Source organism: Magnolia sinica, chromosome 19, assembly GCF_029962835.1.
Source record: "Magnolia sinica isolate HGM2019 chromosome 19, MsV1, whole genome shotgun sequence".
Taxonomy (NCBI): domain Eukaryota; kingdom Viridiplantae; phylum Streptophyta; class Magnoliopsida; order Magnoliales; family Magnoliaceae; genus Magnolia; species Magnolia sinica.
The window spans coordinates 56,755,055-56,827,143 of NC_080591.1; the positions used below are offsets into that span (position 1 = coordinate 56,755,055).

Below are 72,089 nucleotides of genomic sequence, written 5' to 3' on the forward strand. Positions count from 1 at the left end.
CTAAGAGCGTCGCCTTCAATATATCCAAGATGAAAACCACAAAAGAATTAATGGAAGCCCTACCCTAGCCACCATGTATGAAAAACCCTCAATGTCCAACAAGGTTCATCTTATGAAACAGCTATTCAACATGAAGATGTCAAATGGTGGGAGCGTGGCTGAACATCTAAACGAGTTCAATACAGTCACGATCTAGTTGGAATCTGTTGGCAATATTTTTGAAGATGAGGTCGACATTATTGATCTTATCCAGTTTGCGAGACAGTTGGGATGGTTTGGTGATTGCTGTGAACAATTCTTTAGGGTCGACAAAACTGAAATTTGATGATGTGGCCGATCTAATTCTCAGCGAAGAATATAGAAGAAAAGCATCAGGAGTTTCAGGGGATTCAAAGAATGCTCTAAACGTTGAAAGAAGAGGAAAATCGCTAAACAAAGGAGGCAATAAACACGGACGATAAACACGGACGTTCTAAGTCGAAGAAGAAGTCCAAGGGACCGAAAGACAAAGACGGGTGTTGGCATTGCGGGAAGAATGGGCACATAAAGCGTGATTGCAGGGCGCTCAAGAAACAAGAAGGAAGTTCTCAAGGCAGGAAGAATTTAGTGAATCTATCTAAGGAGAGTGACACAGGCGTTGATCTTGTCTCTTGATGCGAGGAATGAGTCTTGGGTTATAGACTCGGTTGCCTCGTTTCATGCCACTTCATGTAAGGAAGTTCTGCGTGATTATGTATCAGGTGACTTTGGGAGAGTCTACCTGGGTAATGATGGGCCGTGCAGTATTGTTGGAAAGGGAGACGTTCATATAAATCAGAAAGACGAAATGGCTTTGAAATTAAAGGATGTCAGACATATACAGAGTTTGAAATGGAACTTGATCTCAGTGGGACAGTTGGCCGATACCGGTTATGTGACGACATTCACCAGTGATTCTTAGAAGATCACAAAAGGTGTCTTGGTGATATCTCGAGGCAAGAAGGAAGGTACCTTGTACGTGACTTCAGGATTGTATAGTTCACTTGCAGTTGCATCAACTGGAGTGAATGGGCAGTTATGGCATCAGAGGTTGGGACATATGAGTGAGAATGGGATGAAAGTGCTATTGTCAAAAGGGAAACTACCAGGGCTGAAGTCTATTGACTTGAAATTCCGCGAGGACTGCGTATATAGCAAGCAGAAGAGGGTAAGCTTCAAAAAAACAGGACGCGCTCCAAAAACACATCTGTTGGAGCTTATACACACTAATGTACGGGGACCGGCACAGATATTACCTCTTGGTGGCTCGTGTTATTTTGTTTCTTTATTGATGATGCTAGTAAAAAAACTGTGGGTTTATTTCTTAAAGCACAAATCTGATGTATTTAATGTATTTAAGAAGTGGAAAATAATGGTAGAAAACGAGACAGGTAAAACAGTAAAATGTCTCAAATCAGATAATGGGGGAGAGTACTATGATAAGAGATTTGAAGAGTATTGTGCAGCAAATGGAATCAAACATCAGAAAACGATTCTAGGGACACCGCAGCAGAATGGTGTGGCTGAGCGCATTAACAGAACCATCCTTGAGCGCGCCAGGAGCATGAGGTTACATGCAGGGTTACCCAAGACCTTTTGGACAGATGTTGTGAATACTGCCGCATATCTCATCAATAGAAGTCCCTCAGCACCATTGGATGGTAGGCTACCAGAAGAAACGTGAACTGAAAAAGAAGTGAACCTTACATATCTCAGAGTGTTTAGTTGCACTTCATATGTTCACATTGATGCAGAGCACAGAAACAAGCTGGATGCAAAGTCCAAGAGGTGCACGTTTATAGGCTATGGGCAGCATGATTTTGGCTACAGGTTTTGGAATGCAGAAAACAGGAAAATCATCAGAAGCAAGGACGTAGTCTTCAATGAAAAAGTAATGCATAAGGACAGTGTGTAGGAAAATAAGGCCAAGGAGAAAGAATTCGTAGAGTTAGAAGAGTTACCGGACACGGGTGTTACAGCGCCACAGGATGATCATGCACAGGAGCATTATGAAGCAGAGCCGCATACACTGGTTGTGAGGAGGTCTACTCTGGAGAGGAGACCCACGGTCTGATACTCACCCTCCTTACATTATTTACTGCTGACATATAATAGTGAACCAGAGTGTTTTGAAGAGGCATTTCAGTCGGATACACGGGTTAAGTAGCAGCAAGCCATGAATGATGAGATGGACTCTCTTGAGTCTAATCGTACATAGGAGCTAGTCACTCTACCCAAGGGTAAGAAAACTCTTCATAAAAAGTAGGTTTACAGACTGAAGGAGGAGCACGATGGTTTGAAACAATACAAAGCTAGATTGATTTTGAAAGGGTTTCAACAAAAGGCAAATATTGATTTCACTGAAATATTTTCACCTGTGGTGAAAATGTTTACGATTCGTATAGTCTTGAGTATAGTGGCTACAGAGAACTTGCATCTAGAGCAGCTAGATGTTAAGACGGTCTTTCTTCATGGGGACCTTGAAGAAGAGATATATGCATCAGCCGACAAGATACGTGGCAGCAGGAAAGGAGAACAAGATGTGCAGACTGAAGAAGAGTCTATATGGCCTGAAGCAGGCCCCGAGACAGTAATACAAGAAGTTCGACAGTTTCATGTCGGGAAATGGTTTTAGGAGATGTCATACAGACTACTGTTGTTATTTGAAGAAGTTTGATACGTCGTACATCATCCTTCTTCTGTACGTTGATGATATGCTTGTGGCCGGTTCAAGCATGAAGGACATCTCATATCTCAAAAGACAACTATCCAGAGAATTTGTCATGAAGGATTTAAGAGCTGCAAAACAAATCCTAGGCATGAGGATAAAGCGTGACAGGGAAAACAAGAAACTAGTTTTGTTACAGGCAGAGTACATAGCCAAGGTACTTGATCGATTCAATATGGGAGGTGCTAAGCCGGTTAGCACTCCATTAGCCAACCACTTCAAGCTTTCTAAGGAGCAAGGTGCAAAGACGCAGCAAGGTGTGGTCCACTTTAGCTTTGGATCTGCCTTGTTTTTGGGCTTGTATCCTAAAATGCTCAAGCAGTGGGAGTTGTTAGCAGGTTCATGAACAACCCCGGGAAGGAACATTGGGAAGCTGTGAAGTGGATCCTCAGATACCTGGTAGGTACTGTGGATATAGGGTTGTGCTATGGTGGATCGGAAATCAAGCTACAAGGCTACGTAGATTCAGATTTGGCAGGAGATATCGACAGCAGAAGAAGCACTACAGGTTATGTCTTTACTCTGGATAGTGCTGCAGTGAGAATCCTGCAGATATGCTGACCAAAGTGGTCACATGGAAGAAGCTGAAGCTCTGTTCAGCTTTGATTGGTTTCAGGCTTGAAGACAGGGAGGTGATGCACTCCGGATGTAGAAAATGAAGGTTTATGGCGATGTGTCTCCAAGTGGGAGATTGTTGAGATGTGGAGCCACATCTAGGGGCCGCTCAACCAGTCGAGTGCCCTACTCGACCGGTCGAGTGGCCCACTTGACCAGTTAAGGACTGGCTCGAGTCAAAGTCTAGCGAGCGAAATTGATTTTCGAGGTGCTCGACCGGTCGAGGCTCATGCTCGACCAGTCGAGCAGTCAGCTCGACCAATCAAGGTTACGTAGATTAGTTTCTGAATTTAATGCGGACTGCGGATTTTGGAGTCGGTTTTCGCAAGGGTGCGAAAGGAAAGTTGCCTAAACTATAAATAGGTGTCCCTAAGGCTTTTCTAGGGTACGGAAAATAATTCTAAGGTGTGGGCAAAAGGTTTTCTATGTACTTCCAAGGGAGAGGTTAGTATATTTCCTTGTAATCTTCGTTTTTCTTCATAGTGGAAGTTTGCATCTGTGGTTTTTTATCCTTGTTGGGGTTTTTCCACAAATATCTTGTCTAGTGGTTTGTTTGTAATGCTTTGATTCTTCTTCTAGTTTATATTTCTTCATGTTTATCGTTTGTGGGTGAGACCGGAGATTGGATCTCGATTCACTGCGTTGTTGGCATGCTGCGCAACACTAAAAATCGTATGAATGTAAGTCCATGTGGGTACGACCTCGATCTGACCGAGTTATTACTACATCGTAGCCCTACACTTGTGACGCAAGGATGAACATGACGAGGTTGAGCACCGTCTTCCTCGGGGATAACTACTCCGAATCCACAGAGCTTCTCTAGACTCCTCATAGAGATACCTCGAATCCATAAGGAAAAGAAGAAAATTGGAATAATTTCTAAAAATTCATAAATTGATTGCTAATTGAAATAAACGAATTTATAACCCTTTAAATAGGGATACCAAACCTTGGAAGAAGTTTCAGAATTAAACTACAACTAAAACTCCTAGAAATCGTGACTTACTATAAATAGTAAACTTACTATACTATTTATAGACGGTCGTGATTACTACTAGTCAGCACGATTTTCAGCCAAAAATAGTTAGTGTCCTATTTGGCCCAACCATATGATTCTCTTAATTATTCTAAAGCACTTTTCATGTTGGACGCAACTTCTAAAGCCCAAAGGATGAAGAGTTATAATTAAACTAAAACTTATTATAAATAGTAAAAACAAAAACAAAATAGAAATTTGACCATCCATCTAATGGAATCTCGCAAATTCGGCATGCGAAACCCAGCGTAGAGAAGAGTTGGGTGGCTAAAGTAGCTCGTCCAACCCCCAAAATCATATATGGCAAGTCGGATAACTCATTCCGGTTTGCGAGATACGTTCGTTTCAAGGTTTTGACAGTTTGGATCACTTTCGCCTCCAATCAGGCCTTTTCTGGTCCATCTTAACCATGAAATCATCTGCGACCCGCTCAACATCAACTTGGGGTTTGCATCAACACTAGGCATTACAAACTATTCCTCTTCAATCCAACAGTTGGCAACTGTACCTACTAAGATTCTTATTTCTTCCAAATCTCTTAAGGTTGTAGATAATCTTCCTACTACGGTCCAAAAAGGTAAGAGTTCTTAAGTTCATCCTATTTCCAACTTTATCATCTTTACCCATCAATCCACAAACCTACCAAGATTCTTATTTCTTCCAAATCTCTTAAGGTTGTAGATAATCTTCCTACTACGGTAAGAGTTCTTAAGTTCATCCTATTTCCAACTTTATCATCTTTACCCATCAATCCACAAATTATCGTTAGTTTACTCTTACCTTATCTATTATATCCATACCTAAGTCAATCCAGGAGGCATTGTCAATGAAAATTGAAAATGGGCTACGGATGAAGAGATGAACGCCACGAATTCCAATGATGCTTGGAAGCTAACTGATCTTCCTACAGATGAGACTCTAGCCAAATGTAGATGGGTGTACACAATTAAGTTCATGCCAAATGAGTCAACCGATTGTTATAAAGTCGGGTTGGTTGCTAAGGGATATAACCAGATTCATAGGATAGAATATTTGGATACACTTTTCCCAGTGGCTGCTTAATTCTGTTTAGGTTGTTATATCACTCGTTGAGAATCATGATTGGCTTCTCTTTCAGCTAGATGTAAAGAACGCATTCCTACATAGAGACCTCCGTGAAGAAATTTATATGGAGCGACCTCCTGGGTATGTTGCTTAAGGGGAATCTTCTAAACTACGCAGATTAAACAAGTCAATATATGGGTTGAAGCAATCACCACAAGCTTAGTTTGAAAAGTTCAGTAGTGTAGCTATATCGTTTGGATTAAAAAGGAGTTAAGTAGATCACTCAGTCTTCTCAAAGCACTAAACCTCTAGCTACATTCTTTTGGCTCTGTAGACTTGGTGTTAAAAAGTTGAAGGCATATCTTCAAACTCGATTTCAAATCAAAGATGTTGGTTTTCTTCCATATTCTCTGGGCATTGAAGCAAAAAGATCGGAAGTTGGAACAAAATCTCTCCTGCCTTCTTTTATCTTTCTTTCTTCTCTTTTCCATCTTTATACCAATCTACACATGACAATCATTTTTGGCTTTCCAAGACACATTGTGCTATCATCTTCACCCTAAGGACAGAGAGTACAGCTCTACTTCTTGGAGTAGTGAGCAAAGGATTCGAGCAAAGGATTCAAAAACCTTTGAAAGGAGAAGTGATCTTGTTCTTCTTCCTTCCTCATTTCTCCTTGAAGTAGCTACCAAGGAAATCAAGTTCCATCCAACCTCAATTCCAAGATCAAGCATTGAAGACTTGGGAAAAAGATTGCTTGAAAGCCAATTCACCACATTCCCCTTCTTCCCCTTCTTAATACTCCAACTACTCATTTTCTTTTCTTTTCTTTTCTTTTTCTTTTTTTACCCCTTTGGGGCCAATGAACCATTGGACAAAATTTCAAAATTCCGATTATGAATTTTATTCTCCTTGAGTAGAGATTGCAATATTGTGAGTGGAGTATCTAATATTGCGGGTTTAGGGGGGTGTTTAACCCCTTCGTACTCCATAGCATCCTTACCTGGAAATTGGTGAGAAGAATTTATCTGAGTCAATTTTCCAAAACTCAACAGAATCAATCCTTTCAATTTTCGAGCCATAACAAAGATTTTAGCCTATAGGAACCATACACGAAAAAGGCCTTTTGGCAACTCCAAATTTGACAAAAATGACCCGACCACAAATGGCTAAATAGAAAGTGATTGGCAGTCCAAATTCAATGGATGACATGAGGTGGTTGAGATTGTTGTATCAGTGCTTTTTATTTTTTTTATTTTTTTATGGCTTTGACCCATTTATAATGTGCACATGATTCAGCTGAGCCAGACTGATGTGTGAATCTCACACAAGATCATCAGCAATTAAGAATGCAGAATATTCTATCTAATATGAAGTTTACAATAAAATATAACAAAAAGAAAAAGGGTAGAAAATGACTTTTACACAAGTTATAACAAAACATAAGAATACCTTTTCAGGCATTGTAACATTTTTAGGTGGCTCAGGAATATGATAATCGAACGGTGGGTTCTCGAACATTGCACATCTGCATCAAAGTACGTTAATATTTTATGGAAAAAAAAAAAAAACTCAGATGTTCTTTCCCTGAACAAGGCAGCCAGATGTCAATGCACATGGAGAGTGGAGTGAAAATCCAGCTTGTATTTCCAAATGCATGGGATTTCAAATGCCATTCAGAAATGTGTTCGGCTTCCAGCATATCACCTTGGATGATGATGAGAGGTGTACACTGATTCATTATGCACACTTAAGCCAATAGCAGGAAACTTACACAACATCATTCTTCAGTGTATTCCATCCCCTTCACAGGAGAGCTGCTATCATCCATGCATGATTGCTCGTTGCATCTGATAAGAAAACCATTCAAGCCACCGCTACAAGGAAACATGAATGTAATGTTAATAAAACGTCCAATGTGCAATAAGTGGGTGTGTGCCTTGGAAATGCGTAATCCTGCTTGGCATGTAAGAACACCTTTTCTTACTGTCAATCTTCACTTTGTTTACGATCTGCTCATTCCCTGATACAAGCACACATCGACAACAAAGAGAAGAAACTTGCGATCCTAAATCATGACTGGCCAGAACGAAAATAACTTCGAGCCCCACAGCATTCCTTCGAATTTCTTCGTCCTACAATGTTTGGGGAAAGATAAAACACAATGTCAAAATCAAGTACTGACCAAAGCTTCATGTAGACTAATACCAACTACTGAACTGCTGTTACTGATACTTTTAACTTGTCTTCTAGTTTCTCAATCTCCGGAAGAAGGCGTTTCTCATCAATAAACTTCAGTACTGTAACACCCTGTAAGAAGTAAATTTCATGAAGATTATATCAGTACAAATGTCTAGGATCGATGCCCATGTGAATGAACTAATAATCTTAAAGATTGCATTCATAAACATGCAATTTCACCCACCTGCCACATATACCGCTTTCCGTCTGTATCACCTTCGAAATCTAATCCACGCAAGAAATTCAAGATGTTAATCACACTGGTGGTATGGCATGTCCAATGCATATGGAGGAAGGAGAGGATAGAAAAAGAGATGAGGAGAGAATCAGAGAGGAAGGAGAGAGGTAGGGGAATGGTGCAGCAATGGGATCATCTATTATAAGACTATAATAAACATTTTATCACAGTGTGTGAACCACCCGATCTGTGGGGCCCACCATGTTGTATGTGAAATTGACCCCATCCAACAGGGAAGAACTTTTCTGCTCGCTCCGTGCATACATATATCAGAATGATAAAAGACTCAAATTACACCTAAAACCTCCCAGTTCACGCATTGTGGCATGCTTGAGTTTTCTTCTTTTCTTTGTATCATCACTTCATCCTGACTATTCACACCTGATGAAGGGGCTTGCCGAAAGATAAACACCACGGTGGCCACATAACAAACATATGGCTGGTGTTCCATCCCAACTGTTCCCTGTGTTGGGGCCCAACTGAGCAGTAAGTATTCTGATTTTTGGCTGCAGGGCCTTGCATCGAGGAAAGCACCCAATGGATAAAGCAGATTTTGCACAAGAAACAATGTGATCCCACAGGCTTTAATGTTTTACATGCTGCAAACTATGCCATCCTTTTTATCATAAAATCTCAATGGTTCCCTGCCAAGCAGCTACATTTTTTTCTGACAAATTTACCCTGATGTAGAGCAGGTCGCAGACAGTTTCATAGCCAAGATGGATCAGAAAAGGCCCGGTCGATGACAGAAGTGATCCAGACCATCAGACCTTAGATCGGGCGTATCTCACAATCCGGAATGATTTATCGGGCATAAAATATATGATTTTGGTGTAGAACGAGCTACTTTAGCCACCCAACCTGCTATGCCGGGTTGTGCAAGCCGGATTTGCAAAATACCCCCGGATCGACGGTCATTTCCTTATTTTAATTCCGTTTTTACTATAAATAGTAAGTTTTAGTTTGATTATAACTCTTCATCCGTTGGCCTTTAGGAGTTGCGCCCAATGCAAAAGGAGCTTAGAATAATTAGGAGAACAACTTGGTGAAGCCAAATAGGACACTTACTATTTTTGGCCAAAAACCTTGCGCACTAGTAGACATCACAACCGTCTATAAATAGTAAGTTTACTATTTATTGTAAGTTGCAAATTCTAGGAGTTTTAGTTATAGTTTGCTTCTGATTTCTCTCCCATTGCTTGGTATCCCTATTTTAAGGGTTGTGAACTCGTTATTTTCATTCATCAATCAAATTACGAATTTATTATAATTTATTTCTATTCTTCTTACTTTCTTTCCTCATGGATTTGAGAAGTCTATGTGAGGAGTCCAGAGAAGCTCCGTGGATTCGGAGTAATTATTCTTGAGGAAGACGGTGATCGACCTCATCACATTCATCCCTACGCCATACCCTCTCTTAACTAATGCATGAAGACTAAATGTGAGGGTAAAATTGTCCAAATCAATTGGTGCTATATTAGTAGAAAAAACTAGTAAACTACAGTCAGTTAAAAAATAAAGGGTCTTACCAGAGGGGTAGAAATCTATGATATTTGAATCCGGACAAGTCATTAGGGTCCTATATGCTTCTGGAAGTGCATCGGCACTGCAACAAAAGATGTTAAGTCATGTCTAATGAAACACAGAATGATAGAAGAATCCCACAAATGGATACTTACCTTCTTGGCGGAAGGACGGCCATAAGGAGTGAACGGTTTAAAGGAGTTCCCAACTGAAAATTTATCCGCGAACGACCGAGGCCGTTGAAATCGGAAGCAAATGGACCATAGTGGTTATCGTAATACCTGAAATCCCAATAACGAACTTCTTTAAACTGGACAATGGACAAGTACATCTGAACAATTTCTAGGAGAGCTCCATTGAACAACCTATCAACCTATCTTACCAGCTCCATGAGCATAATCCTTCGAAATAATAGCGAAGAACCCAACATAGCCCTTCCACATATTTTTGAACCTATAAACCAAAATGCAGCAGATTAATGGAATCAGACAATTGACCAATGAAAGATGCCGATGTAGCATTGGGATGGAAGAACTGTATTAGCTACATAGCAGCAATGAGGACAGTGATTCAATGATAAATGCTGCTCTACTGTTAAATACTCTTAAATTGAGAAGAAACAGACCACAACCGATTACATCTTTTTATTGAAATTGGAGGTTTTAGATCAGGGAAAACCTGTATAGTGTACTTTACAAAACACATTCGTTTATATTTAGGTGTCATAAGCTAGGAGATACGTTGACCAACATGCCAAATGGTAGGATGCCTCACTCAACTCAAAACTTGGCTGAGGCAACTCAACTAGGTAAGATTTCAAGCCGAGTCATTGGGAAACTCAAACTGCACTTGGAGACTCTTTCAGTCAACTAGACATGACTCGGAGGACAGGAATGTGTTTCAAACACCCAACCCTACCTAAGGTATGCAACACCCTTAATCAACGAGGCAACCTAAATTTAGCTATTTCAAAAGTCTATTTACATTCCCAATATTTTCAATTTAGGATAATTAAATATCAAAATGATATGGGTCGAGTCTTTAAGTTAACCCACTCTAGAAGAACAACCAGTGAAGTCGAGTCTAGTTTATGGGTTTTTAAACAATGATTGGAGGCTGCAAACAGCTTGTGAAATTAGTTGGCCACTTGACACCAAGGAGTTTGCTTCATCCCAATATGACTGCTAGATGGGATAGTTGTGGAATGCATATATTTGAACAACAGTTATTAGTGCACCATGAAATCATAATATTATTATTAGTGTGACTATTTTCATCTTTTATTTATGAAATAAATCCCAATAGGTGTCTGTTATTCTCAAGCTCCAAAGTTTACTTCATCCTATTATGTCGTTCAAAGCGGTTTCGAAGCTTGAAAATGCATGGGTTTTGATTTTCATATGCTTAGATTCAGTTGGAGGGATTATAAGCATTCAAAGGAGTAAACAGTAATTTGTCTATCTATATATCTATGATATAGGGACATTAGCAATTTCCCCAATGCTTTTTAAATGATTCATCAAATCAAAGGTGGGAAGTTGGCAATGACCCCAATGGTATTAAATGATTCATGGAATGGCCAATCATCAATAAGAAGGCAACTTCAAATGTTTGAAGCGTGAAGTAAAGCTGCAATAGACTGTGGTGCAGGAGTGACACAAGGATGAACGTGATGAGGTTGATCACCATCTTCCTCAAGGATAACAACTCAGAATCCACGGAGCTTCTCTGGACTCCTCATAGAGACTTCTCGAATCCACGAGGAAAGAAAACAAGAAGTATAGAAATAAATTCTAATAAATTCGTAATTTGATTAATGAATGAAATAAATGAGTTCACAACCCTTTAAATAGGGATACCAAGCAATAGGAGAGAAATCAGAAGCAAACGATAACTAAAACTCCTAGAATTCGCAACTTACTATAAATAGTAAACTTACTATTTATAGACGGTCGTGATGTCTACTAGTACGCAAGGTTTTCGGCCAAAAATAGTAAGTGTCCTATTTGGCTTCACCAAGCTATTCTCCTAATTATTCTAAGCTCTTTTCGCTTTGGGCGCAACTCCTAAAGCCCAACAGATGAAGAGTCATAATCAAACTAAAACTTACTATTTGTAGTAAAAACAGAATTAAAATAAGGAAACGACCGTCGATCCGGGGGTATTTCGAAAATCCGGCTTGCGCAACCCAGCATATTGGGTGGTTAAAGTATCTCGTTCTACCCCAAAATCATATATTTTACGCTCGATAACTCATTCCGGATTGCGAGATATGCCCGATCTAAGGTCTGACAGTCTGGATCATTTCTATCGTCGACCGGGCCTTTTCTAATCCATCTTGGCCATGAAACTGTCCGCGACCCACTCTACATCAAGAAGGGAGTAAGCTAGCGTCTATTTCAAACTGTTAGAAGTATAAACAACTACGAAGCAGAGTGAGAGGTCAAGTCCAAAGCACGATTTGCAGCGGAAGCATGACAATGGACAGGATAAACAGATCGACGAATCTCAGCCATTGATCACAAAAGAAAGCAAGGGAACAAGAGGGGATTAGGGAATCCAAGGAAAATCAGAAAGTATTTGGATTGCAACTTACAATCCAAACACTCACCCAAATTCAACAAGGGCTATCAAGCATCTTGTTCCATAAAAAGAAATTTTGTTCAAATTCAATCCAAAAATTCTTTACAACTACTGATGAGAATATTGATGCCAACCATTCATCGTGCCAAGCACCATATGAACAAGTTCCTATAACAGAGTGATGGACCCACATACACACTGCAACGTGTCCCGTGTCGGTATCGGTTGGCGTAACGGTGCCCTCCGAAACCGATACGGATACGGGGGCGTAACGGCGATACGGGTGCGTAACAGCGATACGGGGGCGTAACGGCCCGTAACGGCGCAATTTTTATTTTTTTTTGCCAAAAAAATATGAATAAATATGGATTAAATCCGGAATATTCTAAGCATTCCAAATATGCATTCATTTATAAATTGGAACATGTTTATGGTGGTGTAACGGTCCACTCTTTGGTGAGAAGTCGTATCGGACTGTCTGATTAATTTTTTAACCAGGTAACTTGAATTTGACTACAAAATTCATATATTTATTTTTTTTTAAATATGTAATTTATATACTTAACAACTTGATATCATTTCTCCCAATAGTTCTTTAAAAAAATGAAATTAAATTCAGGTAGATGGCGTTGCCAATTTGGGGCTGACTTGGAGGACCAATCTATTCTCCAAATCAGCCTCAAATTCATGTCATTTATTATCATTATCCCACTTATAAATTGGTGGACATTTATTGGATAGTGAATCATAAAAATAAAATAAAATTAAAATTTAAAAAAAAATCAAAAAGGCCCTATTTTAAAAAATAAAAGCTCACAAATTAACAATTAAAACTATTCAAATAATTTGATTCTGGCATTGTGAGTTAGCAATTGCAATCCATAATTTAATTGTCAAATTTTAGGTTAATGTCTCGTGTACAATTTTTTAAGGCTTGAATTAGGAGGGACTCAGATGTAAAGTGCAGCACACGTGTCAAAGTTTTTTGGGCCCCACTCGTGATGAATGTGTTATATCCACACCGTCCATCCATTTTGCCAAATAATTTTAGGGCATGAGCCCAAAAATGAGGCACATACAAAGCTCAGGTGGATCGTACCATAAAAAACAACAATAATTAAATGTTCACCGTTAAAAATTTATTCGGGGCTAGAAAAGTTTTAGATCAAGCTGACATGTGTGTTTTCCCTTCATCCACGTAAATGTGACCCAATTAATATGTTAGATTGAAAATAAACATTACAGTAGACTTTAAGAAAATTTTAATGGTGAGCATTCTATAACCACTATTTCTTATGGTGTGATCCACCTGAGATTTGGATATTACTAATTTTTTGAATCCTGACCTAAAATGACGTGGCAAAATGGATGGACGATATGGATAAAAAATATACATCATAGTGGGGCCCACTCGGGTCTGATCAGATTGGATGGAAAATAAACGTTACCGTGCGCCCTACGAGTTATTTAACCGTGAAAATCATTATCTTTGTTGCTATTTTTGGTGTGGTCCAGATGATCTCTGGATATAATTCATTTTTTGGGTGGTGCTCTAAAATGATCTCTGAAAATAGATGAACGGTGTAGATGTAATAAATACATCACTGTGGAGCCCATATAACTTTGATCTCCTTTGAACCGTTCGTACAACTCGGAGCTCGAGGAGTGTCAGCGCTCGTCTTTGTGTGACACGTACCTACAGCAGTCAGCAGCTAGCTGCTGCAAATTTTTTAAAAAAAATGGAGAGAGAGGGAAACGAAAAAAAAAAGAGGGAAAGAAGAGAAAAGAAAAAAAGAGGGAAAGGGGGAAAGAAGAGATTGAGAGAGAGTGTGTGTGAGAGAGAGAGAGGAAGAAGAAGAAGAAGAAGAAGAGGAGGAAGAAGAAGAAGAAGAAGAAGAAGAAGAAAGAGAAGAAGAAGAAGAAAAGAAAGGAAAAAAGGTAAGTTTTTTTTGCTTTTTTATTTTTTGTTTTGTTTTTTTTTTAAAGGCCCGTATCGCGTAACGGGTCCCACCGTTACCGTTACGTATCGGCCGTTACGGCCGATACGTAACCGATTTGGGATACCATGATACACAGTACAATGGGACGTCCCACAGAAGTGCACACAAAAAAAAATTGTATAGGCCAATGATAATTGTTCTATGTTGGGTCCAAGCACAGAAAGTGTTCACTATTTGATTGAGAAAACAAGTCAGTACCAGCAGCAGGTGTTGGCAAAGAAGCAGAACATAAGTACATAACAGAACCACATGATTTCCAATTTCTAATATGCATGCATCGAAAGGAGCACCAATGTACAGAGGAGATATTAAAGGAACGTGTGGTTAGACACCAATAACAAAATCACGGTGGATGAGAACAGTTACAATAATTAAAGACCAGTGTCCAAATATCAAGGCAGATAAGATACAATTTCTTTTCGTTTGCTTTCAATTTCATCAGGCTTTTCTACCGAAAATTTTGCCTTATAATATCGAGCTTTCCAACCTTCAGAACAAAGATTGACCTGTAGCAAAGACACACAAACCAATGATCCATTTAGAACAACAGAACATGGTTCTTGCTTTCATGAATTAGAAAAACTAACATTACAAAACATATACACCACATTAAAGGGGACCTAATCAAAAGATTAGAATCACAGTGTATCCAGCCTCATGTAAGAAATTTATGTGATCCCAACCATCCATCATTCCAAAAGGTCAGCCCCACATATACAATATATTGGTATGGGCTGGCCTATGACTCTATTAAGCACTGTATTTTTCCTGACATCAGGCATCATATGTTTCTTCGTATGCATGCAACCCACCCAAAACCAAATGAACCTAACCTTATCTGGGTTACCATTTTTGAACAGGTCCGATTTCCGTCGAAGAATTTCTTTTAGTTTCTGCTTCAATTCCTTGGAATTGTTCAAAACCTAGAAGATACAAAAAGAATCATGCGAATACTAGTAGGAAATTAGGACACATCTCAAAAAGTACTTCAATGGAGAGACTCAGAACTGTTTCACAATATGTGCCTGTCGATATAGAAAGCAGGAACCAAAAACTCGTAAGATGAAGATGGAGATGGACTGATGGACGTACATCAGTTTCCGAACATCTGATGGTCGAAAGACCATTAGACTCCAATGATGGGGCATTTGGTAGGTATTTAGAATTTACTTCCTGAATGATAATGTACTGCAGCATTAGTTTCATGACACTCCAAATGAAAGGTAATGCACTAAGAGCATGGAGGGTGATGGATGTCCGATTCTCACCCCATTATCCACATCTTCGTCACCCATGGCTTGAAACATCTCACGCACAACACGTTCGAGATTACGCTGCAACACCCAAAAGAGAAAAAAGCATGGATCACCCAAGCTGTCCAAGAAAAAATCCTTTAGGGCCCATTTGGATACCACCAAAAAAGTTACTTTTTCAACTTACAGAGGTAGATAAGTAACTTTGAGTTAAGTAAGTTTGGTTTATGATCAATTTATAAGTAGCTTTTTTATTTAAAGTTACCTAACCACTTCAGTTTAATTAGTAGAAATCAAGATAAGCTACTTAATGCCTAAGTAGCTTGTCTTAAGTAACTTTCGCTCCAAATGTCCCCTTAGCGAGAACAGTGATATTTTGACTGCAACTATAGAAGTTCTACAATAAATTACAAGAATGTCAACCAAAGAAGATTTAAAAGTTGATAACAGATGATATTTTTTCTTCAAAAAATAAAAATATAGAACCCTCCTTTGAGCTTTACACTATGGGTGGAAGTGATGGCTTCATGTCCAAAAGTGTGGGAGGACACAATACCACGTAGAGTTCAAGTTTCCCAAGGACATGTACTGAAAAAGTGTCATGGTTCTCCATAATTTACATTCTTTCAATAATTTTTATTCTGTAACTATATATGACTGTTTAAAAATATATGCACACACTAATAATAATAATTTAATGACGCATGGGAGGACGTGAGGTCGAGCACCGTCTTCCTCAAGAGGATAACTATTCCGAATCCACAGAACTTCTCTGGACTCCTCACAGAGACTTCTCGAATCCACGAGGAAAGAAAGCACAAAATAGAAATAAATTCTAATAAATTCGAAATTGATAAATGAATGAATAAAAACGAGTTCACAACCCTTTAAATAGGGGTACCAAGCAATGGGAAAGAAATCAGAATCAAACTACAACTCAAACCCCTAGAATCCGCGACTTACTATAAATAGTAAACTTACTATTGATAGACGGTCGTGATGTCTACTAGTGCGCAAGGTTTTCGGCCAAAAATAGTAAGTGTCCTATTTGGCTTCACCAAACCGTTCTCCTAATTATTCTAAGCTCTTTTCACGTTGGGCACAACTCCTAAAGCCCGACGGATGAAGAGTTATAATCAAACTAAAACTTACTATTTATAGTAAAAACGAAATTAAAACAGGGAAACGACCGTTGATCCAGGGGTTTTTCGCAATTCTGGGCTGCGCAACCCAGCATAGCTGGGTTGGTTGGCTAAAGTAGCTCGTTCTACCCCAAAATCATATATTTTACGTCAGGTAACTCATCCCGGATTGCGAGATACGCCCGATCTAAGGTCCGATGGTCCGGATCACTTCTGTCGCCGACCGGGCCTTTTCTGATCCATCTTGGCCATGAAACTGTCCGCGACCCGCTCTACATCATTTAATTACTAAAATTCGCATTCACTCAAATAAAGACTTGTTCGATTCTTCAAATCAACCCAACCAAACAAAACGTCGAGTCAATCAGAGTTTCCGAGTTTTGCATGGCAAAAGGAATGAAGACAGGAGTGTCAAACATGAATCAGCAAATCTAAAATGCAAAAAACGCAAATCATGCAAAAAGATGTGCATATATGGCATACCTTCCGTATCTCTGATCTTTTCTTGAAAATTTTATCTTCACAAGAACCAACAGCAAGGATTAGCCGTTCTACTCTTTTGAATTTTATATAGGCAGCATGTTTATCTTGCAACTGATCATGAACAGAAGTAACACCAATCAGTGTTTTCTACTTCTTGAAATCAATTGCATACAGTCCGTTAACATTCCATGGCAAAGCACGGAATGAAAATGTAACTTATGCCCATTCAAACAATGCCACCAAGCATCATAAAACCGGCTTGGAAAGTGCAGAATCCCAGTGCCGCATTGAGTGATTGGAGAAAGTGCATCAAGCTGGCCCGAAGTAGAAACAGGAATCACTAAGCAAGTGGCCAAATCAACCAGATTGGAAATTTCTGCAACCTTCCTACCACGCAACGCAAATATAGTAATTATCATGCACTCCTTATAACTACAAAGCACATAAAGATTAGTATTTTACTCTGCATGTATCGATGAGATATCCACCCATGCTTTTAAACTCCCTTTTGTAAACAGCGATTAGCAAATCTACCACGCCCTAAACAATGCAACGCACCATCCATTAAATATTCGTGAAAAACAAAAAGCAGAGAAGAGAGTTGGCAAATTCAACATTTGGTTGAGTGTGTCGATAGGGTGACCTGCTTCCAACTTACCAAGCATTTGGGGCGGCATAGAAAGAAAACCCCAAGTGGGCTGCTAATCATTTTTCTACTTTTCCACCATTAAATAATAATTTTAAAAGTTTTCTCAAATACACTCTGACATGTTGCAATGTGATATGTCCGAATTGTAGTCTTTGAATCTAGACCGTCTTCTAGCAATCAAAACCGATTATACAATGAGTCTCAATTTGTATGGTGGACAGCCACCATCACAAATTGGATTACTTTTCAACGATTTGAAATTGTGCTCTTTTTCTTTCCAAATTGACAGACACCATAACCTTTGTGTAATCAAGGTGTTGAAATATTTCGTTCTTACAACTTTTTTGGGCATCCCCTTCTGAGGGGGGCTATATCACACTAACGATCTGGGATCATCAAAAAGCCACAATCCCAATGCACAAAGTCATGACATATCATATTGCAATGTGTCAGGATGTATTTGAGCAAACCTCATAATTTCAGTCATTTTTAATTTGAAACATATAGAATTTTATTTTGACAAAATGAATAAGAAATGTTGAGTGCATTCACTCAATATATGGAGCTGTTGATCCAGAAAGCCTGACCTGAAAAATTATTGGCTGTTTTTTTGTCAATTGAACCAATTTCCGCTTCCTTTTAACCATTAATGTACTTCATACATACTTGGCCCACTTGATGAAGGTGCTGGCCAGATTTTTCAAAAATGTAATTAAAGCCACGGAGAATGCTTGAAGAGCAGCTCATCTATATTACACACATGGCTCATTTCACATGCACCAAGTCCACTTACAAAGTGCAATCGAGAAGCTGTAATTGAACTTGGCATTTAACAAAAGGCATTCCATCTAACCTAATTCCCCAGGAACTTCTATAAAAACCCTGGTATATGAACTTGATCCCATTAAGAACAGACATTCCAAATGCTTCTTCAAAATGCATTAGCACCAAAAAATGTAACTAGGGGCTATTATACAAACCTCATGAATTTCCAACGAAGGCAAGTGAGGCAAAAAATCATTTCCCATGAGGAAACACAGGAAGATGAAATCATCTACGATTCGCTCGAAGTCTATCAAGAAATCTTTGGGAGGTTCAGCAATTGTCATGTCGAGTTCCAAATATTCTCGTAATGTCCAAATATTCAAGAACTGCCAAAATGTACAAAACAAATCAATAAAGAACGATATGGAAGAGTTCACACACACATTCTAAATTAGAGGAATTTAAGGTTCTAAGGCTCCCAATTCTGAACTCATCGTGGGCTGTGGTGGTCACGCTTGTTGATCTAATCATTCTAATGAGTTGGTAGAGTGTATTTGGATTGGGAGAAGAAAGGAAAAGTGTAATGATTATCCAACAATGGATTCGCAAGAATTCCATGGGACTATTCAAACATGGATTCCATTTTTGGGATCTTATTTCAATAGTAAGTGGAAACCTCATTTTTTGTGAGACAATGCTCACATTGTATCTTTTACTCTGGAAATTGACTATTGAAAAGTGCAATGATTTGCTATGCGGAAACCACTACCATTTTTCTTTCCAATCGTTGTGTAACATCCCATCATGGGAGAAGTACCTCCTTTTCTTTTCTTCTGTTTTCCCTTAATACAATCAACCCCAGATGTCAATAGTTAATGTACACAATTTTCTTATATGGGGATTAGGCCAGAGTTCAGAAGGTCACAAACTTCCACTTTGGGAGAGTTTTAGGGAAATACCCACAAGAACAAAGATCATAGGGCTAGGATACCTCATCAAATTAATGATACACATAACAGTAAAAATATTTATGTGAAGAATGAAGCAATGGTATTTAGAGAGAGAGAGAGAGAGAGAGAGAGAGAGAGAGAGACCTGAAATGGCATCTTAGCTAACAAAGCACCACCATTGGCCTGATGGACCTTACCAAACCACCCTCTTGATTTTACAGAATATACGTTCTGCTTTGAAAGGGATGTTTCTAGGGACAATGTGCAGCTTGGTTGCTGCTCCAAGGTAGCTACATCCTGGTGTATCAACATAAAAAACAATAAATACTCCTTAATAAATGGCTTAGCAAATAATTCACCACTAAGAATCCATACAAAAACTATCTGTGATATGGATTTCCATAATTTCTTGCTCTCTTTGATTTTTTGCAGACCGTGTTACTTTTTTTCTAATTTTAAAGTTTTTTTAATGATTTTGGCAACTCAACCAATACAGGGTGAGCCGTAACAGCATCTGCAATACAACTCATTCCTGTACCTCAGTAAGTCCAACTGTAAAACTTAGACCTCAACACCACATCAATGAGGGTGCGTCCATATCTGGACAAGAGTAAGGGAATTGGATTAGGGTCCTATCAAATTTTGATACTTGTATGTTATATGAATTGCCAGATAAAAATCCAATTGGACTGGGATATCCCGCAGGATCCTGTCAGATCTAATTTCAAGCACAAATTACGATACAAAATGGCCTTGGAGGCTTGGATACAAAGAGGTTCGGAATTAGAATCCCACACCTGAAGATTGCTTTTATATGATTTAAATGATAAATATAATCAAATAAAGGAAAAGACTACAAATTCATAGATCTGATCCCGACCTGATTTATTTTCATGGGCCTGAATCCAACCCCAATTAGTAAAACTGATTAAATTAGGTCAGTCAGTACGGGTGCACATGCTCCGACATATTCATCCTTAGATTAGCAGATGGCTAAACAGGCCTTCAACCAAGAAACCAAGCATTGAGTCCCATCGAAAGGGTGTAATTACAGTTAGCAGTTTACTTTCGAACCAATTTCCTTAACCTGTTAGTTCACATCACTAGCCTATTTGGTCCTCCAATGAATATCGAAATTTACTTACATTATGTGAAGCCTTTGCTTGCTTTAAAAAAGGAAAAAAAGGACATGTCACGACCGGCCAAACTTTACTGTAAACTAGAAACTAGTGAGAAAAAATCAGTTTATTCAAGACATTGCTTATAAACTAGTTTTCACTTCAACATTAGCAAGTTTCTTAAAGAGTAGACACTAAACTCACCTCCCTCAATATAGAGAAATGAACTTCATGTGTAGCTAAAGCCGACATTATCAGATCTGCATCCTGCAAGTCAAAAAATCCACAACTTCAGTGAAAAGAGTAATTGCAACTGAAACTCGTAACCCATCAATTTATGTGGTGCATTCCAGTGGCACCAGTGCTACTGACGAAAGCTAACGCTGGTGCCAGGCAAATGTGTGGTCCAATGATGCGTTTGCAGAAGTCATCCCATCCATAAGATCTGTAACCTCGGAAACCTCCAGAGCCCTAGAAATCATACTGATCCAAAACTCAGATCGGCCACAGCACAGGGAACAAATTCAGAGGGAAAAATGCCTAGCACTGATACGGGTAAGGCACCCACCATGTTGTAAGCTTACTGTGGAACCAGAACCACTGGAGTGTCTCTCAAATAATAGAAGCCTACTATCTATGGCTCATTCAAGCAGCACTAAAATCAGTCATACCAGGCCATACAGGCAGTGGCGAGTGTTCGGATTGTATCCATCACGATTCCGTTGTAGCCGTATAAATGACATTATCTCATGCTCTCCCTCACCAGAAACATTTGCATCGGACAGTATAACCTAAAAAAGAAATCAATTTGAAGAAAAATAATTTTAATTTGTTTTATGAGCATTCCGAGTAATCCTATGGAGAAAATTGAAGATGACCAACTAGAGTCCTACTCAGAAATCCTACTCTCACCAGTCACAATGAGTTTCCACATCCGGGCCGTTCAATGCATTCATCAAGCATTAATGTGATGGCAAGAAAAATCATCAGGCTGGCCACACGTATAAGAAAATATTGCATGATGTGGCCCACCCAATGACCTGAATGGCGCAATTTCCAAGCCATGGAACAGACACGACAAGTTCCACTGAAAGAACCGCATAGACCTCACAGAGTAGACACCTTAGCACAAGAACCTTAGGGCCCGTTTGAATAAAATTGCGCAAAAGGGGGGCTTTCAAAGAAGGGGTTTCAGGCTTGCTTTTACCATCAACTTGACAAAAACCAATTGGATTGGTTTTCATCAAGTCACCATTTGACGCCTATTCTATCAAGCAGGATGATGAAACAGGATTAGCAAAGTGCATCCAAACGCACACCAAAAACCCTAGTAGGGTTGGCTCAAAAGGAGATTTATGCCTCAATGGACTTTTCGAGGTTATGTCCAAACAACTCTTAGGCTCATTCGAAAAAACTCTTACCAACACAGTCCTGATTATTTCAAAATTCAACGCTTTACCAGTTATTAATGAAAAACAGGAAGAAAATTACAATTCCTAATACCATCAATGTAATTCAAAAATAATTTCCAATGTGATTCATCAATAAACCTTGATGTCTTTCCAACCCGGGTCATTGTTCAGCCTCGAATGAATATAGCATTTAAGCACCATTGACAATTTATCCATGAATTCAGTTCCTGGTGTAATAACATTTGGATCGGAAACCTCAGATTGCATTTTTGGAAGAATAACCTTCCCCTGGAGTTCGAACTCTCTTCTTAGTTTTTCCTCCTCGGCTTCCTAAACAACAATATAACTATTTCAAGATTAAGAACACATGTAAAGAAAAAGAACATTTAGTAAGACTTTTTGATTGTTTTCCTTAATTTTCAGAAGAAGAAAAAACAACATCAAATGAGTGCAGCAGTTCTATGGAACTGAAGAAAAACGCACCGCAAGTTCAGCATGTTTGGCAGTCTGGAAGCGGCGATATCTTTGCTGATTCAATTTGGCCCTTGGTGCTACTCCGTCTAGATGCAAATTTAAGCCAGTAAACCATTATAACACATACAACATAAATAAATGAAAGCTGTGAGCAGTTCCTTGAAGCAAAGATGGTATGAAGCATTGAAAGAGGATAATAAAAGTAAAGAAGTGTAACAGCGTCTATAAGATGACGAGTGTCATTACACTAACTCTACAATTATAGAAACAAATAACCAATCTGTTGTAGAATCCAAAATGAAGAAGAAGATGAATTGGACCTTCGTTCTAAAGAAAAAATAAAGAAATTAAAGGAACACAACTTGCAAATTTACTACTAATATAGTAAGAAGTCGAGTTAGTAATTTAGATAGTTAAAAATACAGGTTCATCTCAAATGGCCCCTTCCAATTTGATGTTGCTATGTGAGTAGTTTACTCACCCTCTCTCATGGAAGAATGTTGATTGCACGGTACATCTACAATGCATTCTTCCAATAGGTACTCATGGGGACAGCTAAACCATTCCCCCAATGGGCCACAACAAATATGAGCCATGCCAAAAGTCAATTTAGCCAGAAAATCCTAAAGAGTTCAATTTGAGAATGCACCCAACTTTTTTTTTGCCTCTGTTATGTCTGAGTATTGGAGCATCCAATCAGCCTGATTTTAGTGGGAGTGCCCCTTTCATGTTGTGGCTTATGGATGAGTGGTCAAGCTAAAAATACTAACCATGGTTTTAAATATTGGCTGATACATATCATGTATGTATAAAAGAAAAATCACTGGAAAAAAATAAAAATAAAAAATACACTATTATGTTATTTTCTTAATCCTTAAACAAAATATTAATGTCATGTATCAATGCATCAAAGTATGTCATGTATCAATACATATTAGTATGTCATGCAACAATACATATTAGTAGTATTTTTTATTGAATACACACACACACACAAAAGAATACAATATAAAATGTTATTTCAATTTTTTTTTTACCTTCAAAATTTTCACTCCGATATGTCCAATAAAAATCAGTCGTATCGACAATACAAGTATGTATCGTGAATCAGTGCCACTGAGATGAATACAATACCCGATAATTTGAACCATGATACTAACAACTCTTCCTTAGTTGCAATGTAAAACCAAAAACCTTAATTTTAATGTCAACAGAAATTATCTAAAGCAAAATCTCACTTCTTTTTTTTAAAATTTTTTCAAGAATCCTTAGAGAAAACTGAAATGAGATCAATGGGTGTGTAACTCACCTATGGCCATATACAAGAGCCTCCTCGGCCTCACTATGCGAAAGAGTCGATCAATGTATTCAAAAATGCTTTCAAAGACCTCGTTAAATGTTGTAGGAGGAAATAACTGCAACAACACAATCAAAGACCAAAACAGAAACTCAATACATGATTCTCTCTTATCACCAATTGCAGAACACAGACTACCAATTCCCTATCAAGAATCAATGCCTTTCTTCCATTTTAGATGATGGTTACAACTATCAGTCCCAAAACCTATGTCGTCCATGTGGGTCAACACCTTCGATCCTTAATCATATGTGGCTCAAACGATGATTGATCTAATCTTTGTCATCGATTTGTACAGTTGGGTTGGCATTGAATCAACATACTGACTAAACTAGCGATGAAGTTGAATGTTCCAATTTGGACAATAATGATGGTCAGTAGTGTGATTGGACCAATTCAAAAATGATTATATTACAAAAAAGTTGAATATCAGCAATCTAATTGGAGAGATATTGAATATGAACAATTACTGATTTGATTGTGCTGAAATTGGAGATGGTTTAATTAGACTGATATTAAAAATCAATGGTCCAATTGGACCTATGACAAAGTTGAAAGGTCTGATTCAAAAGATACTCTAATAAACAGTTTTATTTTACAAGTATCAAAGATGAACAATCCAATCAACCAAATTGAAGAGCAACAGGTCAGTCGGACCGTTATTGAAGTTGGAGATGAATGTTCCAGCTCAGCAGATCTTGAAAATCAAAGACCTGATTGGACTGATGATGAAACCAAATGGTCTGACTTGAATGATATTGATGCACAAAAAGCTAATTTGAATGATGTCAAGGATGAATGGCCTTATTCCTCCAAAATTAAAGATCAATGATCCAATCGACCAATATTTTAGAAGAGAAATCTTATTGTGTTGAAACTAGAGATAAATGGTCCGATTTATCAAACATTGAAGATCAGCGATCTAATTTGACTAACGTTTAAGCTGAATGGTTCTGTAGAACGATGCTAAAGATCAACGGTTAGATTGGACCAATATCAGAGATGTACGATTTGATCAGGCCAAAATTAGAAATGAATCATCCGGTTGGGCTGACCCAATAGTGGAGATGAATGATCTAATTGGACCAATGACAAAGTTTAAAAAAATATATATCATTGACCATCAATATCATCCCAATCAGACTATTCGTCTCTAATTTCGTCCCAATCAGACTGCTCATCTTTGATATGTTTTCAATCTAACCATTGATCTTCAAATATCGTTTGATTGAACCATTCGGCTTCAACATCAGTCCAGTCAAACCAATCTATGATATTTGTCCAATCAAACCATTCATTTCCAATTTCAGCACAATCAGATTACTCATCTTCAATATCAGTTCAATTGGAGCATCAATCTTCAATTTTGATCTGATCTAACCATTCATCTTTGATATCAATGAAATCAAACCATCAAATTGGACCATTCAACTACATCATAAGTCCAGGAGTTAATTTTTAATATTGGAACAATTGGACCATCAATGACAAAGACTAAACCAACCATTTTTGTGGCCACATCTATTATTATCGATCAAAGTATGGCCCACATGGACTTTAATTAACTATTAATCGTGTGGGCTCAACAATTGTCTGAATACAACACAGATAGGAGCAAGTCTTGAATATAGTCTTCTACAGTTTTTATGTCCATAAACTATTCCTTTACAACATTCAGATGCTCGTGATAAATTCATTCTGTAAAAAATGCTTGCGACATTAAATTGCTACTAAATCAAGTTAAGGAATGAAACAGACAAAGTCTATATATATATATATATATATATATATATATATATATTCTGATTGAATAACCAGCATCCCCACCTGTAGCTTGTTGGTAGAAAAAGAGTTTTGCAAGAAACCCAAGAAAAGGTGCAGAAAAAATACGGAACCGTCATGCTTATGGTGAGGCCCATCAATTTGAGGATGCTGATCACATAGCCAGGGTCCACTTACACTAACTGGGGGCAACAAGACCTTGTGGCCAAAATCTTCAATACCCATCATATAAAACGAACTAGAAATTAAAATCAAGAAAAGGAAGAAAGAAGATAACATGGTTATCCGGATGGCAGCAGGGATGGACGATGCCATTAATGTCAAGATAGAGATTATCGAATTCTATTCCATTTGGGTTGGGCTGAGTTGTATCAACAACCCCATCTCCTCCTCCTCTCTCTTCCCTTGCATTCACTACTATCTTTGGATACTTACTCACCAACCACCTATAGAACGATGGCTCTCTCTCTCTCTCTCTCTCTCTCTCTCTGAAAGACTCCCAACTATCACACTCTTTCTCTCTGACAACTTCTTCCTTTTGTGTACAATTCCTCTCCTTTATAAAGATGATGGGTTTCTATAATTTCCTTCCTTAACCAGGAAAAGGAACAGCTCTCACTCTCTGTTTCTACCAAAGTTATTCCTTCTATGTACCATTACACTCCTTTACCAAGATAAAGGATTGCTATCTTTCCGTGAGAAGGAAAAGCCACAGCTCCCTCTCTCTCTCTCTCTCTCTCTCTTTTCTCTTGAGAAGCAAAAGCAGGAGCTGGAGATGCAATATGAGTCACAGTAATAGCATCGATACTCACGTGGGAATATGAGCATCTATGGTCTTACACTTCAATCCCAAGCATCCAAGTCTTCGGGGCTGTCTTAGATGAGGCAAAGCCAACGGTTAGGATTTGTTTTCAGATCCTAACCTCTTATTAGTCGGCTACCCTTTGCTGAGTATAAATGGAAAATCTTCTCAAATATAAATCAGACCACCCACAGCATATCAAGCAAATGAATTAATGACTAGAAAATTAAAAATTAAAAAAGATAGTGGCCTATTTACTTTGCTCTTGTGACCCACCTGAATGGTGAAATTGTCTCATTTTTAGGGAAGAATATCATGGCATGAATTCCCAACGTTACAAAGAGCTCAAATCTCAAACACCTGTGTTACAACAAAATAAGAAATTAGTAGTATGGTAATAGAAAGGACCGTTAAAGAATGACCTTAAAAAGATCTTCTTCTTTTTCTTTTAATTTCTTTTTATTTACACCCACACCCTACACACCCACTCACACCACACGAACGCTCAATCCCTAGTATTAGTGTTGAAATAAAGCCTACCTACGAATGAGCCATGGAGTCATGCCCAAAAATTAAGCTTACATCCACTTCTCACGTTAAAATAAGAAAATGATAATAAACTTGCTGACTCAATTAGAAATAGAACATATTAGTAATAATATGTCATCAATGAGCAAAAAAAGGCAAAGACTCTTCATTGTGACAATTGGATGCTACTGCACAAGAAGAAGATACTTGAACTTAAGTCCACCGCCAACCTTTCATCTAATCTACAAAATCTGAACAACACATGAATTGAAGGAAATCATGATATAATGACATAGTTGTGTGATAAATATGCTTATTAAGAGCATGATAGCTAGATTAGAAAGAAAAAAATAATACCAAGGGCAAATGAAAGTATAAAAATGAGCTAAGTTGATAAGTCCTTTTTTTCAGATATTTTGAACTCACAAACTTAAACTTATCAAATAAAGAGGGGAACATGCATGAAACATACATTTAGAATTCCTTAATCAAATCGTCTAAGACACGAGACAAAGATACCTAAAAATTTTCCGACATGTCAGTGAAGAGGATAAATGCCTAATGATTAACAAAGCCATGATTGCCCATAGGAGCTTGCCTAGCCTTAGAAGTATGCCTACCACTCAGCCATAGCTACAGGGGACATATTGTGGATAGTTTGGATATTTATTTTATCTTCCATGTGTTGTGAAAAATATTGATTAAAAAATATTATACATATATATATATATATATATATATATATATATAAAAGTGTTTTTGAAACAAATTCGCAATTTGGCAGTTTTGGGAATAGTCTCATATCGAAAAGGACATAAGAAAAAATAATGTTTATATGTGAGGTATGGAGTACCATTATATTTCTTCGGTTGATCCGTAGAGTATCGGGGCTTGCGTGTTCCTGTGTGAAGCACTGGAACACCTGAGCACGTGCTCGGGCACGAGCACGGGCTCGGTGCGATGGCGTGGTGTTAAGGGTCAAATATTGCATATTATCCCAGATTTATATCTTGGTTTTATGAACATGATAATGCTTAATATTCTATTTTACTCATATTGTGAATTTGAGAGCTTGGATTGAAAAGGGTGCTAAAAGCTTGGATTTGATGTTCAAGAATCACCAAAGCAAGGGATGGATCTTAGGAAACCAAGATTGAAGAATTCACATGCCAAATATATAAGAAAATCAAGTGAGGAATGAAGCGAATCAAATATTTGAAGTGAAGAAAAGGAATCTTAAAATCGTCCTGAAAAAGCATATTCTAAAACTATGGGTTATTTTGTGAAATTGCACAGAGTGAAGTCTATTTTGGAAAACTGCAAAGAGTGAAGTCTATTTTAGCAAATTGCGTAAATTTAAGGTGGTTTCTAGAGTTTTCCAACTAGGTGCGAAAGCTAGAATTCCACAACTATAAATAGGACTCCTTACGATGTTCTTAGGCATCTTCTAGGGTTTAAGGAGTGGAGCAAAAAGGTGGAGAAGCCGTCGATAAATCTTACAAAATATCGATAAAATTTTATTTTTTATTTTTTAATCTTGCACCCGATAGTCATTCAAAAAATAATTCACACTATTGTTTGATAAGAATCCTATTCACAAAATTGGTAACAACTCAATTCAAAAAAAGAGGAAATGACCCAAGTGGCCCACTCCAACAAAAATTGACTATAACCCTCCTAACTAAACACTTCTCCCTCTTAAACTAGGACCCATACAAAAGAAATTACCCGGAACTTCAACTATTGGCTATGCCTTGCCTTGAATTGGCTACTTAGTATCTGCTCTTGTTCAACCTTCTTTTGAGCCCTTCCTACATATATTACAAACAACCAGATTCAATCCAAGAAAATAATAGTTTAGTCAAACCTTCATATATTACCAATAACCAGCTCAAATCCATGAAATGTGAATAGTTTAATCAACTGAAACCAATTAACAAAATAAAATATTAGAATTCATCCTAGCCATTAGAGGTTTGGGTAAGAGCGTTTCTTAACTTCATAGCATTCACTGGGAGAGCACAATACAGTTTGAAAAGATCTTTAGATGTTGGAATCAATACATAACAGCGCAATGCAATCTGCATTTAATGCACTAGTGTCTAACGACATGACCAAAGGAAAGTGAAGGAACTGGGAAATTCCTACTTCCCAACAATCCGAACTCTTTTATGAGCAGGGATAATGCATCAAGTTCAGCTAAGTTGGACCGTAGGTTATTATCCAGCTAGTGGACAACTTCTAACCTGTCGTGCATGCAACATCCAACTTGTCCAAAAGGTGGGCCTACCATGAGGAGCACCTTGTGCAAAAATCAGCACAATCCATGCATCAGATGAACCCTATATGTATAGATGCCCTGGCCCGTCATTCAGGCTGGTCCCACATGCATGTTGACTGTTTGGGACCACATGAACAAACTTGATTTATATACGAAAACATCATGTGTTTGGTCAAGCACAGATTGTCTATTTGAAAGAAAAAAAAAAAGGAGAAAATGTACCCATTTAAATAGATATCCATGGTTTAGATTCCATGTATATGAGAGATTCATGCCAAAGATCCCAGCAACCAATGAATAAATAGAGAGGCAAACAGTTCCAGAGCTAAGGAAGAGCTCTAGGTGCAATGGAATAGAAGAAAAGATAAATAGATCCCCAAACATGCATTGCAACTAAAACAAATACTGTCAGTAGTAAAATGCAAGAATTTGGAGACCAAACTAAAGAAAAGAATCCAATGCATCACTACAACAAAATGGGCCTTTCCCGGCGGTCAAAACCGCCAGCAAAGGTCCAAAAAACAGCCAGCAAAGGATTTACTGGCGGTTATGCAACTGCCGGTAAAGGCTCGGTCGGTAAAGGTTTTACCGGCGGCCATCAGCTTTTACTGGCGGTTTTATGGGATGCCCCTAAATCGTCGGTTATTTATTGCATTGGGCGAAAATGAGAAAATGCTATGAATAAAATCCATAGCAATAGATCCTATGGTTACCAACAATCCGTAGCCATTGTAAGTATTGCTGTTTCAGTTTTTCCTGCCCACTTTCACCACTGGGTTTTAAAAAAAAAAAAAAAACAATTGCAGGTAAATCTGGCCTGATGCCATTTGCATGCTGCAACTCACCTACTGTAAAGCAGCATACATACCACCAATCTGGACTGTCCAAAACACGGGCCATGTTGTGCAGAGTAAGGAAGTCAGGTTCCTCAGCCTTGCAGCCTTTGGGAACAAAGTTGCAGTTTCTCCATCCGACTCCGTCATCATAGGTTTGCTCAGGTATATTTGGCCAAAGCCGATTCTGTAGATTGTCTGCATCGAATCAAATACATTTACATAGATATTAACAATGTTAGTAGCAAAAGAGGACCTCCAAAACCTTAAGAGCTGATGAAGGTGTTCAGATCTAGTAACCATAAGAAAACATTGTACTTTAAATCGTTGATTTAAAGTTCATTGCTATCAGCAAGAGCTACCTCCCAATGATGGATTCATTTGTTGCAGAAAATCTCCCTAATATCATACATGAGATCTACCAACAGTAGTACTATTGAAAAAAAAACAAAGAAATCAAAGAAATATTCAGCATCTGTACTTAAAATGGGCATGAAGAAAGCCAACATTGGTATCTCCTGATCAAAAGTTCGGTCCTTGAAAGTTTAAAGAGGCATGAAGTGAGGCTGTGCCTTAGTTGCAGAAAACCATCTACAAAGCAGGAAACATGTTTCCTAGGAGAAAATGGGTTTGATTTTCATTTTATGAAAGAGGTGGAACTGGACAGAAACTCAAAGAAACATAAGGGAATAATATTTCCCTGGGGGCACTAGAAAAGATATTTCATTTTAAAAGGTATCCTCTCTCATCTTTGATTGATTTCTTCCATCATTAGTTACAGGTAAATCATCAATGGGTTCTAATTTAGAGTTTTTAATAGAAAATTAGAAATCTCAAAAAGAAGGCATAGTTAAAACTCCAAGAAGTTCCAAAGCAGCTCAAGAGACTTTTATGAGTTGTCTCAAATGGGCTGGACACTTCATACCAGCAAAAATCTCAGATCCAAAATTTTGATTGGACAAGGAAAACCTAGAAGAAAGAAAAATTCCTCTTTAATTTTGTTTTTTGTTTTTTGTTTTTTTAAAAGAAAAGTAACAGAAGATTGAGTGCATGATTACACGTGTGCATCCTACAAACGTTGGTAGGAACCTGCTCCAACATATCATTGATGAGGCTACAGGGAGTTGATAGCGTGTCAAGTGTTCAGTGTAGATGTTTTGGGCAGCAAGCAATGTTAACTCCCAAAGGAAAAATCAATAACAATATGATATAACGTTGAAAAGATGTGTTTGACAAATTGAATTCTTTATCAGAAATGATATGCTAAAAGAGATTTCATAAAGAAAATACGAGGTGGAGAATAACAGAATCTGCTGTTCTGCCACTTCTATACTTGAAAGTAGGGAATCTTGCTTGCTTGCATTTTGGCTGTCATTGTACTCAACCTGAAATAAATCTCAATGTTAATATCAAATTAGAAGATATAAAAAAGAACAAAAGAAGTGTATTCATTTCTAGGAAAGAAGAAGATCACTAGGAAACAAAAATTGATGTTTCGAGAATCTTAGAGATGAATAGTTTTAGCTTTTTAGTAGGTACATGGGGCAGTTGTAGGAAGCAAGAATTAATCTAAATAAGTTATGTGAGCTAATCAAAGCAGGCATTGCATCATTCCCCACTTGGACATGGGAACAACATTAAGAAAGAAAAATAAGAACCCAATTCAAGTAAGAAGGAAATTCTGAATCAATTGTAGAAAAATCAGAAGATAAGAGAAACCCATGTCAGAAATATTAAGAAAACTTTTATCTAATGGAGCACATCGAAGGATGACAGATCATTCTTACCAGTGAAAACAAATTTTCAGAAGCTTAATAGAATGCCTTTTCATGATCATTTTAGTTTGGGAAATAAATCTGAATTACTCATATGGTTCTAAGAAAATGATACCAGAAAATGCCAACTGAATTAAATAGATATTCCGTATTTAGCATGAACAATTTAATGAACTAATCATCAACGAGTATCAGTAGCTAGTTGCCCACCTCTTGCTTTTGTCCCAATTTTATATATTCTGGCGCATCGTCAACAACAACTAAAGGTGCTGGTTCACAGAGTTTTATAGCTGGATGTAGATCCTTTAAATGCCCCCACTTAGGCCGTCTCAGTAGGCCTAGAAAGAAGTGTAGATGTCATAAAATAAACTGACAAATAAGCAAGAATCTTCTACATAATGATCACAATAATAGTAGTAAAGGAACAAATTTCGAAAGTTGAGAATCTATTAGCATTGATAGATCATGACCATCTGATTCTTTGAAGCCATTAAAGACTAAATTGACGATGGATCTTGGTTGTTGAACACTCTTAAACAATAAAAAGAACCAAAATAGAACTTTTTTTTCTTTCCTTTTCTTTTCTTTTTTCTTTTTTGGAAAGAGAGATTTCGAAGGAGATTTACTTGCATTACTTGCATCGAAGGAGATTTCGATCCTCCAACGTCCAATGCTCCTGAGCTATCCTTGTACCATTTGAACAAAGTAATTGAAGGAGATCCAGAGGCCTGTGTTGAAGTTTTCCCTTGAATGCCTATAAGAAAATTAGATATATATTAATACAAAGGCATGTTCTTTCGACTGGAAAGTACATTTTGGGTGTTCCTTTGACTACAAGAGGACTACTCTTTCGTACAAAGCCTTGTAAGACCAAAGTCAGATATCTTTGGTATAAGATCCCGATCGAGCAGTACATTGGTGGCTTTGATGTCTCTATGAACAATTTTTAGTTTCCATTCTTCATGGAGATAAGCTAGACCTCCTGCTATACCAACACAAATATTGTGCCTTGTTGGCCAATCAAGCTGCAATTGATATTCTTCTGGACCTATAAATCATCCAGGATTTATATTTTTATTTTTTTATTATTTTAAGGTATAGATTCGCCCCACTTGTTATGGGCCACTATGAAAATTTCATATTGATGGAAGGATTCTAAGATTCTAAATGACAGCACCTATTTTATAACCATTGCCATTGAAGAGATGGTTATGGTTATCTGATCAAAGGGCAAACTCCAATGTTAGTTTTGTGCCATCTAAAAAATGGTGGTGACTCTCTGAGATCATACATAGGGTAGTTGCCTGGCAATCCAATCCATCCAAATCGCTAAACTATGAGGGGAGCATGATGTAGAGCGGGTCGCGGACAGTTACATGGCCAAGATGGATCAGAAAAGGCCCGGTCGACGACAGAAGTGATCCAGACCATCGAACCTTAAATCGGGCGTATCTTGCAATCCGAAATGAGTTATCTGATGTAAAATATATGATTTTGGGGTACAACGAGCTACTGAAGCCAACCAACCCCGCTATGCCGGGTTGCGCACCCCGGAATTGCAAAAAAACCCCTGGATCGACGGTCGTTTCCCTGTTTTAATTTCGTTTTTACTATAAATAGTAAGTTTTAGTTTGATTATAACTCTTCATCCGTCGGGCTTTAGGAGTTGCGCCACGTGAAAAGAGCTTAGAATAATTAGGAGAACAGCTTGGTGAAGCCAAATAGGACACTTACTATTTTTGGCCAAAAACCTTGCGCACTAGTAGAGATCACGACCATCTATAATAGTAAGTTTACTATTTATAGTAAGTAGCAGATTCTAGGAGTTTGAGTTGTAGTTTGATTCTGATTTCTTTCCCATTGCTTGGTACCCCTATTTAAAGGGTTGTGAACTCGTTTTATTAATCAATTAATCAATTTCGAATTTCTTAGAATTTATTTCTATTTTCTGCTTTCTTTCCTCGTGGATTCGAGAAGTCTCTGTGAGGAGTCCAGAGAAGCTCCGTGGATTTGGAGTAGTTATCCTCATCACGTTCATCCCTCCGTCAATTGGTATCAAAGCGAGGATTCTCCTCGGGCCGATGGCAAACAATGAAGGTATGAATCAAAATCCTGTGGACGGTGATCCAGGGATTCGTTATGTTTCGGAAAGAATGAAAGCTTTCTACCGGGAGAGTCAGTTGACCATGCAAGGGCTGCAGGCAACTCTCGACCGTCTTGCAGATGCGCTACTCCCGCCTCGAGCCCTAGGCGGTGCTCCACCAGCTTTGGTTGCTCCCCCACCCATGGTGGCTCCACCACCCATGGTTGTTGTACGACGCAACCCCGATTTTCGTAGAGCACTACCAGTAGCAAACCGTAGGGCTACACCAGATGATTCAAGTTCTAGCGACGAGGACCTTAATGAGGGTTTTGCTGGACGACCAATCCATGGAGGTGATCATCTAAATGGTGCTGAAAGAGACTATCGAGGTAAGGCTGAACTTCCTAGTTTTAACGGTTTATTACGTATAGAAGATTTTCTCGATTGGCTAGCCGAAGTAGAGAGATATTTTGATTATATGGACGTGTCAGATCATAAAAGGATAAAATTGGTAGCGTTTAAATTAAAATATAGTGCTTCTGCATGGTGGAAACAATTACAACTCTCACGAGCCCGCCAGACCAAGGCGCCCATCTCATCATGGTCACGGATGAGACGTCTTCTTCAATCTCGATTTCTCCCCATTGATTATGAGCAGATATTATTCCAGCAATATCAAAATTGCAGACAAGGAAATCGAACAGTCACAGCTTACACTGAAGAATTCCAATGGCTGGCTACACGAAACGATCTGTCAGAATCTGAGTCACAGAAGGTGGCACGATTTATAGGTAGGTTGCGACCGACAATTTAGGAACGAGTTCAGATGTACCCAGTCGGGACTGTGGATGAAGCAGTTCAATTGGCGGGTAGGGCAGAAACACAACTTGCAAGAGCTTCTGCTCGCCTATATCCTTCAACTCGACTCCCCATGACAAGTCCCACGCAGGATCCAGTGCTGCCACGAGGAAAAGACCCAGTACCTCAACTTCCTACAACCGCAAACCGTGATACGGGGAACGGCTCATCCAGACCTCAACGTGCAGCACCCACAACAGCGGGTCCAAGTAGGATTCCAAATCCTTATGCTCGGCCAAGGTCGAACAATTGTTACCGCTGTGGCCAACCAGGCCACTTATCAAACACTTGTCCTCAACGTCCCGCAGCACACTTGACTATAAACGAAGGGGGCACTGAAGATGAGGTCGTATAAGAAGATCATCGCTTTGATGAACATGAACAAATCACTGAAGAAATAGCAGGTGGCGATGAAATGACGGGCGAGGATCGTGGCGAATTTCTAGTTATGAGGCGATTACTGTATGCCCCACGAAAGGAATTACATCCACAACGGCACTATATTTCGTACTCGGTGCACCATCAACGAAAAGGTCTGTGATGTGATCATAGACAGTGGTAGTAGGAGAATATCGTCTCGAGGGTGATGGTGGACAAGTTGCGGCTACCAACAACGAAACATCGTTCCTCGTACTCAATCGGCTGGATAAAAAGGGTGAATGAGACTAAGGTAACTGAACAATACACTATCTCGTTTTCAATTAGCAAAAATTATAAGGATCAAATACTTTGTGACGTGGTCGATATGGAAGCTTGTCATATGTTACTCGGTCGACCCTGGCAGTCGGACCGTGATGCGACCCATAGGGGACGAGATAATGTTTACGTATTCGTCAAGGATAGTCGAAAAATAATCCTTGCCCCTATGGCACCAGAGAACCACCATGAAGCCTCTGAAGTGGAGGGGAGTTCCCTCTTGATCATTCGGGATTTTATGGAGGAATCCAAGGAAACCGGCGAGGTATACGCTGTAGTGGTGAAGGGCGAGGAAGAAGAACCCTCAAACATCCCTCCAAGTTTAAGACTGTTGCTAAACAAATTCAAAGAAGTCTGGCCTGAAGATTTACCTGATGGATTGCCCCCCATGAGGGACATCCGACATCACATAGACCTCGTCCCTGGGGCTAGCCTGCCCAACCGCCCTCATTATCGGATGAGTCCAAAAAAGTGTGAGATACTTCAGGGGCAAGTGGAGGAATTGATCCGTAAGAGTCTCTTGAGAGAGAGAGCATGAGCCCATGTGTCGTACCAGCATTATTAACGCCAAAAAAAGATGAAAGCTGGCGCATGTGTATCGACAGTTGGGCAATCAACAAAATTACCATCAAATATCGGTTCCCAATACCACGGTTGGACGACATGCTCGATATGTTAGAAGGGGCCAAGGTGTTCTCTAAACTAGATCTAAGGAGCGGATACCATCAGATTCGTATTCGACCCAGTGATGAGTGGAAAATGACATTCAAGGCCAAAAAAGGGTTGTATGAGGGCTGGTCATGCCCTTCGGCCTATCGAACGCACCAAGTACTTTTATGCGTTTGATGAATCAAGTTCTAAAACCATTCACTGGCCGATTTGTGGTAGTATATTTTGATGACATATTGATATATAGCCAAAATGAGGCGGAGCACAGGAAACATCTTAGGCAGGTGCTGCAGGTCCTACAAATTAATAAGTTGTACCTCAACTTGAAGAAGTGTAGTTTTTTAACTGACAGCCTGTTGTTTCTAGGATTTGTTGTAACGTCCACAGGCATTCGTGTGGACGATGAAAAGGTGCGAGCTATTAGGGAATGGCCGATCCCGACAAATATTCATGAGGTGAGGAGTTTTCACGGGTTGGCGACTTTCTATCGTTGATTTGTACGAGATTTTAGCACCATAGTCGCGCCTATAACAAATTGCATGAAAAAAGGACCGTTCCAATGGATCGATAAAGCTGACAAGAGCTTTCATGAGATCAAGCATCGTTTGTCTACAATACCGGTTTTGGTGCTTCCTAATTTCGACAAATTGTTTGAGGTTGAATGTGACGCTTCGTACATCGGAATTGGAGTATTATCACAGCAAGGCAGGCCGATAGCCTTCTACAGCGAGAAGCTCAGCGAAGCCCGAAAGAAGTGGTCAACTTATGAGCTTGAGTTGTACGCAATTGTTCAGGCGCTACGACATTGGCGACATTATCTGATTCAAAGAGAGTTTGTTTTGTATACTGACCATCAAGCATTAAAGTTTATTAATAGTCAGACTAACGTGAATCGTGTGCATGCTAGATGGGTTGCATTTTTACAGGAATTCACGTTCGTTCTGAAGCACAAGTCAGGGCAGCAGAACAAGGTGGCTGATGCACTTAGCCATCATGCATCACTACTTGTTACGATGAGCAACGAGGTGGTCGGCTTCGACTGTCTCAAGGAGCTGTATGCCGAGGATGAGGACTTCAAAGATTCTTGGATGAAGTGCCAAGAAGGTCACCCCAGTGACCTTCATATACAGGACGATTTTCTCTTCAAAGGGAATCGATTGTGCATCCCCCAAAGTTCTTTGAGAGAGCAGATTATTCAGGAGCTACATGGAGGTGGCCTCGGTGGACACCTGGGGCGAGACAAGACGCGAGCTCTTGTGGAAGAGCGGTATTACTGGCCGCAATTAGTACGCGATGTGGGAAAAGCCATACAACGTTGCCATGTTTGTCAGACCTCAAAGGGGCAATCTCAGAATACGGGCCTCTACACCCTGTTACCTGTGCCTAACAGTCCTTGGGAGGATTTATCAATGGACTTGATGCTTGGTCTCCCACGAACACAACGCGGCATGGATTCGGTGTTCGTGATGGTAGATCGTTTCTCCAAGATGGCGCACTTTATCCCATGCAAGAAGACCCTCAATGCAACACACGTGGCGAATTTATTTTTCAGGAAGGTCGTACGGCTACACGGGGTCCCCATGACCATTACTTCCGATCGTGACACAAAGTTCATTAGCCATTTTTGGCAGACTTTATGGAATCAATTCGATACACGACTTCAATTCAGCAGTGCTTACGGGCAGACCAAAGTTGTGAATTGCACGTTGGGAAACCTCCTTGTATTTTAGGAGAAAAACCGAAGCGGTGGGATTTGGCCTTGTCTCAGCGAGTTTGCATTCAACAACATGATGAACCGCTCGGGAGATCACCATTCCAGATTATCTACGGACGAGTGCCTCGCTACACACTTGACTTGGTCCCTCCGCCCAAGCACCCAGGCACGAGCATTTAGTAGAACATATGGCAGAGAAGATCATGGGCATCCATGCGAAAGTGGACCAAACTACATGCCTCGAGCGAGAAGTACAAGGAACAAGCGGACAAGCATTGGCGACAAAAGTGTTCAAGGTGGGCGACGCATTATGGTCCATCTGCACAAAGAGAGATTTCCGAGACGTACAACAAGTTGAAAAATAAGAAGATTGAAAAATCATACGAAAGATCAATAACAATGCTTATGTTGCTCATCTTCCAGATGACATGGTAATCTCACAGACTTTCAATGTCGCGGACCTGACCAAGTATCATGAACCAGAGCATTACAAGAACTCGAGGACGAGTTCTTTTGAAGTGGAGGAGACTGATGTAGAGCAGGTCGCGGACAGTTACATGGCCAAGATGGATCAGAAAAGGCCCGGTCGACGACAAAAGTGATCCAGACCATCGAACCTTAAATCGGGCATATCTTGCAATCTGGAATGAGTTATCTGATGTAAAATATATGATTTTGGGGTAGAACGAGCTACTGAAGCCAACCAACCCCGCTACGCCGGGTTGCGCAGCCCGGAATTGCGAAAAAACCCCTGGATCGACGATCGTTTCCCTGTTTTAATTTCGTTTTTACTATAAATAATAAGTTTTAGTTTGATTATAACTCTTCATCCGTCGGGGTTTAGGAGTTGCGCCCAACATGAAAAGAGCTTAGAATAATTAGGAGAACGGTTTGGTGAAGCCAAATAGGACAATTACTTTTTTTGGCCGAAAACCTTGCGCACTAGTAGACATCACGACCGTCTATAAATAGTAAGTTTACTATTTATAGTAAGTCGCGAATTCTAGGAGTTTGAGTTGTAGTTTGATTCTGATTTCTTTCCCATTGCTTGGTACCCCTATTTAAAGGGTTGTGAACTCGTTTTATTCATCAATTAATCAATTTCGAATTTCTTAAAATTTATTTCTATTTTCTGCTTTCTTTCCTCGTGGATTCGAGAAGTCTCTGTGAGGAGTCCAGAGAAGCTCCGTGGTTTCGGAGTAGTTATCCTCATCACGTTCATCCCTGCGTCAGAGCATAACTGAAAATTTGCACTAAAAAGATAATATTAACCATACATTTCCCTTTGAATTTATATCAACACCCTTGTTGATATGTATAAATCAAATTATGCATGTCAGGATTAGTATCTTGGCCTGTAGATATGAATGCATGAGAATAGATTTTCAAAAATTTTAATCCAAAAATAGTGGGGCCAACCTGATAAAGTGTTAAGGCCTACCCAAAGTTGGTAACGGGCCCGTAACGGTAACTTTTTTTTCATTTTTAGCTCATTTTTTGCTGTTTTTTTGAAACCTCTTGCTTCCAAACTGTTTTTCACTCCTTCTACTACTAATTTCAACTAACCTTAGCTAGGTATTTGAGATAAAAACACATTATATCACAGATTTTTTTGAATCAAAGCTCGGTGGGCCATTTTGCCTAAATTCGTCAAAACTAGGTATTTATACTTTTTTTAATAAGTTTTGCTGTTTTAATCATGTCATATGATGTGTTAATCATAGTAGAACATGTTAATGTACATTTTACAGATTTGGGGTGCCATTTAATAATTTTTAATATTTTTTCTATTTACGCATGAATTTTGGCCCCTTTTTTCAAAAAATTCGAAAAATCAAATTTTAATGGAGTTGTTTTGCTGTTTTAATCAGCATGCCATTTGATGTGTTAATCATAGTAGAACATGTTAATGCCCACGCATTTTACAGATTTGGGGTGCCATTTTAGTATTTTTTCTAATATCCTTTAAAATATTTTTTTCTCTTTACGCATGTATCGTGACTAGTGTCAAGCGTATGACGCGGTTTCGCTGGTGACGCTGCCAGGTGGTGGTCGTAAGTGTTATGTGGGCCCCACCATGATCTATGTGTTTTATCAACACCGTCCATTCATTTTTACACGTCATTTTAATATTTTTTCTCATGGATGAGATTGATTAGAATCTCAGGTGGGCCACACCATTGGAAAACAATAATGATTGAACGTCTATCATTAAAAACCTCTTAGGCCCACTGTAACATTTATTTGACATCTAACATGTAGATCAGGTCACGCGGCCTATATATTAGGTCATATGGACCTAGATGAAGGCAAAAAACAAATATCAGCTTGATACAAAAAACAAATACGGACCTGGAAGTTTTTAATGGTGAGAGTTCAATCAACATTGTGTGGTCCACTTGAGATTTTGATCCACTTCAGTTTCAGGTTCTTACCATAAAATTATCTGTAAAATGAATTAGACGGCATGGATGATTCACATACATCATGTTTGAGGTCCACAAAGCACCAACCATTAGCGTAGGGAGTATCCAATCAGCAGTGAATACCTCGTACGCTTATGGAAACTGAGTAAACTCGATGAGGTCCATCGTGATTTATTTATGTTATCCAATCCATCCATACATTTTAAAAGATAATTTTATGCCTTGAACCAAAAAATGAGGCATATCCAATGTTCAAATGGACCACGCCACCAGAGATAGTTAAATTGAATGTCTACCGTTGAAAAATACTGGGAGGGCCACAGAAGTTTTGGATCAAGCTTATATTTGTGTTTTCCATTCATCCATGTTTGTATGATCTTATGAACAGGTTGGATGAAAAATAAACATCACTGTGGGGCCTAGAATGGTTTCAACGGTGGAAATCATTATCCCCACTGTTTACATTGGTATGATGCACTTATTTTGGGCTCAACCCCTTAAATTAGATGGAAAAACGAATGGACGGCATGGATAGACCACATACATTCAAGGTGGGCCCAAATGAGTTTACTCAGTACGATAAGAGCTTACTGAGGCTTACTGAGTAACTCAGTACACATACTGGAAGCATGACTTTTTACTAGATAGGCTCAGCATGATGTTGATTAAAAATCCACCCCGTTCATCCATTTTTTAGATCATTTTAGGGGATGAGACCAAAAATCAGGTGGATCCAAAACCCAATGTGGACATACGAGAATGAAAATTGGAGAGATTTTTCCACCGTTGAAACCTCCCTGGGCACCATCTTGATGTTTATATGCCATCCAAATTGTTTATAAGTTCATTTTGATTGGGATGAAGTGAAAACACAAAACTATAGCTTTATAATAAACTTTTGTGGCCAGACAAATGTTTAAACGGTGGTCACTAAATCTCCATTATTTTCCTCTCGTGTGGCTGCCCTGAGTTTTGGATCCAAATGATTTTTTTACTGACGTCCTAAAATTATCCAAAAAAATGGATGGACGGGGTGGATTTTTTTATAAACATCATGGTGAGCCCCACGTAGCATCCTAGTGGAGGAAAGAAATCAGCATCCTGATGCGAATTAGCCATCGACAGGTTGAGCAGCGAGACTCGCTACTGAGGTGATGTCACCAAGTTTTGTAAGCCCCACCAGGATGTATGTGTTGTATCCTCACCGTCCTTATATTTTTATAGACCATTTTAGAGTATGAGACCAAAAATGAGGTATATCCCAATCTCAAGTGGATCACATTAACTTAGACCATTAAAAACTTTTTTGGGCCTCTAAAAGTTTTGGATCAAAATAATCTTTGATTTTTCCCCTCATCTAGGTCTGTATGACCTAATCAACAGACTGGATGTCCAATAAACAATATAGTGGGCCCATCTACGCTGGTACAGATTGGATTTTAATGGTGGATATCCAATTACTATTGTTTTCATGTGGTGTGGTCTATTGGAGATTTTGGATCAAGATTGTGTGTGTGTGTGTGTGTGTATATATATATATATATTCATTTACTATTGCATGTCTTAATTGTTATAAGCTTGCATTTGTATTATATAAACTCATTTTGGTTATTATTTAAGTGATTTCTTACGACACCGCATGCCTTTTGGCCCCCATTAAATGGAAACTTCTAATTTAATGCATTCTTTTTGCAATTTTTTCATTCCTGAATATGTAAATATGTGTATTTAGGCATGTCTTGAAGTTTCACTGAAAAATTCCATCAATTTCTCCATGTTTCCCCCTATTTCCCTGCATTTCTGGTTATCGGCGATATTATCGGCGATAACGATATTATATCTTTATCTCCAGCCAGCGAAACTTGTAGCGATACCGACAACTCGAACACTGTTAACAACCATGGTGTATCTGTGTTGTATCTGGATACCATATTCCAAGTGATTTTTTAATGCATGGAGCACGTCATATGCATGGTGTACTGATTACATGCATTTCCATTGTCATATCTATCCATTTAGGAAGGGATGTTGATATGGTATATGTGATGTACAATTTGCGTATGCAGCATATCCTAAACAATGTACATGTTTAGCATTTGCAAAATCATTTGCAGCTAGGAACTTAAAGATCATGGGATTATCTACGTTATAGTTAAAATGATGCGCCTTATCTTTATGAAAAATTGTTACCCAATTAGTACATGGAATTCTAATATGCCCAAGGATTTCTTTAATCTTTTAGTTTGTGATAGATAATCACAAACTTCATTAAAGAGTAAAAGAATATCCAGAGCAAAGTGCATATCCCCAATAAAAAGAGAATCTTACAAGTTACAACTTTAGTTAGGGTGTTGGCAATCTTGTTAGCTTCTCTGCTTGCATAAGCAAAAGAAAGGTTTGGTCTAGAAGCTTTCTCTTGATTCTCATTCAAAGAAACATCAAGTATCCTAGGATGGGAAAGAATATTAGTCATGTGATTAATTGGAATATTGATTTTTTCCCCTTTCTTTCCTTTTTATTGATTTGCATTGATGCTAGACAAAGGATGCTAGGAAAAGACTGTAACTTGCAAAAAGAAGAAAATAAATAACTCAATTTCCGAAAAATGCCTAAATGTTCAATGCTAATGCTAGACCAGACCTTTCTGTCAGCAGTTTGGTCCAAATCCAAACAATGGTCTGTTCCAGTCCAACCATGACATGTTTAAACAAATAAAATGATAGGAACTGACTGCAACTACCTGCCTGTAGCACAGTTGGTAGTGTTTGCTCTATAAAATAAAAAATAAAATGGTACTCGAACACCACAACCCATTTTGAATTTTACCAATAAACAGTAGAATTGAAGCAACAGTCCAACTGGCAATATGCCCAATCCAGATGTGCAGACCAGTTTGGGTCATATGTCACTGCAAAAACAAAACCCAAACCACTTAAATGGAGAGAAATGCCTCAGGTTGTTCACAAAGGGGGAAAAACAGTCAATATCTAACGCACCTTGTCCATAGAGGTATTTTGCCGGCAAATAATATTTGCAGTTCCAATATCACCCCTGGTAGAGAACTTCACTCCTTCCTTTGTCACTGAAATTACAACTACAATCACCCCAAATCAAAAGATAGATATTGTACTATAGCTATTGATATGAATGTTAGACATTAGTATGAAACAACCAACAAGAATCCCTACACATTCTATTCAGATTTCAGCCAATGGATGGTGGGTGAATTCTGTACACAATATTATGTGTACGGAAGTATCTCAATAATAACTCATGCAATGATGATGATGATACCAGTATCTCCAATGCTGCTGAGGTCCTTGCAAATCCTTGAGAACCGCCAGCTTTGCCCTCTTTTCTTGTAGTGTCATCTCCCACTTGAATTACTTTTATGATGTTTTCAGTACCAAAACCACTTCAAAAGAGATGGAAAATGAAATAGAGCGCAGCTAGGTAAATGACAGAATACAACAGTAGCTGAGAACTTCATTTTGCTGCCTAATGTAGGTAAGTGAAGCATTTGACTAGAGGTAAGTTTTGGATGAAGAAATACGTTTCACATTGTTTACATTCAACCAATATAAGGTCATGATATGATTTCTAAACCCTGTAAAAGAAAATAAAGCAAACAGATGATAGACACACAAAACAGTAAACAAAACTTGTGAAAGAATTAAATACATCAGCAGCAACTCATAGTGCCCATCTTCAAATATCAAAATTAGGGAAATCAACATGTACTTTCTCATAGTGCTATCCTTAAACTGAAAACCATCTCAGCACCAAATCTCACCATTTGCAATAGTTTATCTTTCTTAACGGCATCACCAAAAGGACAAGTGTAAATGGAAGTACTTGAGTTTGTAAAACCAACTTGTATTAAAAGGTGCAAAAATACCCCAAGCAAGTATGGATTTCAAATGTTGGGAAAAGGAAAGGTGGATCCCTTATCATTTTCCTTGTTCAAGTATCTTGCACTCCTGTTTCTTCAAGGATCCACCTATCATAGCTTTAATACAACTGGAAAATTGCAGCAACTTTAAGGAATACAACCACATTTAAAAAATAAAAATAAATAAAAAAGGCTGAAGACACAATTATTTAGAGTTTTGGATACATGAGATTTTAGCACAAGGCCATCTAGAGAGTTGTCCAATCATATCAACAGTCTACATCCCTGAACCCTATGACCCACTTGTACAAACTGAAACCTCATGGAACTCTATTCAACGAGGCATTATCTAATACCTTGGGCTGTTATTCTGAAATTTTATTATTTGAAAAAAGAGAGATTCTACTGTCTATCCTTTTCTTTCTCATAAGGAGGTTTTGGATTTAGAAGAAATGAATTCAATTTCCTTGAACATGGAGTTTACCACTGTTTCTGTAATGAAGTAACTACAAAATTCGATTTCTAATTCTAAAGTTTTACTTAAAAAATGTGGATATCTATTTCTCCCAAAAAAAAATGTTAGATGCCGATTTCCAAGGTTATGAGATACAGCTCATAGTGTTTAACTGCTGACCTCTTAACATTTCCATGGAGAACTGCAACTTGGAAGCAAACAACATATATCTACAATGGATCTGTAGTTCTCCGTTATCTAAGTATTCCAAAGGGGTTTTCCATGTCCACATTTTGGATTGTCATGTCCAAACAGGCCCAGGTCATTCTTTTTCTTCTCCAAGCTACTTTGGACAGGAGCAATCTACATGTGAAGAAAAAAAAAACCCCATCTAAAAGAAGCCACAAAACCATAATACAATATCTTAATTGCAATCCCTTCTTTTGATAGCTAGGCCCATTTTTCTGCCATTTCCTGACAGAAAGTTCCAGACTATAAAGAAAGGATGCAAATATCATTTTCCTCACAAATACCTATAAAAACTCAGAGACCCAAAAACCCCATCTGACAAAAACCATAAAATTCAAGAGGGGAAAAAATAACCACAAAACCAAAAGCACAACATTCCACAGAAAATGCATTTTACAAGCACACATGTGAAAATGAAATGTCAGAAAATGAAAAAGCTCAGAATTCCACAAATACAAAGATCTCTGACAAAACCAACAAAACCCATCACCCAAACACATGATCCAGAGGTACCCAAACATGAGTTTTTTTTCCAAAACCAAGTACACATAAACCCACATCTGACAAAACAAAGTGCATGGCAACATTACAATGACAATGAGTTCCAAAAGGGGGTGTATCTATCAAAACCAAGGGGCTGAAAATATCAATTCCCATAACAATTGCACAGACCCAACACCCAAAAAAACAGGGGGTTTCAAATCATGGGGGTTCCGAATCCAGGGGGTTTCCAATCATGGGGGTTCCGAATCCAGGGGGTTTCCAATCATGGCAAACTGGGAGAGAGAGATTGAGAGAGAACCACCACTATCAATCGATTGAGAGAGAGATTGAGAGAACCACCGCTATCAATCGATTGAGAGAAAGAGATTGAGAGAGAGAACGAGAGCTCCTATCTGGACGGAGTCCGTCCTTGCAGGGCCGCGTCCATCTTAAATGGTGGGGGCCACTCATCTACCGTCTGCATGTGCATGTGTAGCTAGCAATCACTCATCATATACCCATCCAAAACCACATTTCCAAAGCCACCAGACATCAGAGAGAGACATCCACAGGCCCCGATTGTTTCAATGGTGGACAGGCATTAATTCAACAGAAAGTGGAGATCTAAACATAACAGAAAGTGGTGTGGAGAAAGAAAAACTCACCTATTTGAAGATGATGCTCGATGGAAGATGACGCTCCAACGGCCCTGGGAGGATTTCTCGATGGAAGATGAGATGGAAGATGAAGGAGAGGGAAAAGAGGAGCGGGCGTGGGATGGTTTCCTGCTGAAAATAAGATAAAATTTTCAAATCCATATATTGTGAGTTTACCATAATTTATAACACAAGCTCTATTAATGGCCGTACATGCATGGGATCATTTTCTGCATGGTTAAGACTTTTTTACGTAATAAAATTATAAATACTTACCATTTGCATCTAGACTGATTATTTAGATGGTCTGGATAACTCTGTATCTCAGCCATTATTGTTATGTACTAGTCACCACTATTTTATATAAAATACAAGACTTACACTGCAAAACTTGAATTCAAAATGGTCGGTTGACGTTTGGACCTGGCATCGCTCTATGGGCCCCACAATGATAGATTTGTTTCATCCATGCCGTCCATACATTTCAAGACATCATTTTATATAAGATTGTCAAAAACTAGATTGAAATAAATCTTTTATGGACCACAAAATCAGAAAATATTATTGGTTGGACGTACGTGGGTCCACTAGAGCTTTGGATTTAAATCTTGGGTGGACCACACAATCTTTGGATTTAACTCGTTCTTTGGATATTGCCTTAAAATGATCTCTCCAAATGGATGGAAGGTGTGGATACAAAACGTACATGATGGTGGGGCCTACGGAGTTTGCTAACGTCACTTCAGTGGGTACTCTCCGGACGCGGATTTCCTTTCGCAGGAACTTCCTGCGCAAGAATGCTGGGTGGGCCCACCAAGATATTTTGGAGAAGTACACTCCGTTCATCCGTTTTAGTAGATCATTTTAGGACACGTGACCAAAAATTAGGTGGATCCAAAACTCAAGTGAGCCACAAGAGAGGAAGCAATGGGGATTCGGTGAGCACCGCTGAAACATTCTTATGGACATGAAAGTTGTGTATCAGGATATTTTTTTGGTTCTTTCACTTTATCCTATTGAGAGTGACCTTATAAATGGTTTGGATGGCCCATAGACACCAGAATGGAGCCCAAGAAGGTTTCAACTGTACAAATTTCTTTCCCCAATTTTCCCTCTTGTGTGACTCAATTGAGTTGAGCATCTAACTCATTTTTTATCAGACGTCCTACACTTAGCTATAAAAACGTATGGACAGGGTGGATTGATCAAAAACATCGCGGTGGGCCCCACCCAGCATCCTTGCATGGGAACTTGCTGCGAAAGGCTTTCGCAGGAAATCAGCGTTCCTAGTCTCTCAGCACCAGTCCCTTGGCTGGTGGTCGGTGCTCCGTGGGCCCCATCATAATGTATGTATTTCATCCCTTACATTCATCCATTTTTAAATATCGTTTTAGGAATTTATTCCAAAAATAAGAGGCATATAAATCTCAGGTGGACCAAACCACATGAAAACAATAGTGATTAGATATTCATCATTAAAATCCTCCTAAGGCCCACTGTACTGTTTATTTGGCATCCAATCTGTTTATTAGGTCATATAGGCCTAAATGAAGGGGAAAAACAAAAATCATTTGGATCCAAAACTTTTATGGCATTTTTAATGGTTGACGCTCATTAAACACTGTTTCCTATAATATGGTCCATTTCAAATTGGGAAATACCTCATTTTTGGTCTCATGCCGTAAGATGATCTTTAAAAGTAGATGGACAGTATGGATGAAACACATACATCATGGTGGGGCCCACAGAGCACCGACCACCAGCCATTGGCGAGTGCCAAGGGGAGTAGCCAATCCATTCCCCTTATTTGTAGCGTGGTCCATTTAATCTTTGGATATGATTCATTTTTTGGATAATTCTCTAAAATGATCTCGAAAAATGGATGAATGATGTGGATTGATTCCAAATTTTCAGTAAATCCAAAACTGAAATGGTCCATGCCACATGGAACAGTGTGGAATAATGATTTCCACATTCATACCTTCCTTGGGCCCACAGTAATGTTTATTTGCCATCCAACCTGTTCATAATATCAAAAATATATGAATGAAGATAAAACACAAACATCAGCTTTATTCAAAACTTCTATGGCCTCTAAGAATTTTTCAATGGTAGATGTTCAATCACACTATTTCTTGTGGTTTGGTCCACTTGAGCTTTGGATATGCTTCCTTTTTGTTCTTTATAACTCAAATTATCTGTTAACATGGATGAACGGAGTGGATAAAATAAATAAATAACGGTGGACCCCACAAAGTTTACTCTAGTAAGGGTAATGAGTAACTTACCTAGATATAGTAGAGAGGGGTTTCCTTGAAACATTCATAATCATATATTGGGTCTGCCTAAATGTGACTCACATATCCAACCCACTCATTATGTGTGTCCCACTTGGATGAGGGGTCAGACCAAGTTTCAGCCGCATCCAAAACTCATGTAGGCCCCACCAAGTGCTTTTATATTTTTTAGGATGTCTTCACATGGTTTTAAATGGTATGGCCCACCTGAGTTTCGTATATGGATGATTTTTGAAATATCTCATAACCTAAAGGGGACACATCAAATGCATGGTGTTGATGTTCGACACACATCATGATGGGGCCCACAAAACTTACATCAATTTTTAGGTTCTCACGATGTTACTAAGTTGGGTCATAATTTTGACCAGAATATTTGGCTCATTTTACATGTCTGGTCCATTCACTCTACTTTACTGATCAATACCCACAATTTGACTAGTTACTCGCCTCGATCAAGCTACATATGAGGAAGATATTGGGCATACAAGATTGATCAACAATTTGAGTGAAATTTGATTTTAACATTTAAAGGTTCAATTAGTGGATGTACCTAATAATTTATTAACAAATTTTCACAGATAAATTTAAATTTCTATTTAAAAATAACATTTTTTTTTAAAATGTATATTTTTTTACTCTGAATTTTTCTTTGAAAACTTTTAACAAAATATCATTTTTTATTATTAAATATTTCAAGAAAATTAAAATATAAATGCTGAATTTTTATTTTCAAAATCTCAAAAAATTTCCCAAATTTTATTTTATTTTTCCCAAAAATTCCAAAATGCTGATTTTTTTCTTTAAAAGCATCATTTTGTTTTCAACTTTTCAATTTTCTTTTTAAAATGATATAATTTTTTTTTCAAAATCTCATTGTTTTTATAAAATATTATGGTGGGCCCACATTGTGAAAATTTTCACATTAAAAAAAAAAAATTCTTTTCTTTTTCAGGATATTATTTTTTTCTCAAAATCAAATGGTTTTTTTTTCAAATTTATCAACTTTATTCAAAATTCTTTTTCCACAAAATAGATTTTTATTAAATCACTATTTTTATTTTTTCAAAATCTAATTTTTTTCTCAAACATTGTTAAATTTTTTAAACTTCTTAATATTCTTTTTCATGTAATATTACTAATCATTTAAATATTAATTTTAAATTAAAAAATAAAAATAAAAATTTCACTCATTTGATATAAAAACAAAATAAATTCCTTTTGCATTCAATCGATTGTTAAAAAATAATCTTAGATACAAATATGTACAATTAGACAACTGAAATTCTATTAAAAAATAATTATTAGACTATAAAAAAACTTAATTTTTCACCATATTCCTATAAAAATGAAAAAAATTAATGTCTAGGCAGAAGTCCTTTTACGACGGACATGATCCGTCGCAAAAGTCCTTTTACGACGGACCATGATCCGTCGCAAAAGCAACTGAAGAGCGCCATTTGGTGTTTTGGGCGGGAATCTACGGCTGTCACAAAATGAAATTTTGCGACGGATTTCGTACGTCACCTACTAACGACGGACCAAAATCCGTCGTAAATCAGATTTTAGCGACGGATTTTAATCCGTCGCTAAATTCAGCGATGTTCGGACCATGGTTTTTCGACAAATACGGACTTCGCGACGGACCTTTTCCATTAGCGACGGATTAAATTCGTCGTTAAACCAAGAGGTTTCGTCCGTCGCAAAAATACGTCACCAATTGTCCATTTTGGCGTAGTGTGTTTTCATGTTTTTTTTAAGAGACTTTGGTCCAATCATGTCTATGGTTGGCTAAACCTCTTAGCTAGGCTAAGAGGTGAAGCTTGCAGCATGATGAGATGTTTCTATTGACTTGATTCATGTTTATATTGAACTACATGGATTCTAATTTGATATTTAAGAAATACTTTCAATTCTTAATGATTTATTGTAACTCAAATTATAATAAATTTGCAATAGCTTTGAGTATTTTCTTTTCCTGATTTGAGATTGTGAAATTAGTAAGTTCTGCTGTTCATCGCCCCTTGGACATGGTAGGATGATAGCATCCTTCATAATCTTTACAATTTTTCTGCTTTGACATTTTGAGATTGGTAAATCCTATTATTTGCCATTCTCCTGGGCATGGTTTGGTGATGGAATCCCTGCCAATTATCATAGTTCTCTTTCATTGAGAATTAGGTCAATGAAAGTTCAGATTTGGTTTTATTGATATATCTTCCAATTGGATAAGATAAGACTCTAATTTTAATTGTGTTACTTGAATCAAGTAAGAGGGCTCCCTGATCACTACAAGTGGATCCTTGGCACCCTAGTTCCTACCTTTGAATTCTTAAGTTTCGAATTACACACTTCACAATTACTCCCTTTAATTCCAGATTTAGATTCATATCTTTTTCTAGTTTTAGTTGTACTTCTAGTTGCTTTCAGAATATATACGAGATTCGTCCCTATGGATCGACCTCGTTCTTATTGAGATTATTATTGCATCGCGGCCCTACACTTGGGGTTATGAACAAGTGGGCATGTGAGACAGTGTGGCTGTAGAGGTGCTAGTGATGCACTTTGCACTTCACACATACGCCTTACGCAAATCGGTGCGAGTCGCTGTGCGATTGAAAATATGGGTCAGGTGGTTAGAATGAGAGCTAATGGTCTGAATGAGACCTATGTGGCTTTTATAGAGGTTGAAAACTAGCTATTGGAGTAAGGTGTAACTGTTGAGGGTCAAATATTGCATATTATCCCCCATTTATATCTTGGATTTATGAACATGATACTACTTAATGTCCTATTTTACTCATATATTATGTTACAAGGTGAATTTGAGAGCTTGGATTCGAAAAGGTGCTAAAAGTATGGATTTGATGCTTAAAGATCACCAAGGCAAAGAATGAATCTTAAGAGATAAAGATTGAAGATTTTAAGGTCCCCAGATTCAAGAAAACTAAGTGGAGAAGGAAAAAAGTCTGAAGAATAAGTGCAGAATTCAGATTGACTGTGTCATCGATCACTGTTCGATGACATCGAAGTTACCATTCGGTGACATCGAACACGGGTCAATGACATCAAATTTCTGAAGGAAAATCGAGTTGGTTACTAGACAAATTGAAGACGTTTTTCGATGACTCGAGGACTTGTTCGATGACTCGAAGCTCTGCTCGATGGCATCGAAGGCAGTTCGATGACATCGAATTTTCTGTGAATTTTCGTCAAAACTCTCTAGATACATTGGGAACAATGTTCGATTACTCGAAGACCTCCTTGATGATATTTGAAGACATGTTCGATGACATTAAATTTATTGAAGAAATTGAAATAACTTGCTGGACTATTTTGGACGCATTTTCGATTCCTTAGACAATGCTCGATGACATCGAAGATACCTTCGATGACATCGAAGGTAGGTTCGATGACATAGAAGATTACGCAGTCCGGACGAAATTACGGAGCACAGAAAAAGCATGTATAAAAGTCACCGACTTACGCAGAGTTGCGCGGAATTATGCGAAGTGCGTAAATTTGAGGCAGTTTTTGAATTTTTTCAAGGAGGTGTAAAAGGAGGTGTTGCGCATCTATAAATAGGGGTCTCCATGGCATCCCTGGGCATCTATCTAGGGTTTGAAGGAGTGAAGCACAAGGGTGGAGAGCTATCACTAAACGTTTTTTTTTTCTTCCTTAGTTTTGTATGTTTTCTTCTAGGATTTTAGATCCAATCATATATATGGTTGGCTAAACCTCTTAACTAAGGCTAAGAGATGAAGCTTGTAGCGTGATGGGATGTTTCTATTGCTTTGATTCATGTTTATGTTGAACTCTCTTTTATTCTAGTTTGATATTTAAGGAATACTTTCAGTTTTTAATGGTTTGTTGTGACTCAAATTACAATAGATTTGCAATAACTTTGACTATCTTCTTTTCATGCTTTGAGATTGTGAAATTAAGAAATCCTGTTATTCACCATTGTCCCTTGGTCATGGTTGGATGAAATTCCTTCTAATCTTCATAATTCTCTTATGTTTGATCGTGGAATTGGTATATCCTGTTGTTTGACATAATCTATTGGGCATAGCTAGGTGATTGTCACGCCACAGACTCGGTAACCGGACTCATAAAGAACTCGATGGCCGGTTCTGGCCGCAACAGCCTCCGTAGTACCTCATTCTCGGCTCCTGAGGTAGGTTCCGATCCTGGGATCCTACAAGGAAGATTTTCATAACAGTATAATCATTTCCAATACGAGTATACCCAAGATCACAATAAGTACATCTGAGAATAACAAAGGCACACATCGCAAAATCCACTATAAATTTAAACTTTTACATCATTCATAAGGTCCAAAAGGACATATATGAGAATAAGAGTAAAAGAGAGAGAAATCAGTAACACTGGAGTCTTCATTGCCCAACTCTACTCCACGCTCTGCTGCTACGGCGCCTACCTAGAGTCTCCTGCACGCATCAATCGTGCATAAGCTTATAGAAGCTTAGAGGGTGGTGTAAGTGTATGACAATAGTGCACAGAAGAATAGTAGGAGGTATAAGGAGAGAAGCATGATCAATGAGCATATCACTATCCTTACCAAGGCTTACCATGAACGCGATGTAATGAGTAATGGGTGTCATACCAAGGCAATGCATGAAGGGGGGCTTGTACAACCAATGCTAATGCGATGCAAGTAATGTCAGTGCTCATATCCAAACCATAAGTCAAATACATTTTCAATCATAAGGAAATCGCTGGGGTCCATTACACTGCTGAATGACTGCCGCTTTGCAGATCTCGCACAGTCAAACGAGCGTAAGAGACCTCACTACCTGCCTGTGGACAGCCAATCACCAACAAGGCCTGAAGGTAACAGATTCATTTACGTGCTGGTCAGACTCAGCCTAGCAATGCCTCCTCGCACCAGGCAGGTAAGGCCACACCCCTATCCAACCGACTACACGACAGTGGGAATCGCGGCCTAATAGTATAAGGCCCTCGTGCGCTCATAGTTTTCACTCGGTCACGGCGTTGGAGCAAATCCTTGGTACCATGGAAGTTTTGGAAATTTCACCCATGGGCATCCTATGCACCCGGTATGCTCAACTAATATTTTCGGTGTCCACACATACGACCATCCACAAATACCCCTGTGGAGGTAAGACCCTGATGAAGTAAGGGCAGATATCCACAAGCCATGTAATGCCAGATGCATAAATCACACAATCACCCTTGCATCAATCCCAAGCATCTATCTCTCGGGGAGATACCAACATGTCCTACATAATGGCACAACCATGGCCAATCATACCTCAACCAAGTATGCATATGATGCGTATGAGAGTGGGACATGAAGATAAATAGGGGTGCCAATGAGGTGAAGATGAACTCTCTACCTAACCATGAATGGTTTAAGTACTTAACCAATTCCTCATAAGGAATACAACCTCTAGTGGGGGCCCATATACCTGGGATAACCCACGAGACTGAGGAGAACGATGGTATGGGCCTAAATACATGAAACGAGCCTAGCAAGGGTCTATGGTGGGCCTTTAACCACCCATAGAAGCCTATGGGCCTACCTTAGGGCCACCAATGTGGGCATCCAACCATAATTGGTCTCCAAGAGGTAGCCCATCTCTAATTGAGCATGGATCAAGGCCCAAGGCCCACGCAACATCAGAAATAAAAAACGGGCAGCCATGATCATACCGCAAACACTCATGTTGGGCTTTAGAAAGGCGGCCCAAGGCCTATCTAAAACATGGGTCCAAGGAAAACACACATAGCCCAACCTATATATACCACTATAGACCCATAGGGGAAAGGTTAGGGCCCAACATAAAGGCCACTAATCACATATATTGTGGTGGCCTAGTGGGCAACCCATTGCTCAAACTACATGGGCAAATGTCATGCTCTTAGTCAAGTAAGTTGGGCCTACAACCCGGCCCAAGTATTAAAGTTGATTTGGTGGGGCAACCAAGGGCCCATCTACTTGTGTAATCCGCCCCACTAACTCAACACAATAGTATGGTAAAAATGACCCAAGAGTTCAATGGGCCTATCTGGAAAGTTCCAGCCCAATTGGGCCTAAAGAGTTCAACAACTAGCTACATTCATGGACCCGATTAAATTCAACTGCAGTAGGCCTCAAAGTGTATTTATTAAGCCCAACATTTAAGGAACCAAAGGTATAAATTATTCCCTCTAAGATCTTCACAATGTGGTGGGCCACACTCCTCAAAATTTTAGCCCAAAGGCCAAGCATAATTATAACAAGTTGCTCGATTTTTAACCCAACAGGTTTATGGGCCTATTGGAGTCCAGTAATTGTTTCATTTGATTAGGACATCAGCCCAAGTGGTCTAGCTATCAAGTCAGAGGGCCCCACCACATAAGGTTACATCATACGATACAAGAGAGTAGGTGGGCCATACTGCTAGACCAAAGTCCAGCAGGTAGCCCACATGGGGCGTCCCATATGGGCCTGGGTATTTGGCCGAAATTGACCCAAATTTGCAGGCCGCACCACAGTCAGCTCGAATGTCCGTTAGGCCTTAAATTTTACAAAATGACACATACATAGGTGGGTCACACCCCCACAAAATTCAAAAAGTTTGGACACTTAAAAATATTTTAATTTATTTAAGTGAAACAGACTGTCCAGAAAATCGGACTGATCTGGACACCATATTGTAATGGGTCGGTCTAGCCACCACCATGGTGTGTACAGGTGTCCATTGGCCCTAAAATTTTGTGGGTGGGTCGCAACATGGGTGGACCACCTCTCTATAAATTTTTATGATTTTAGGATACCCAAAAGTATTTTAATTAATTTGAAGGATACAATATATATAGGGTGGAGTATTGCTGGAATATGACTGTGCTGAATTTGGGCTATTGCAATGGGTGGGTCATGGGCCTCCAAAATTCTGAAAATTGAGGACCAAGGTCTCTCATCATGTATACAATAAGAGGGAATCCAAAAATGTGGCCCACCATTATCAAAATAATTTATGAATTTCAGTTTACAACAGTCTACATTGCTAGACTGCATAGCAGAAAATCAGGCCGACCACCCCTCTTGGCCCACCATTTTGGATAACCAAATGCAGTCATTTGGGGCTAAAATTTGGCATACTTGTAGGTGGGGTCCACACCTTCAAGAAACATATATTACATGGGACCAAACACCCTTCTAACTGCCCAAAATCTGGCCTCAAGATGGCCCAAAAATCCGTCCAGACAGATTTGGACAGTAACATGTTGCTGTCCAAATCACTCCAAAAGATAATAAAAAGGGAGATAAATCACCATTTTCTTAGGGTGGGGTCCACCTAGATGGGTCACACAACTCTCAGACCCAAGCCTCTTCTAAGATCACCCATAATATCAAGCCCAAAGGCTGTCCAAAACATGACAAGAATATGGGGCAGCAAGGTGGGCCTTGACATCTAACCACTTGGGCCTAGTTGCATGGCACATCAAGTGGGCCACACATACATCAGATTTACCATAAAAACAAGAAAGAAAATATGGAGAAGAAATACAATCCGGCCATGGGGTAAGGCCCCGCCACTAATGGTCCCTCCCAAGAATGAATCATACCCATACAACTACATTGATTGTACATGCAACATAAAATCACTACATGTATGATCTATAATTACTATGGATGGTTGGGATGGCATCCCAACATGATCCTTAGGGTCTATATGACCTTAAGATGGAGTGGATCATTAAATACATCATGATGGGGTCCATGGAGAATGACTCCATCATGGATCACGACATGCATGTAGGATGGGCCAAAGGGCCACATCCATGGGATCAAATGGGATCCCCACCATGGATTGGTGGGTCCCACATGATCCATTTAGGAAAAAAATATGATCAAAGGGTAGAAAACAAGATTAGAAATTATAATCACCCACCTTAATGGATCCCACTCCAAAGTTACATCAATCTTCTCTTCATGCTCTAAGGGACATGTTTCAATGGGTAAGATGGATTGTTGAAGGTTAGATGGGAGAGGATTTGAGGGAGAAGGGGCTGGAGAAGAGGGAAAATGAGGCTGAATTTTTTTGTAAGAGAGAAAGAAAGAGAGAAGAGATTAGAAAGAAATGAGAGGGAGAGTATGGAAATTTGCTAGAAAAGAGAGAGAGGGAAAGTAATCATCACTCTCTCTTCTAGATAAGAGAAAAATCATCATAGCCTATAGTGATAAAAACTATGTTGTTAGGCTAGAGTATGGATGGGTAGTGTGTGGGTGGTGGGTGGTGTAGGACATGGGGGGTTTAGGTAGTGTATGGGTAGTGTGTGTTGGAATTTGCACAAAAGAGGGTGGCCACCTTGAAAAATGTGCCCTTCACACTAGGTGGGCCACATGATCATGCTCAAAGGCTATAAATGAGATGCACACAACTTATGATCCACACATCGGATGGACGCACAAGACGCGTCGTTGGAACCGCGGCGACGATGCGGTCACAATGGCATAGGTCTTAACTCGATCCCTGTCGGGTTTACATGACCGAACTCAAGGGTAATTGCAAACACTATTTGAAGGTCGCGGGTCACCGGAATTTGGCTGGTAGGACCGTGGGACCAAAATGAATGAAATACATACTCACACACACACATGCACACATGCAAACTCGGGTCGGGTCTCACAGTGATGGAATTACTTCTAGTTCTTATAACTCTCATCCATTGAGAATTACATCAATGAAAGTTCAGATTTGATCTTAATTGTTATATCTTCCAACTGAATAAGATAGGACTCCGATTCCAATTGTGTCCTTGAATCAAGTATAGTATCACCCTGATTGATACAAGTGGATCCTTGGAACCCTTAGTTCCTACCTTTGAATTTCTTAAATTTCTAATTAAATCTTTCACAATTACTCCCTTTAATTCCAAATTTAGATTTGCATCTTCTTCTAGTTCTACTTCTAGTTGCTTTCAGAATACACACGAATTAGTCCCTGTGGATTCGACCTCGGTCTCACCAAGATTATTTCTACATCGCGACTCTACACTGGGGGTTATGAACAGCAACTCCTCAATATAATTTCAAACCATGAATAAAATGTTACATGTGGCTAGCCTAATAGCTATAAAATAGCTAGCCAGTAAGTCTAAACGGCTAGCATGCAACAATAATTATTCTACATGCACAACGGTCAGAAACTGCCAATAACGACTAGTTTCTCACCAATAGCTAGAAAACGGTCACATTATTAGTTAATGGCCTTGGACTAAAACGTTCAGTCACCCTAGCCTATATAAACAGTGCTTGGATGATTCAACGGACCATCACAAACACTCAAATTATACTCACATACAAACCAGAGAAAAAAGCAACAAGTGTACTCTAAACAATCAGCAAGGTTCATACGAACCTTAGCCAAAAGACCTCAAGAAACAGACCAATGCAGTGGTCTACATTTTTTTTAATTCTCTTTTTGAATTTAGAATCTTTTTTTTTTATTTATCTGCCAGAATTTTGTGTACAGAGTTCCATTCGTGGCTCTTCGTATTTGTTGAACGCAAATCCACACCCAGGCTCGTTGTATCCTAGAAGTTATTTGCCTGGAACCTATCAGCATTCTCAATCTAATTGAGAAGGGGCAAATAATGCTTTAAGGATAGCGTGATCACACGTCCTTCAGCCTGTCCTTATATTTTCAGTTTAATCATTTTACAGAAATTGTAAATTCTGTAATTTTCGCTGACAATTTGGTATTTTACTGCGTGTATTACATTCATCATTCTTGATTTATTTTGTCTATGGGATGCAGATTGCTTCTGAGTGGTAATATGGTGCTCTACTAGTCTTACCATGCTGTATGTACATGTGTTTTACTTAGCTGCCTAGCTCATTTTATTGCATGAGCCCAAATATGAGGTAGATCCAAATCTTAAGTAAATCACACCACAAAAAAATGATGGTGATTGAACAAACACCATTAAAACTTTCTAAGCCCACTGTAATTTTTATTCGCCAACCTAAGGTTAATAGTCAAAAGTCCATTTTATTTACGTATTTACCATTTACAGTAAGTTTTAGTTTAAGTATTGTTCTTCATCATTTAAACTTTAGGATTAGTATCTAATATGAAAGTACTTAGAAAAATTTGAAGAATAAGGTGGTGAAAGGTGAGATTTTTGAAGGAAATGAGAGATTTTAAAGGAAATGGGTTGAAAAGGGAATTGAAACTTTGGGATTGAGTTTTTGAGAAGTAATTAAGGTGTTAGGATCGACCCATTGCCTAAGTACGTCTAACTCCAAGTTGACAAAAATTCGGGGTGTTACAATCTACCCCCCTTAAAAATAATTTCGTCTCCGAAATTGGCTAAGGGTAATAAGTAAGGATTCCATTATTTCTTTTGCCTAAACTTTATTGGTTTCAAGTTTATATGCATGACAGGGTGTGTACTATCTATGCTAGTCTGGCTCATTTTAGTTTACCCTCCTTAAAATTGTTTCACCCTAACATTGGCTAAGGCTCCTATTAAGTTCATATTCAATGAGCACATTGTAGATACACTGACCTCAGCTATTGTAATTCAGCTCGTACCCATTGTTAGGCCTATTTTTTAACATGAACTGGTTTAACACTTGAACCCTAATTGCTTTCCTTCAAAGACTTCATTATAGACATTCTAAGGAAGATTCAGATCCTATTTAGTGACCTATCCCTTCGCACAGCCTGGATCAATTTCCTTTGATCCTGGGCCAGTGGGGCAGGGGCCCACCACGCTTCCGCTGTGCCACTCTGATCCAATGGATGTATAGACTGTCTTAACTAGATTGGGCTCATAATGTTCTACCCCCCTTAAAAATAATTTTTCACTCTCAAGGCTCAAGGATCTATGTCCTGATCCGTATGTCGAAACAAGGTGTAATTTGAGACCTATCTTTGACACGGAATGAGAAATGATCTCTCAATACATTGGTCTTCCTTTCATCGATGAGGTGTACTATGGCGTTGGTACCTATGGTTACAGAAAGGAGCTAAAAATGATGGGTGTTGCGGTTGATTTCGGGAACGGGTGTAAGTTTATGGCAAGATGCCTAATTCTACCAAGGAGTTTTGTCACGGTCCAAACTTACCCTCTTTAATCATGTCTAGTTTAATACTGTAAGATAATCTATACATTATTAGTACATAAGGAATTTAGACAAAATAGGTTAACGGGTAGATGATCCTTCTAAGTTCATATGCACAATATGTATGCCAGAATGGTCTGTGATTTGGGACTTAATTCTTAACTGGCTGTTGCGCATTTGAGAAACTTCTTGGGCCTAAAAAGAAAAAATATCTATTGGCTATATACTTTTAACACTTCTCAAAGACAAAGTAATAAACTTTTGGTTGTCAGTGGTAGGGCCAACACGGAAAGAAAGTTATATGTGGGTCTGAGCCGGATACATAGACCTTCTGCCTAGCTAGGACAGAAAATTGTCATATCAGTTCTTAATCCTAATTGATCCTGAGCTTCTGCTTGATTAGAGCATTGAGTTCATTGGTAACTACCAGGATTGAGAATTCGATTCAAACCGTGAATACTTTGCTTATATATCATTTCTCTACTCTGTGTTCCCAATTAAAATAAGTCCTTGAGAAGGCAATTATAGGGAGTGTGTTGTTTTGATCTAACGTTCAATCCAAGGGATATATAAATTTTCTCTGAGCGTGAATAGTTTCTAAGTCAAACAAGCTTCCTAAGAGTTATTAAAGAAGCCTATAAGTATCAAGAGGATTTAACGAAAGAATAAGGTCTCACTCCAACCTAATCAAACCGACCAACTAAGTCTATCTTTCAATTGTCTTAGCATAATCAGTGTTTTACATTCCTTCGTATAACTAGTTGTCTAGTCATAATTTAGGAGTAGCGGTAATCCAATAGTTGGAATCCAAAGTCTACACTCATACGTTAGTTAATTTCATACAATCTCTAATACAAGAAATTGTTTTATCGCTTAGGGTTAAACGTTGTCTGATTGGAATTGAGTTGCCCGAACTTGAATGTAATTACGCTCGTGCATTCACACATGATCATACCAGCTAAGAAGGTCCTGGGGTTCACATTATTAATTTATTGAATTTCCCACACTGTTAACTCCTTTGAAATCTAAGAGTACCAACCTTAGGTTCAAAACTCTAAGAGCCTGTTTGGCCAGAGGTATTAAGTTGTATTAAATGGATTTCATTGCTAATCCCACCTCCGGATGTGGAAATACATGTTTGGAAGGAGGGTGGGATGGAAAAAAAGAAATCAATTTCATAGGCTTTGGAAAATAAGCCTTGTGTTAGAAAGTGTGAGATGAGATTTCCAAATCCCTTAATGATAAATTTTCAAGTGTAATTTGAAAGGAAATCCTGGGATTTACTTTTAATTGCATACATTCCGAACATGGTGTTAGAACCCATGAGATACACCCAATCTAGGGACAATATCTTACACATGCATTTATTGTTACTTTTACAATTCCATCCACCCTAATCTCACCTAGGTTAGAAAATTCGTATGGAATGAGAGAGTGAGGGTTTAAGAGCTCGAATGAGAGAGAATGGAAAGGGTTGACAGCTGTGGTAGAGATTTTTAAAGGGGTGGTGCAAGGGTTGCACGAAAATAAGAAAAGGAGCGTTTGGAGGAGGGGTTTGAATGGAAAATCTGGGATTGTTTTGGAGAAAAGGAGAGCTTAGGGTGGTGGTTTATGAAGGAGAGGTAGCATAGGAGGGGTTTTAATCGACCCCACATGCGTCCGTGGGCCACACAGCACCCAGGACCCATTGACCTGAGCCGGCCCGCCCGGCCAGGCCCGTTTGGCGGCAAGGCCTCACCAAACCGGCGAGGTCCTCGCCAGTCTCTGGACCATCCGGCGAGGGCTCGCCCTTTGGGCGAGATCCTCCTGCCCCCTGGGTCCCAAAAAGGTGTGGGTCCCACCCTGGGTCCCCCTGGAGATATTCTATTAGGCCTCCAACTCCGTTTTAATTCGTTTCGGGTCATTTCGAATAAATTCTAATGTATATTCACGTTTACTGATTTTAAACGGCCGGGATGAAATAAAACATGGTCTAAACCCGTCAATTAACGGTCTAGGGGTGATTCGGGATCGACTCATGCGATCACGGATGGGTACAGACTCGAGCAAAGCGATCGATTTCAGTGAACTTTGCCAATTGACGAAATCGGGGAAACCTAAGCTTGTTTCTACATTTCTCTCGCACCCAACTATGTCGAAAAGCATCAGTGTACGTCGTGTGACCATAACTCAGGTCTTGTTTAATCCAAATCATGCTCTGATACCATCTTGTAACGCCCTAAAAATCGGGGGTCGAGCAGAAGCTCAGATCCTGAGTTCCAACGCATTACTTATACAACATAGATAATGATGATTGAATGTTATTCATATTAGTGCATTAAACATGAGTGAGATTATACCAAAACAACATATCATACTCCAGAGACAGTTAAATTTCATAAGCGGAAGACTGTGATAGATATATAAAATATATAAACTGTCGCCAGTCTCTAGAGTGTGGTAAACAGGTTTCCAGGTTTTTATATACATGTATACTCTAAAAATGGACAAAAATGAGTATACATGGTGTTCCAAAAGTACAAAATAACAAGTGTAATGGCATCTAATTAGCATCCTTGTAACCCCGTCGATCAGAACATGGTCTATATAGACCTGCCTGATAGCTGCATATATAAGAATGCCTCCTCACAACTTACAGGGATATAAACTATAGCACTTACAATCTGGACCTACAACAAGGTCTGGTTGGTGTTTAAAACACCGTCCCGTAACGTGGGAGTGAGTAATCAACTCAGTGGGATCATAGAGCAAAGGTTAACATGTTATCAATTCAGTCAAGCAGTAATGATAAAGCAGACATATCAGACATTCCTAGATACTCTTCCTAATGCAAGGATGAAATGTAAGCATGATGCATGCCCTCGCCTGCACTCCCTCATGTGACACCATCTTACAGTCGCGGCATGCTTTCTTCCCTCTGTGCTCTTCAACTCGGAGCACATGCAGTGCGATGAAATGAGTGTGATTACCGAGTTATTATTAGTCCCTTTCATATAACAGGATTGGGAAGCTAAGGTACCTCCCTTATATCAATTCCCAAATAATGATCCATTCTAGGGTCATCAATCCTAGTAAATCTCATACGATGATACGGTTCTAGGTCACTGCAAAGGGCTCGTCACCTTATCAGTGTAGGCCTAGTGTACTCTTGTTGCTACGTAAGGGCTCGTCGCCTCTACGCAGTCTTAATGTATGCTCAAGGTCACTACAAAGGGCTCGTCACCTTATCAGTGTAGGCCGACAGCTCGAATATAGTGTCCCATACCACCATATTCGGTTCACGAGTTTGGGTTGCTCACTGGTCACTACGGGGAGGCTTGTCACCCCAGCGTAAGTCGACAGCTCAACCACGGTGTCCCATACCACTATGCCCGGCTCATGAGTCTTGGCGGATCGAGGTATCAAGATTAAAGGGGTTTTCACTGGTGAGTTTGGTACCTTAGATTCAAGCAGCAGCGTCCATACGTGGTGAACATACATCGGGTCAATCGGGTTACTTGACGAGCTCGATTAGTACGAGCGTACGTTGAGTTAATCGACATGAAGTGCATAAGCACTTCGCGTGGCCTAACCACTGCCAACATCCCAAGTACGGCTCAGATTCATCGATCACGTCCTATGTGGCGAGACGACCTCAGCCACCTATTCAAAGCCTATTACCGATTGCCTGGACTATTCCGTTGTCCCAAACACATTCGATTATAACAGATAATTATACAAGCTAATCAGAACAGTAATGGATCAACAATTCCAATCATACAAGCATGTGAGCATTTGATGGATTTTAACTTAAACACGAATTCATACATAAGCAATGTCTAAGTAAAACAGACAAGGAATGTAAGTTACATGGAGAGAATCATACACATCGTTAAGATAGTTGAGAATCTCTTCTCAATGCCCATATAAAGTACAACTTATTACACACTTGTTCATTCAGACATTTCTATAAACACTTAGATTACACATTCCAACATACATGACGTATGTTGGTGATGGCACGTCTTAGGGCAAGTCCTTTCGCCAAGGAGTTGTTACACATACAACTAGCACAAACACACAACAATTAATTATGGCAAGCACACATTCAAATTTCATATGCATACGATACTTTCTACATATACATGGAATACACTAAACTTAATATAGTTCATATATATCAGAAACACGATACAAACATCGCATTTGGCATGTGAAATTGCACCCACATCAGTAATAAACCATTAACCGACATCGAAAGCCTTGAAAACCATAACCTATACGTTTATAGTCCACACCTTTCATTGGTAGACTCGTAACGTACTCAGTTTTAAAGCTAAGTCTTTGTTTACGGCAGATTGGCAACCTATAGCATAAATTAGGTTAGCTATTTCATCACTTACACTATCTAAAACCCTAAAACAGATTAGGTTTAGGTTTTCTTACCTAAGAACGGAATCGGAATTGCCTGCATAGTAATGCAGGAGTGGTGGCTGAGCACATGGAGTGTCAGGAAAAGATCCCAACATCTATCTCTCACTCTCTCTCTCTCTTCCTCACTTTCTTCTTCTCTTTTCTCTCTTATTTCCCTTAGGGTTTGCAAAATTCGTATGACATATGAGAGGGAGTGTTTAAGGTCCTTATATAGGGCCAGGTTTGATGGGAATGACCCTAGGGCCAAGGTATACTTAGGTTATATCCAAATACGGACTGTTCCGGTCCAACGGAGCACTTCTGGTGGCCCCTTTTCCACGTGCGGTCGGACTTAAGCTCCACTAATATTGGACAACGGCACTGAGTTTTGTTCGATCGGATTTACAGATCGACCATGGCGGACCAATTTCATTCAATGGTCACGGTCACTCGATCGGGGTCACAAGTACACCTACATGTGTGGGACATTTCTCTGGATCTGAGGCTGTATTTTTCGGATTTTATTTCTAAATATTTTCACGTTTCTCACACTCTTCGCTCCGGCTCAAGTTGTGCAGTTCTAGACATAATTAAGACCTCATTTCTGAGGTAGTTGTCACGTCCAGTAAGACGGTCCTAACCGTATGGTTTCGCAGTAACCGGACTTTTGACGTGCGGTCCAGGTCCGATACGGAGTTTCAAGGTGCTCCCGAGAGCAACTGGGTTTTGAGATGGATCCTAAGTTTCAAGATAATATAGCATTAACGATTCTACATATTTTAAGTCTTGTAGTTCATATTTAAAGTAGTTCGAGCTAATTCTATTGATTGTTCAGTTTAGCACTTAACTAAATCGTGCCCTAATTACGATAAAATAAAGTCATAGGGCAGTTCTACGCCCCTTTCTGGCACTTTTAGTTAGTAAATTATTTTAATTATTTTTTAATAGTTCATCATCAAGTCCACTTCATCTCTACCAAATTTCATAAGATTTTGTGTTGTGAAAAAATTCTAAAAATTCCAGAAGCAGCAGCTGTCCAAACTAATGATTTTCAGATAATTATCACAAAGACCTATATTTAACTATATTATATATTTTATTATATTTTTCACTTATTTTTATATGAAACTAACCTTATCAAGCTTCAATTTGACTTTTGAATCACCTAAATCGGAGTTATAACGAAGGAGGTATGACTTTTCAAAGTTGGATAAAACGGACCGCCCAGCCCGATGCAGCCCGACCGGGCCCGCTGTACGGACGAGGCCTCGCCGAACCGGTGAACCCCTCGCCGGTCGTTGGACTCTGGGGTGATGGCTCGCCTCATGGGCGATGTCCTCCCCTCCGAGGGTGCCGGATACATGCGGGACCCACCTCGGGTCCTCCCGAATTGTGTCGTTTGGGCCCCCCGAGTCCGTCGAGGCATTATCGGATCTCATTTGTAAACTAGAATGAGTTATTTGACGTGCAATATATGATTTTGGGGTAGGAGAAGCTAATCTATATAAATAATATATTTATTTCTTAAGATTCCAAAAGGTTAATAGTCAAAAGCCCATTTTATTTATGTATTTACCATTTACAGTAAATTTTAGTTTAAGTATTGTTCTTCATCATTTAAAATTTAGGATTAGTATCTAATATGAAAGTACTTAAAAAATTTGAAGAATAAGGTGGTGAAAGGTGAGATTTTTGAAGGAAATGAGAGATTTTGAAGGAAATGGGTTGAAAGAGGATTTGAGACTTTGGGATTGAGTTTTTGAGAAGTAATTAAGGTGTTAGGATCGACCCATTGCCTAAGTATGTCTAACTCCAAGTTGGCAAAAATTCGAGGTGTTACATACCATGCTCAGGAGACAATAGTGAACAACATGATTTACCAATCTCCATAACTCCAAATAGATTAAGAAGAAAACAAAAGCCTCCACAGAATATACTGTAATTGAAGTCACAATAAATCATTGAAAACTGAAAATTTCCTTAAATCAAACTAGAACTCAATGATTGTTTAACATAAACAAGAATCAATGCAAGATAATCATCCCAACACGCTACATGCTTCACCTTTTAGCCTTAGTTAAGAGGTTTTGTTCACCATAGACATGATTGAGACTAAATCTCTCAAATAAAACATAAAAAACAAACTAGAAAAGGAAGAAAACTCCATGGTGGCTGCTCCATCATTTGGCTTTACTCCTTGAAACCCAATTCGTGTTTTGAACTCCTTGGAGAACCCCTATTTATAGCCTTTGTCCGACTGACTTTGAAAACTGCCTCAAATTTACGTAGCAGAGTTACGCTTTGGTCGGACTGAAGCGAGTTCAAGTTGTGATCAGATTCTATTTCAATAGTTGCCCGATTTCAGTCTCACCGAGTTGGGTTCGGTCGGACCGAACTTAAGTTCCGGTCAGACCGAATTATCCTTTGGTCGGACCAAATTAACTTTTCTTAGCGCTGGAGCTTTTTGTGCACTTTCAGTCATATCGAATCCTTCCTTCGGTCGGACTGAATTATCCTTCAGTCGAACGGAATTAGCTCTAAATTTCATCGTTGGTTGCTCGACTATTTTGTGTGATTTTAGTCGGACCGAACTTGGTTTCGATCAAATTGAACTAGCCTATTTTTTGCTGCGAACTTTGTAATCTTCTCTCGTCTTTCTTCATCCTTTGTATTTGGTTTTCTTGGATCTTGAGGTCTTGAAATCTTCAATCTTAGTCTCCTAAGATCCACTCTTTGCTTTAGTGATTCTTGAGCATTAAATCAATGCTTTTGTCATTCTTTTCAATCTAAGCTCTCAGATTCACTTCGTAATACAAACATGTATAAAATATATCCATTAAGCATTATCATATTTATAAAACCATGATATAAACAAGGGGAAATATGTAATATTTGACACTCAACACACCCTCAACCAGCATTTTGCTAGTCCTGAGCAAAACATGCGTGAAAGAATTCTCAATTCTCAATATTCAAACTTCTTTTAAGAACAATCTTTTGTGCAATCAAGTATGAATGAATATAATCCAAAGTAGTAAGACTGAAAATTTAAAAACCTAGAGGCAAATCATACAAGTAATCAATTAAATAGGTTCTTTATTAATTACTTAGGAGCATAAGTTTATATATCAAAATTTTCCAATGTGCTTTAGTGAATTTCAACTTACTCTCCATAAAAATACTATCATTTTATAATGTTAGCCATGCTCAACACCTCAAGATTAATTGAATAACCAAGTGCTGATTTCGAACTTATCCCATTTTTCTTCTTTTTCCAGGTTTTGATTTTATATCGACGGTCCCTTTTATTTATTCATTCTTTTCATCATACATGACCATTTTATCAATTTCACTATTTTTTAACTGGCTCTTTTCATCTTTTTAAGGTGAATAAAATTCTCCAGACTCAATTCTCAACATCTATCAATGATATATGCTATCGATGAGAAATTCTAGCATTATTCACAGAAGGAAAATCGAAAGTGTCTTGTGATTTAAATCAACATGATATTCAAACTTCCTCTTAATCAATTAAATGAAAGAACTTAAATGATAGTTTACTTAGTTGATCAAACTCCAACAATTCAAAATTCAATCTCCATCTTATCATCATACTCAAAACATTCTTAAGCGCACAAACTATTACTTTCGAAATAGGTTTTTGATTTGAAAAATTGAAAATTTTTAAATCTTTTGCTCAAATACTAAGAAAATACTGATTAGTTTACCTAATCCACGCTCCTAACCTAAAATCTACATTGCCCTTAATGCATAAGGTATAAGCATGTAATGCATATGAAACAACGAAAAGAGAGCGAAAGTGATGGAAAGGTAGTACCTAAAGACGGAGAATTGAATCATTTCTAAAGTTCTCAACATGTAAATGTGTTAGCACGAAGACTAAAAATAATGAAAAATAAACTAACCTAATTCTAAATCCTATGAAAGCAATAAACCCAGCTACACCTTCATCAGACTAGGAGGTCAATCCTGATATATAGGATCAATCAGAGATATAGACATGTCCTTTGAATCAAACTTCTCAACAAATGGCTTTAGGTGACGTCCGTTCACTTTAAAAACATTGCCATTCCTTGGATTTTTTTTTATCTCGATGACCCGATGAGGATAGACATTTGTAACAATAAAAAGGCTAGGCCAACGAGATCAAAGCTTATCCAGAAAAAAATGTAACCGAGAATTGAATAGAAGGACTTTTTGACCGGTTATGAATGATTTTTTAAGGATGTTCCGGTCATAGAACACCTTCATCCTGTCCTTGTAAATTCTCAAGTTCTCGTATGCATCGTTCCGAATTTCCTCGAGTTCGTTCAATTGAGGCTTGCGCAGCGAGCCAGTGTTGTTTAAGTTAAAGTTTAGATTTTTGATAGCCCAGTAGGCTTTATGTTCTAACTCCTAACTCCACATGCAAGTGGTAAGCTTTCCCATAGACTAGTTTAAAGGGAGACATTCCAATGGGGTCCTTAAAAGCTATACAGTAAGCCCATAAAGCATTGGTCAAGCGGATTGATCAATCCTTATGCTCAAGATTAACCATTTTTCCAGAATTTGTTTAATTTTTCTGTTGGAAATCTCGGCCTAACCACTTGTCCGTGGGTGATATGGAGTGCTAACCTTATGAGAGATGTCATATTTCTTCATTAAGTTATTTAATAGCCTATTGCAAAAGTGTAACCCTCCATTACTAATGATGGCTCGAGGTGTTCCGAACTGGGAAATGATATTTTCTTTTAAGAATCGAATGACTGTTTTATGATCATTGTTCCGGCTCAGGATTGCTTCGACCCATTTAGTGACATAGTCTACTGCCAACAATATGTAAATATTTCCAAAGGATTGGGGGAATGGACCCATGAAATCGATGTCCTAGCAATCAAATACTTCAATGAGAAGAATTGGGGTTTAGTGGCATCATATTTCGATGGGACAATCCTCCCAATTTCTTACAATGCTCACAAGTTTTGCAAAACTCATGAGTATCTCTGAACATAGTGGGCCACTAAAAGCCATACTCCAGAATTTTGGCCGTGGTCTTTTTAGGAGAAAAGTGACCAGCATAGGCCTGAGAGTGACAAAATGAGATAACACTCTGATATTTATTTTTTGGCACACATCTCCTTAGAATTTGATCTGAGCAACATTTAAAAAGATAAGGATCATCTTAGAAAAACTACGTACCTTAGCAAAGAATTTTTTCTTATCTTGCGCAGTCTAAAATGTTGGTGTGAAATCTGTGGCAAGATAATTTACAATGTCAACAAACCAAAGTAATTGGGAGAGTTTAATAAATTATTCGTTAGAGAACTTAACATTAATTGGTGTCGGCTCAAGGGAATTAGGGAGATCATGTCTAGAGAGATGGTCATCCGCTACATTTTCTACTCCCCTTTTGTCTCGTATTTCTATGTTGAATTCCTGTAGTAAAAGGATCCATCTTATTAGGCGAGGCTTGGCATCATTCTTAGAAAGAAGGTACTTTAGTGCCGCATGATCAGTGTAAATGATGATCTTGGATCCGATCAAGTAGGACCTAAATTAGTCCAAACCGAACACTACGGCTAAGAGTTCATTTTCTTTAGTAGAATAGTTTATTTGGGCAGAATTTAGAGTTCTACTTGCATAGTGAATCACATAGGGCTTCTTCTCTTTTCTTTGAGCTAACATCGCCCCAATAGCATAATCAAACATGTCGCACATAATCTAAAAAGGCATGTTCTAATTGGGTGGCTGCATGATTGGTGCGGTAGTCAACATTGCTTTAAGCTTAGTGAAAGCTTTTTGGCATTTCTCAGTCCATTCGTATGGTACATCCTTTTAAAGGAGATTACATAAAGGATGAGAGAGGTGACTAAAGTCCTTTATGAATCGTCTGTAGAATCTGGCGTGTCTTAAGAAGGATCGCACGTTGTGTATACTTTTTGGAGGTGGTAGGTTAGAGATAAGATCAATTTTGTCCTTATCCACCTCAACTCCCTTAGATGAAATTATATGTCCAAGAACAATTTCCTTGGAAACATTGAAATGACATTTCTCCCAATTCAAAATCAAATTCTTTTCTTCGCATCGCTTCAGTACACTTTTAAGATTTTCCAAACACTCGCTGAAGGATGGACCAAAAACATAGAAGTCGTTCATGAAGGCCTCTAGATACTTCCCTACCATATCAGAAAATGTACTTAGCATGTATTGCTGAAAAGTGGCAGGGGCATTACATAGTCCGAATGGCATCCTTCGGTAAGCAAAGGTGCCATAGGGGCATGTGAATGTTGTCTTCTCCTGATCATCAAGGGCTATCGATCAATGAAGGACAAAGGAAAGTGGTCCTTCCTTGTGACGATATTTAATTTTTTATAGTCAATGCACATTCTCCAACTAGTGGTAACTTTAGTTGGCACGAGTTCATTATCAGCATTTGTAACACCCCATACCTCCGGTACATGGGTGTTACTTCCTAAAACAATAGTAATGGAAATCAAGATCCATTGAGTAAGCAACCTGAATTAAACATGTGCAAGATAGGATCCTCCATCGACATTGAGACTGTCCACCATGACCCGGGCTGCACTTCACACCAGCCATGGAGGTAAGGACAAACGAAGAACTTAGTTCCAATCAATTTGTAAGTCAACTAGTGATAATAGCATTCTGAAACTTAATTCGTGAGGGTCAGTGGGTAACTAACAAAGTACCCCTATGTTTTAAACACGTATTTAATCGTTGGAAACAAATACCGAACTGATCTGACCATCAGATCGCGTCATATGGGCCAAATACAGCCCCAAGAGGTGTGTAGCGGCCCACTTGGGCCTCACTTATGCCGGCTGGGGCCCCTATATAGGGACCCCTAGGTGAATGAACGGTGTAGATTTATTATAAACATCACAACAGACCTCACACAAGGCACGTGTGCACCTTGTGCGGTTGCGCACGACGTGCACTAGATCAAGGGGAGCGGTCAAACCCTCTTTGACCGATAGAATCCCGTCAACTTCCAGAAGCTCTCCCGCCATTTTCAAAAATTTGAAATTTAGAACTTCAAGCCCCAAAGTGAGCCTCACCAAGCACTTTCTGGACAATCCAAACCATCCATTTCACTCGTGGTGGCCCACTGAACAAAACGGTATAGGATCTTTGACCATGCATTGGAACAACAAAGATCAGCCCCAACAGTCCATTTCCTTCATGTGGGGCTGAGATTAAATGAGACGGACCATCAGGTGGCTTGTTGGGCAAGCCAACATCCCATAAACCGGAGGTTATCGGTCTTCCTCTTTGCTAGCTGAGAAGAGTTTTCTCACAGCTCAAAAATGGCTGACAACTAAGAAGGAAGAAAAAGGAGATTTTCTTCTTTTGGTTAGCAATGGCTGACACCACCCCAGCCATCCAATGGGCCACGTGGCACCATCCCAGCCCTCCCAAGTGAGAGGTACAAGATGAGATAACCCTCTCATCTCATGAGAAAGAAGGGAGAAATCGGAAGATTCTCATGGAGCCAAGTATCGCCTGGGGTCCGAAAAGTGGACCCCACACCACTTATGGGACCCATCCAAACCGATCAAACGGTCTGGATTTCCCTAAGAAGCTTTAGATGACGATTCGCCATTGATGGGTGGGTCATCTTCCTCAAAGACCCACCCAACCACGTCAATAAGATGGGTCCCACTAGGCTTAGAAAATGTACTTCTAGGGAGCTCAGGGCGCTACAAATGCATCTCCACAAACAGATGGGCCCCATGCACAATGGACCATGGATCCAAACCGTTGAATAGAGGGGACACTAGCTGACCGTTGGCTGTCCCTCTCCCATCCTATAAAATGGGCTCAGCCCTCTCAAGAATGCACAGAAAGAAAGGAAAAAGGAGGCACAGAAAGGAAGGAGAGAAGGAAAGAAAAGAGAGAGGGAGAGAAAAAGAGAGAAAGGAAGGAGAGAGAAAAGAGAGAGAAGGTGAGGGTGTTGGCGCCGGTTCAACAAGGAGAAAGGTAGGGGTGGGAGTGAGCGCCGTCGTCCGGCCAGGTAATACTACCCAGCCCTCTTTTTTTTTTTTTTCCTTCATCTTTCTGTGGATACCAGCTTGCTGTGGAGGCAAAATATAGCCTGAAAGCAAGCTCTGTTTTAAAGGCCAAACATGGCCTGAGAACAGGCTTTGTTGTGAGGTCAAAAACGGCCTGTGAATGGCCTCAGCAAAGATCTGAGAATCAGCCTTAAAACAACTTACCGACAGGCCCCTGTTTGAGCTACAACATGTCCCAGAAAACGGACTGATAACAGTCTGGAGATCTGACTAAAAAGCACCTGCTCGGGCCGTTTTTGGGCTGGAGATAAGGCAGGTAAAGAGCCTCTGTTTGAGCTCTGAATCGGGCTGAAAAATGGCCCAGGGGTGGGCCACATTTGGAGCAGAAAATCTGACGTTTAACGAGCCAGAAAAAAGCTGACCTTTCAGCTTGAAAATGGCTGAAAACGCAA

General features: G+C 39.0%; 2 protein-coding genes across 7 annotated transcripts; both read right to left on the bottom strand.

The window, feature by feature from the left end:
* Positions 1-7,221: 7,221 nt before the first annotated feature.
* LOC131234626 (5'-3' exoribonuclease 3-like) lies at positions 7,222-28,615 on the bottom strand. The gene is made up of 22 exons (XM_058231553.1): positions 28,610-28,615; positions 25,690-25,989; positions 23,583-23,688; positions 22,283-22,359; positions 21,938-22,129; positions 21,059-21,178; positions 20,592-20,654; positions 19,414-19,566; positions 18,499-18,705; positions 17,368-17,445; positions 16,906-17,016; positions 15,296-15,361; positions 15,120-15,200; positions 14,861-14,950; positions 14,438-14,533; positions 9,827-9,897; positions 9,600-9,725; positions 9,450-9,526; positions 7,867-7,907; positions 7,677-7,751; positions 7,419-7,576; positions 7,222-7,318 (listed from the first exon to the last, which is right to left on the bottom strand). Exons 1-22 carry the CDS (start codon positions 28,613-28,615, stop codon positions 7,222-7,224), a joined length of 2,391 nt encoding a protein of 796 aa, XP_058087536.1.
* A 1,033-nt stretch (positions 28,616-29,648) lies between these two features.
* On the bottom strand, positions 29,649-44,116 carry LOC131235202 (uncharacterized). Of its 6 annotated transcripts, XM_058232346.1 has the most exons (6): positions 43,372-44,116; positions 43,074-43,171; positions 42,904-42,985; positions 32,258-32,385; positions 31,147-31,241; positions 29,649-30,054 (listed from the first exon to the last, which is right to left on the bottom strand). In XM_058232346.1, the coding sequence occupies exons 3-6, from the start codon at positions 42,977-42,979 to the stop codon at positions 30,018-30,020; spliced, it is 336 nt and encodes a 111-aa protein (XP_058088329.1). In that variant the 5' UTR covers positions 42,980-42,985; positions 43,074-43,171; positions 43,372-44,116; the 3' UTR covers positions 29,649-30,017. The 6 variants fall into 6 exon arrangements, 1 of the variants encoding a protein (XP_058088329.1); XR_009165985.1 differs by lacking the exon at positions 29,649-30,054 and having other exon boundaries at positions 31,031-31,241; positions 32,267-32,385; XR_009165983.1 differs by lacking the exons at positions 29,649-30,054; positions 32,258-32,385; positions 42,904-42,985 and having other exon boundaries at positions 31,031-31,969.
* Between the last annotated feature and the right edge of the window lie 27,973 nt (positions 44,117-72,089).

Bases quoted from the DNA above. Each gene is read 5' to 3' on its own strand.
- LOC131234626 (XM_058231553.1), bottom strand. The intron at 9,898-14,437 runs GTATCTTATCTG...TTTGGTTTATAG, and splicing joins AAAGCAAACGAAAAGAAATT to GTTCAAAAATATGTGGAAGG. The intron at 9,527-9,599 runs GTAAGTATCCAT...CTTTTGTTGCAG, and splicing joins GCCGTCCTTCCGCCAAGAAG to TGCCGATGCACTTCCAGAAG.
- LOC131235202 (XM_058232346.1), bottom strand. From the start codon at position 42,979: ATGACCCAAACTGGTCTGCACATCTGGATTGGGCATATTGCCAGTTGG. The intron at 32,386-42,903 runs GTAAAATTCAAA...ATTTTCTTATAG, and splicing joins TTCAATTCTACTGTTTATTG to GCATTCAAGGGAAAACTTCA. The intron at 30,055-31,146 runs GTATTTTCTTTA...GATTCGATGCAG, and splicing joins ATTCTGTTATTCTCCACCTC to ACAATCTACAGAATCGGCTT.